Genomic DNA, 72089 nt, shown 5'->3' on the forward strand with positions numbered 1-72089 from the left:
TATGTCTGAGTGCATAAGAGCCAAGGGCTCATCCATGTGTTTCTTACCAGACTTTTTATTCTGCCTGCCATACAAACAATGATCACAAGAATCAAAATGCAAAGAATCAAAAGGTGGAAGATACTGCAAAGCACTGAGCATTTTCATTCCTTAAAGGGACATATGCCCCAAACGAGCATGCCAGAGGGATATATCGGGGATAGAACCCACAGACAAAACATGATCCAAGGCAGCTCCAGATACAAGAGATAGAGGCTGCCAAACTTGGCACCTCTTGCAAGCACAAGTCTGCCACGAGTAATCTTCCATGTAGAGTCTCCAAAAGACACAAAATACCTTGCATCATTAAGCTGTTCAGTTGACATAAGGCTGTGAGTCAACACATGTACATGGCGTACCTCATTCAAAACAAAAGAACTATCAGAAGGAAACTGCAGCCTAATATCTCCAATGCCTACAATGTCAAGAGACCTGTCATCACCAAGACGCACAGAACTAGAGACGGTACGATAGGTATGAAGCCAATCTCTACAAGGTGTCAGATGAACTGATGCACCTGAATCCAGAAGCCAGCACTGCGCATACATAGAATGTATCTCAGAATCCTATAAAGCATCACATGAAGAAGCTGCAAGTGTGTAATCGTCATCTAAATCAATGGTCTGCATGACATTAACCTCTTCTATCTTCACACTGGACTTTGCAAGTACAATACTGTGCTCAAAAGACTTTTCCTACACTTTCTCTTTTCCCTTTTCCTTGCACTTATCATTGTGCATCTTATGGCATTGCGGCCTAATATGTCATGCTTTCCCACAAGAATGACAGGTAAGATCAGAATTTTGTCCACGAGACTTACTGTGACCACGTGACTTGGACCTGGACTTCAGAGAGTCCCTGTCCTTATGATCATTATCATGCCTGCCATGTCTACCACCTCTAACGGTCAATGCAGGTGAAGAGCGGGAAGCATCATTGTTTCTCCTGTTGATTTCCTCAGTCAATAAAGCACTCTCAACATCTTTGATTTTCAGCCCATCAAGCTTGTTCGTGCATATGGCAGTACAGAAGACATCCCACTTGGATCTACAATCATATCTTCTTCTTCAGACAAAATGTGGCCTAAGAGCACTTTTCTCTTAGTTGCAAAGATAGACTTGAATGGATTCAAGGACATGCCAAAATTCCTACACCTCTCAAAGTAGAGCCTAAGATGATTCAGGTGCTCTTTCTTTCCACCAAAAGCACAGAAGTCATCTATAAATACTCTCATGGAGGTAGTTAGATACGGATCAAAAGTATCCATATCATCTCGATGCATCCTCATCTAATTATATAATGGAAATCCATCCAAAAAACTATACATTTCATGCCCTGCTACATCATCAAGTAAATAGTCAGTAAATGGGATTGAGAAAGGGTCAAAGATTGTGGCTACATTCAATTTCATGTAGTCCACACACACCCTAATTTTTCCATTCTTTTAAGGTTCTATTACTATTGGAGATAACCAAGTCACCTCATTAATTGGTTTTATGAATCCAAGCCTACATAACTTATCTATGTTCACCTACTTAGCATAATTTGGATTCATTCGATACCTCTTTTGAATGATTAGCTTTGCATCCTCAAAATCTTCCTCAACATATACACTAACCTTAATAGGTTTAGCCTCTCCTTCCATTTAGGTTAACTTCTTGGTCTTTATGCTCCACTACTCTTGCTGACTTTCTCATAGTATGCTCATATCTCTGCTCAACCAAAATAATAGCCTTCTATTCTTCCTCATCCTACACATCTAAACTATCCATATACAGTGCTCCCTCACTTTCTTAATTTTTAGATTTTTATAATTGTCCTGATTCAATATGTTTGGTCCCAAGGTCCTGAAATACTTAATGCTTTGTTGTTCTTAACATATCCTGAAAATCAAAGCACTCTTGAACTACCAAAATCTTTTCAAGATATTGTCCTGACATGAACTATAGGTTGAACAATTTTTTGTGTAGAAACTCCATTTCCAATACTATTGGATTGCTTCTAATACCCATCAATGATGCTTTCCACTTTGAATATACGGGTACGGTAGGTGGATTTACTTGAAGGAATAACTCTTCCCCATCATCTTCAATTTCTTCTACCAAATTGATGATCTGAGCCACCATAGGTCTAGCACTACTCTTCATGATCACCTTATTAACTATAGACAGCTTGATCTCCTTCAGTCCTCTAGGAATACATACATAATTAGCTCCCCAATCCTATTTCAATTTAGCTAATTTAAACCAAGTTCTACCCAATAGCATGCTATAAGCTCCTTCAACTTCCAACATTCTTAACCCCACAAAACTGATTTTGAACTTCAGGCTGGCCACTTTGATGAGTTGATTCTTCAAAATTCTAATGGTTGTAATATCCTTTGATCTACCATTTTTAATTGAAAGGGTGTAGGTGGTAAACTTCCCTACTTCTTAGCCGAATATGTTTCTTCTGTCAAACATTTACTCTAGATCCACCATCAACAAGGACATCATCAACTTGAACTATAGGAACCTCATAATCCACCACATCTACCTACATTGGTATGACTACCTGACATTCAAGAATTTCCTGATCCTGCCAAAATTTCCCTTCAAGAAGCTTCTGTTTAATTTTTAGGAGAAACCTTTCCTTGAATCTAGGTATCAACCCCAAGATTTGATCCAAGGTCAAATAGAAAGAACATGTTGCTAGGGCTTGAAATAACTCACATGAGCCTCCTTCTTGCAATTTTCTTGAAGTTCCATCTTTCATGTTAGTGATTTTCCTGATCATGACTCAAACTATCATGCCCCCCCTAATCTTCAAAATCTCTAGGTATTGCTTTTCCTGACTCTTTTTGCAACTTTCTAACTTGTTTTTGGTGGTCGTTCTCCTAGCCTTCTCTTGCCTTTCCCAATCAAGCTTAATATGGGCTTGACTTCTAGTTATGGCTAATACCATAGTCTCTTCAGGGCAATCCTCGACATTAATGCAATTTGAGCAGTCACACTGAACATGCATACTCATGGCATTCATATTACCTAACACCTCCTCTACCCTCCTTTTCTCTTGCTTTTGATGAATGTCTTCTGTTGAGGCAAACACACCAATAGTCGGGACTTTGGACGGACTTCTATTCTTTCAGAAGCTGCAACTCACGTTGGCGACAATCTCTCACCTTGTCTCTCACGCTCCACTCTAACTAACCAAGCATTCTCCTCTCCAACCCAAGGAAGCAAGAACACAAGACTAGCTCGAGTTGTAGTGAACTCACCTAACTTACCTTTCAAAGGCTCAAAGATAGTTCCATGACCACGATCAACACAATCCGATGACGTCGCTCCTTCGCATCCACCACCAAGCACACCAACGAGTCGAAGAGCTAGTAGAGACGACGAGAAAAGCAAGAAGACGACGAAGAGCTTCACCTTCCCTCAGTCCCTCGCTCAACACACCTCTCACTCTCTCCCTCTCAGTCACTCTCAACACAATGGAAGCAAGATGATAGAATAGAAAGATTGAATGGTTGCACTAACAGAGCTTCCGCAGCATGAATGTGCCAAAGGGGGTGAATACAACTGAGACCTTCCACCCTTATATAGACATAGAATTAGGGTTAGGGTTAGGGTTTGCGCCCCTTTTGCGTTTAGGGTTAGGGTTAGGATTTGCGCCCCTTTTGCGTTTAGGGTTTCCACAACTGTGAATTAGGGTTTGCACCCTCTTTGGGCATCCTACCCACATAGTGGGCTTTAGGCCGGTCAATCCTTGAAACATGCTTGAACCTTAGCCTAAATAGACCAAGCCTACACTATTCTAATCACAATTACATGTGCGCAACCCACACAACACATGCGGGTGCGACAAATACAACGACGGGTGATAAATACAATGTGCACGGGAGTGAGCCCCCGACTCTCACAAAATAATACAACCATGATAGTCTGATGATGTCCATGAGTAAAAAGTAATACACAAGTGCCCAAAGTAATACAATGAAGCTTCACAAAATAGTAATCCACCAAAAAATAGTATCCAGCACTTGCGCTTTCTGCAACCTTCTCAAAATACCGTTAACATTATTTCCCCCCTAGACGAGTGCCAGTCCCATGGCACTCACGTCGTAGGTAGCATGCTGTAGCTTGCACCGAAGATGCAGAATGCTGGGAACAGTCCTGATCAAGTAGTAGTCCTGATGGAGAAGAAATGGATGTGGCTGATGAAGAACGGTGGTTGTTGAAGATGAGGATGTTGCCTGCTGCGGGTGGTACAAATGATGTTGCTCAAATTGTGGTAGATGGTGAGATTGATGGTGTTGCTGGTGACAAATCCTGTAAAAGTTGACTATGCTAAAGATACACTTGACTGTTGATCCTTCTGATGAATAGAACTTGAATGGTCATTGGAAAATGGAATAGAGGTCGTAGAAGATGGGAGATGCAATGTTGATGTAGAAGTGATGCGCATGATTCTCCACAACTCGAATACCTGCAAAGTAAAACCTCACGTGCAGTCACTCCCTAGGGGAAAAGTGCTAGTCTTCTAATCGTGCACAGGACATATGATGATGTTGGTTTGGGAGATGGGTCGAACTCCAAGCAAGCCTGAAGTGTTGTCCCACACTTGAGGACCCAAAACCGTGAATAGGTTATGGTGCAAATACTATAGTGAGTGCACGTGCATACATAGTCTAATACATAGGTAGAAGACTTCTCCATGGGTGCTTCTGTTGATGATGATGGTCGATGATGAGGAAGCAAGGGAGCTTGATCTGATGAAGATGGAAAGAATGGTAGGTACTAAGAAGAAAAAGGTTGTTGTTGAAGATGCAAGGGAGACACCTAAGTGGGATAGATAAAGGAATTCTTGAAGGGCACGGTTCTCCATTGGATCAACCACATGTGGTAGGTGACCTGAGGTGATGTGGTGTTACTGAGATAAATGAAGTAGAAATGAAAAGTGCACATGACTCAGGGAGACAGGTCTAACCTAGGCGAGTCGAGACTCCCTAGGTATGTCCTGACCTTGATGTGCCCTAAGCAAATGTGTGGGGAAATGGAAAAAGGGCTAGGGGGTTAGAGACGGAGCCAGCCGACCAAAGCCACTGGACGTATCCAACTTGAGGACCCCTAGGTGCAGTGCAGTGCATGTGAGTGCATATTTTTTTTTTCTTTTTTTTTTTGCTTTCTCTCTTCTTCTTCTTTTTTCCATCATGTGATGCACAAGGGAGTCACTCCTCAGGAAGTGGCTGCAAGGTAAGTGAAAGACACCCTTTGCTCAAAAGATATGGCTTAAGAAAGGTTCGGAGATAAATGGGTGATTCTGGATAAAAAGGATGGGTACACCGAGCAAATTTGCTATCCACCATATCCTCAAGCAAGGCTATGCAATAAGAGGGAAATAATACAGCTCGAAGAAGAAGTCTTGCCATGGCAATGCGGTCAATCCCTGTGTTGATGTCGAAGAATAAGGGTGGCAGGCCATCCTCATAGGGAGTCGGTGGCTGCTGTAAGAGCTTGACTATGAGGCGGAGATAATTGCAAGTGACTATGAAGGCAGGATCGGGGCAATTTGAGTAGAGTTTAAGGAAACTGTCAAAAGAGGGTAGCAGATCACGCAACTGGAAGTGATAGATATCACTCCCATGCGGAGCATTGATATTGGGAATTTTGGGAAAGTTATGCCTGCCATGCTTCTCAGCATCATAGTTTCTGCCATACCTTCTCAGATAGGGGCAATGGAGTACATCTGTCTTCCGATTTGAGTAGCAAAAGGCGGAATGGGCCATTTCATCCTCTTCAAGGATAGGATATCGCCATTCTGGTTGAAGCTTCCACACCTCTCGTGGCTTCTCGGTGAGATACTCCCTCTTGTTCTTCTCCTTGGGAATCTTACAAGCTCCTTTCAAAGCCGACCTATCCTATTTCTTCAACCACCTCTTAGCAATCTTCTCTCCCACTTTAATAAGCTTTTGCACTGTACTGACTGGTAAGGGTGTTCTGAATTTGGCATCTCCATAGACATTGAAATCAAAAATGATGGTCTCCTCCCTCATCTGCTTCTCATGATAGGTCTTAATGGGCTCATCTAGATCCTCTCTCTGTGCCTCGATGCCTTGCATGTCAATGGAATACTCTGGCACATCCTGAGGGGTAGCCCTAAGAACTTGAACCATCCTATCAAAGCGCTCTTGGACCTCAAGTTCCTTGTCCGACACTGTTGGGGGTACCTGTATTTCCTCAATAGCTCCATCTTCCTACTCAGCAAAATCTTGAGGATCCATATAATCCTCAGAAGGAACCATATCTTCAAAAGGATCTACTGCAATATGGTCTTCAAAAAGTGTCTCATATTGTAAGTCACATGGCTCAGTAGATGTTGGCTGCATCATTTCTACATCCCTCAATTCTTGATCATTATAGCCCATGTCATGCAAATGATCAATCATCTGGCTGCTAGTTGGGTCTGAGGTCAACAACATGAGCTCCTTACCCTGGTCAAAAGCGGCTAAGGCACCGGTAGCAATTCCCAACTGAGCTTTAAGTTCCTCCACATCATCGGTGCTTTTGGATGATAAAGTGCAAATGGCCTGATGATAAAGCCCTTGCTGTAATGATAATGCATGTTGATAGGCAGTTGCATGAAGCTTAAATTGGCGTTCCTTGTGAAGGGAATGAGTCAAGTCTGTGAGTAGATATTGTAACATCTCCTTGTAAGCTCTGTTAGCTTTTTCCTCAACTTGATTGACAGCAGTAGTCAGACTCATTGCAATTGTATCTTGCAACCCTGTAAAGGCTATCTTCATCTGCGTCTGAGTCGCCTCATACTTCTTTTGTAATTCCAATTTTTCCAGAATTGCTTGATCCTTGTCCTGTTTCAACTCTTCACATAAGAGCTCTAATGTGGTAAGACCATCCAAATTCGCTGATGTCCTTCTTGTGCAAACTTTTGAACTAGTGGTAGTCTCATCCGGTCGCAGCTTCTCTACACTAGAAGTGACTGTAATTTCTTCATTCTGTCTACCATGTTCCAACATGTTTATCTGGGCTTGCATGGTTTGTAAAGTGGTCATGAGCATCTGAAAATCTCATGGACCAATCACTGATTGTTTTCCTTGAGTCTTTCCCTTTCCTTGTCAGAATCTCCAGGTTTCCTAGCAACGTCTTCTTCAACTTCCTGTGGGGCGGGGGCTTCCTTCCCTCTCATGTCCTTAATGGATGAGTCCTGTATGGTTGTGGCTTGATTCTCCTTTTCCTTGTGGAGAGCTTCCCCCAAGTGTTGTGCATTCTCTAGCGACTCCTCAATCACTACGTGTTGCTCTGTCTTAAATTTTCCTTTCTTACTCTTTTTTTGACCCATCTTCTTTAGTGAACTCTCAACACTTGGCTCTTGTTCCTCCCTTGGTCGTTTGTCCTTCAGTTGACCCATCTCAGCAACTGTGGGTGTCACCTGAAAGGGCTCGGAGAGTCCCAAGGCTGTGGTGATGACCTTACTGAGTGCACCACTGTAATTTATCATGCATATCTTGGCCTCAGTAGTGGTGAGTCTCCCTTCAAGAGTTTTAGGAAGAGTCTCATGTGCCTTGGCAAGGGATTCACAAATCTGATCCATCCAAAACTTATTTAAATCCTCATCAAGTATCATGTTTGATAAGATATCTTCCATGAAGCCCTTGGGTATTCTCCCTGCACGAGTGCTGGTTTTGTTGTAGGTAAACAAATGGTGAAACACCTGTGTAGTGGCTCTAAGATCCAACTCCTCAATGGCAGAGAACAATAGACCACCAGTAGTAACATTAGGCTTACCCTCCCACCTTTGATCCACTAGATGAGTTTTACTAGCTTTACCATGCCCTCTTGACCCTTGACAAAGACCTAAGGCTTGTTCTATCAGCTTAGAAGTAAGTGCTACCTCCCCAACTTTTTGCTCTTTTTCATCCCAGTAGCTCATGCTACTTGTTTTAGTCTTAGGATCGTAGTTTTGAACAAAGTTGTAGCAATTGGCAAAGTGAATAGGCCCATTGGTTGCTCTAATATAGTCGGTTAGCCCACATTTAGCCACCAATTCCCCAATTTTAGGATACCTGTTGACAATATTCTCCAAGTTGGTAAGTTGACGAAACTTGAAGGCCCCAAAACTCCATATGCTGGTCTCTAGACCAAACTCCTTGCATTGTTCCATAGTGAATACTCCCCTGCCCTCATAATGATGATCCTTGACAACCACCAATGTCGACATTGTAGACATTTCAAACTATGAACCTATCATCTGCTTAATCAAAAGATAAGACCACATCTTGAGAAATTTCTAGCTAACCATCACACAAAATATAAAAGTCAAACTACACCTTTGCCTTTTTATAAAAATAAGTAATGCCAAAATGGATTGCCTTTGCCTTTTTATAAAAATAATGCCAAAATGGATTTCCATCCTCCGCGTCAAGTAAAGAAATGGAAACAACTCGTACATTAAAAAATGAAGAGGAATTCTGTGTGGTGCTAGATGAAGCCAACTTATGAGCATCTGCATTCTGCTCAAGTTGCTCATACCAGGTTTGTTCAGCCACCATGACCGCACTGACAGGAACATCAGGAGGGTGCATGGGGCATTCATGCAAATAATGGTTTGGGGGGTAATACTTCTTAATGCGGCTGCCATTGAAATGTCCTATGCCTTCCCCCTCTAGGGTTTCAAGCTCAACATTGCCCGTCCTGCTAATTTGACGAACGCGATACGGTCCTAGGCCACGAAGTTTCAATTTCTGTTTATGGCCCTTAAGTGAATACAAGAGCACCAGGTCACCTTTATCAAAGGAACGCTGTTGCACATGTCGATCAAACCAGGCCTTACGTCGGGGCCTTTTTAGCAAGGAGAGCATGTGTGGCCAAAAGGTGAGTTTCGGTGAGACGTTCCAACTCCACAAGGCGGTTGGTCCAAGCACTAGTGCCTTCCCAACGCTCCTGTACTGCAATGCGAAGATTGGGGATGAGAAACTCAACTGGCATAACAACGTTAGTACCATAGGTGAGTCGAAATGGAGTCTGCCCAGTTGCAGTCTTGAAGGCAGTGCGGTAAGCCCAAAGGGCAGCCATAAGCTTATTATCCCAATCAGAGCGTGAAGCAGAAACAGTCTTGGTCAACACATTAAGCAAAATCTTGTTGGAGGACTCAGCCTGGCCATTTGCCTGAGGATAAGAATGTGAGTAAAATAAGTAGGAGTGAAGCTTAAGGCATAGGTTAAGAGACTATGGGTGGGAATGTGAGTGAGAGTTAAGAGAGGATGAGTGAGTAAGGATGAGTGAGAGATAAATGTGGAGAAGTAAGTGGGAGATTGTGGAGAAGTAAGTGGGGGATTAGTGAGAGAGGAGTATGAGTGAGGGGTGATTGGTGCAAGTGATAATTAGGGTTTGTGAGGGATTAGGGTTGGGGTGGTACTAGTGAGTGATAAGAGGTGGTGCAAGTGAATAAGGTGCTAGGTGGGTGCGAATGAGTGTGACCTAGGTGGTGCGAATGAGTGGTGCGAATGAGGTGGTGCGAATGAGTATGACCTAGGTGGTGCGAATGAGTATGACCTAGGTGATGCGAATGAGGTGGTGCAAATGCGAAGGAGGTGGTGCGAATGAGTGTGACCTAGGTGGTGCGAATGAGGTGGTGCGAATGAGTATGACCTAGGTGGTGCGAATGCGAATGAGGTGGTGCGAATGAGTGTGACCTAGGTGGTGCGAATGAGTGTGACCTAGGTGGTGAGAATGAGTATGACCTAGGTGATGCGAATGAGGTGGTGCGAATGAGTATGACCTAGGTGGTGCGAATGAGGTGGTGCGAATGAGTATGACCTAGGTGGTGCAAATGAGGTGGTGCGAATGCGAATGGCCTAGATGGTGCGAATGAGTATGACCTAGGTGGTGCGAATGAGGTAGTGCGAATGAGTATGACCTAGGTGGTGCGAATGAGGTGGTGCGAATGCGAACGAGGTGGTGTGAATGAGTGTGACCTAGGTGATGCGAATGAGGTGGTGCGAATGAGTATGACCTAGGTGGTGCGAATGAGGTGGTGCGAATGCGAATGAGGTGGTGCGAATGCGAATGACCTAGGTGGTGCGAATGAGTGTGACCTAGGTGATGCGAATGAGTATGACCTAGTGCAAATGAGGTGGTGCGAGTTGTAAGATTGTGCAAACCCTAGGCGGTTCAAGGATGGTGGTGCGAGTTGATGTGTTAGAGCAAGGGTGAGAAAAAAAAAGAGAGAGAATATATATATATATATATATATATATATATATATATATATATATATATAAATTTTTTTTCCTATTCCCCTACCGACCCTTCTGGCCGACTTCCCTACTTATTCTCGTTAATCCGCTTCTCCTTCTCAACTGCTTCCACTTCCCTTCTCTCCTAGTCTTCTTCCTCAACTTCTCATATTCTCCTACGCTTCCTCTTCTTCGTACTCTTATCTTCTTCTATCCCCTTCTTCTTATTCTTCTTATTCACCTTCTTCCCCTCTTTCTTCCACTTCTCTTATTCTTCTTCCTCACTCCTTCTTACTTTCTTCTTCTCTTGTTTTTCTATCCTCCTCTTCTTCTTCTTCTTCTTGTATTCTTCTTCTCTTCTTCTTACTCTTCTTCTTCTAGCTCTCTTCCTCACTACCTCTTGCCCTTCCTTTTTCTCTATTTCACCCTTTTTTTCATCTATCTCTTCTTCTTCCCAACCATCTTCTATCTACTTCTTCTTGGCCTTCTTTGCCTTCTCCTTCCTCTACCTCACAAGCAAAGAACTTTAGAAGACGAGTACAAAGGCAAGCAGTATATTTGGTTAGATCTCAACCATAAACATGTATGTAACCAATGACAAAAGCAAGAACGATGAACCCTCATCTCCCAACGTTCCCACACAAGATGTCCAACAACAAGAAGAGCGCCTTGAGTTTTGAGTTTTGAGTTTTGTGTTTTCTTGTGTTTTTGTGTTTTTGAGTTTATGGTTTGTGTTTTCTTCTATTCTACCCTATTCCAATCTCAATCCAACAAATCGGTTCCTTCCGATTTGGCCCTTCCTAACCTAGCCGCATGGGTTTCGGAAGCTAGCCACAAACACGGACGATCGGAACCACATCGATCCTATCCACGCCCATGCACAAGCCTCCTATTCCGCCACACGGTGGGAGTGTGAGAACCTTGGCGGTTGCACCATCCTATGTCCCGGCCAACGGAACCAAAATGTTGAGGCAAACACACCAACAGTCGAGACTTTGGACGGACTTCTATTCTTTCAGAAGCTGCAACTCACGTTGGCGACAATCTCTCACCTTGTCTCTCACGCTCCGCTCTGACTAACCAAGCATTCTCCTCTCCAACCCAAGGAAGCAAGAACACAAGACTAGCTCGAGTTGTAGTGAACTCACCTAACTTACCTTTCAAAGGCTCGAAGATAGTTCCACGACCACGATCAACACGATCCGATGCCGTCGCTCCTTCGCATCCACCACCAAGCACACTAACGAGTCGAAGAGCTAGTAGAGATGACGAGAAAAGCAAGAAGACGACGAAGAGCTTCACCTTCCCTTAGTCCCTCACTCAACACACCTCTCACTCTCTCCCTCTCAGTCACTCTCAACACAATGGAAGCAAGATGATAAAATAGAAAGATTGAATGGTTGCACTAATGTGCCAAAGGGGGTGAATACAACTGAGACCTCCCACCCTTATATAGACATAGAATTAGGGTTAGGGTTAGGGTTTGCACCCCTTTTTCGTTTAGGGTTAGGGTTAGGGTTTGCGCCCCTTTTGCATTTAGGGTTTCCACAACTGTGAATTAGGGTTTGCACCCTCTTTGGGCATCCTACCCACATAGTGGGCTTTAGGCCGGTCAATCCTTGAAACATGCTTGAACCTTAGCCTAAATAGACCAAGCCTACACTATTCTAATCACAATTACATGTGCGCAACCCACGCAACACATGCGGGTGCGACAAATACAACTACGGGTGATAAATACAATGTGCATGGGAGTGAGCCCGGCTCTCACAAAATAATACAACCATGATAGTCTGATGATGTCCATGAGTAAAAAGTAATACATAAGTGCCCAAAGTAATACAATGAAGCTCCACAAAATAGTAATCTACCAAAAAATAGTATCCAGCACTTGCGCTTTCTGCAGCCTTCTCAAAATACCATTAACATCTTCATAACTAGCAATAGCCACCAACTACATCTACAAGGAGCTACCTTTGCAACTACATTTGGTGGATGTCGTTGATGAGGTGCTCCTATAGGCCTTCCATCATATCAGATCCTTGCTATTGGCATTCCTCCTCTCTTAGTCCTATGGCTTGCCCATACTTCACAGTTTGGTCCTACAAAGTGTCCTTGACCTCCACAATAGTGGCATGCTTCCGTTTATGCAATTTGCTATTGTCGTTGAAAGCTATTCCATGATTGTCTTGCAATCATTCTTGTCAGTCTCCCCTAAAGGACCTTTAAGGTATCTAATCAAGAACGACTTGATTGACTATAGTTGGTTGTATAATTGTTGCCCTAGGTTACATCACTAGCACCTGTTGTCCTAAATGAACATTGGGATTGTACAAACAAGTCCTAGTTTCATGCCCATTCCATTTGACACATTTCACAACATTTCTCCTTTCTTTGTGTTAGAAAATGCCAATTCTTTAAGCTTCGGCTTAATTTTTTTCTCTAGCTTATTGTCCTCAAGTTCTTCTTACCCTTGTCCTTTTTTTTTCTAGACTGTGTTTTCCTTTTCTTCTTAATATTTTTTTACTATTGTCTTCCAACTTTGAACTACTAGATTCATCATCTAATTTTGCATTTGAATCCTTCTAATCCTCATCATTATCACTATCTTCATCCAACTCTTCCTCTGAATTTGAAGAATCTTTGTCCTTACAGTTCTTTGACTGTGACCAACCTTCTTTCCACTCTCATAGCAAGTCTAACCAAACATACACCAGTTCCAAGGCTGTTAAAATGAAACAACAAGTGGCCCTACCTTAGAAATCCAAGAGACCAAGAGATTTGCACTATATGTATCAATGAAGAGTCAACTTGATGCAACAATATGTTCCCAAAGCCATGTTGCATGTTGAAGGTGATTCTATTGGCAATCAATGGATCTAGTTGTATAGACTATCTAAAGTGACTCCTCCTGCACCATAGTCCATTCAAATTCTAACCTTAATAAAAGCTACTCCCAAACCAAAGAGAACAAGAAAGCTAGAGCTAATTGCAAACCAACACCATCAACTAGGGGAATTGAGGAACCAAAATGACCAAAACCAAACAAACTAGAGACCAAAAAGCCCATGGCCCTTTCTTAAAAGAAAGGATATTGAAGCCATCCAATGCAAAATAGCAAAACCCCATGGTATTAGTGAGTCCATCCAAATTGTTGAAGGTTTTTAAGGGTTAGCATCACCAAAATCATGACATGACACACACATGTTGCTCAAAGCAAGAAGTAAGATCTAAAAAGGAAAGGAATTGAAATGCTAGAAGTCTAACAATAGAAATCTATTTAAATCCATCCACAAATGCAATGCTACAATTTTTCTCGATGATGTTGCTATTAGACCCACTGAATTAGTAGCTATTACCCACTCAAGAGTGAAATCAAAATATCATTACCCCTGATTGAAAATACATCCACTAACTTATCCTGCTTCTAGTGCCTCAATGAAAGTGGATCAAAATCCTAAGCTAGAAAACACAATTGATGCATCAACTCCAATAATATATGAGATTACCTCTTCTCAACCACGACTCTAGCATGCTTAAGCCTAAATTGATCAAGATCTTGTTGATGGGAATGGCATAAAACATGGTGAAAAAGGAGAATCACCTTGTACCTATGTGCCTCAAGAAGATTCACGATATAATGACAATACATGCTCAATTTTTTAATCAAGTAGACATTGGGGTGTTGTTTGAAAAGAGCAAGAACACATCTACACCCATCATCCACTGATTATGGAGGAGCTCTCAAACTCATTCCCCAATATAGCTGTAAATTTTAAGTTAATCTTCTATTTCCACATATAACCATACTGGGAAAGCCTATAGGAGGTACATGAGCTAGAACATAAAGTAGAAGGACAAAGCCCACTCAAGTAAGGATGGTATACCCTCCAAGCATCCAAAACCGCAATCAAAAGCTAGTGCTAAAAGCAAAAAAGAGCCATAAAGAATTATGAGTGTGATCTAATGCATGTGGCTCCCACTTCTCTATAATTATTGGCTATTGTATGTTACTTTCCATTAAGAAAAACTACTATAACATACTCTACTCGACAAACTCCTAATAGAGAAAGAGTTGCATGTTGCTAGTAAACTAGGCCAAAATCAGCCCATTTTAGATGTCATTGCCTACATCTCTCTTTTGGCATGCGCTTCTCAATTTCTTGATATGTACTCTCTTTAATACAATTGGATTTCTACAAATGGCTTCTTTCGAGGCTAATTGACATTTACTACAAACTAGTCCTTTCTATACATTAATAAGCAATCATTCTTTTCATTATACAAAAAATATATCTAGATTATTAAATATGGCTCATCATGATTACATGCAGTCAAAGAGGAAATGAAAAATGACATTTACACATATTAATTTTTGGTTCATCATTGTATGATATACTCATGGTTGATCTAATGACTACTTTGATCAAGAATAGGTGACATTGTTTGCATAGGAAAAAGCCTAAAGTCCCCAAAGGAGAATGAAGAAAAGCACATTGATTGCTTTAGCCATTGATCACAACAAGGAGGGGGAAAGCCCATCCAATGCACCACCCTATCACCATGCTAATCAAGAAGGAAACCATTGAGACCCATTAATTGAGCCCAACTCATCTTCAAGCAAAGAGTACTTTGACCATTCACATCCTTCGATGTCAAGCTTCTTCAAGAGAAGTTGCTCAATGCTTTCTCAAATGGCTTGAAGATTTTGTCTCATAACCCTTGGAGAGCTTGGTTCTTCTTCAATAATGATATCATCATCAAGCTTCTCAATTTGCGTTATCAACACCTTCACTTGTACTATCTTATATGCACTCATGTGCGTGTACTTTAGTCAAGAGCCAATCAATTAATACATATCAGCCTTTGTACTTTAATTTACCATGTAAATAAGCATAGGGACTTGATATAACAATAATATATGGTATTATTTAAACAAATAGAAAAACAAAAAGTAAGAGAAATAAAAGGGAAAAGACATATGCACCCACAAACACTACACAACACCTAGGAGTTCTCAAGTTAGAGATGTTTGGTAGCCTTGGTTAGCCATCTCCATCTCCATCTCTAACCCCCCAGCCCCCTTCTCTACTCGCACATATGCTTGGGGCACATGAAGAATAGGATATACATGGACATATTTTACTTACCTCATATGAGACCTCACTCCTTGAGCCAAATGTACTTTTCTTTCCATAACTCCATCCACCACCCTAGTGCCAAAGAAGGAACTTTTTGATGATAGCAAACTAGAAAAAGCACCTCAATGAGAGGAGGTTTATTTAAATTACAACAATTGACATTCTACCTAGTGATTGGAATTACACCAAAGATCTACATATGAACTCTATCTTAACACAAAGTCCCACATTCTCCCATAAGATCCTCCACTATCCTTACAAACTTCTTAGTGTTCCTCTTCCTCAACAACAATAATATTTCCTATCATTCCACAATGAAGATTACCCTCGTTACCATGATGACCTTCAACTATAAGAAACCATAGTGTATAATTTATTTTCTACTTTATGTATAGCTTATGTAAGCATGTGTTGTCACATATTAATTGAAGTACAACCTATATATAGATTGGATCCTTAAGTCTAGGATATACCAAAGAAGTTACATCTTGTCTAGTGTTTGGCTAATCTCCAATCCAATAGCATATATCTTGTGCACAAGAAGGCTAACACTCCCCTTAGGAAGTCATGGCGCCTAAAAATTCAATTGTAGGTACTAAAGCTATTGGAGAACATCAAGACTTCATCTCTATGCCCAAACATAGTTCTATACAAGAAGACTAACACTCCCCCTAAGAAGTCACGATGCATAAAATTTCAATTGTAGGTACTAAAGCTATTGGAGAACATCAAGACTTCATCTCTATATCCAAACCTAGTTTTGCACTCTTCCACACAGAACAGCTCCTCCTTCAACACATGAAGTCATCATCATTATGGGAGGACTCAATAGTCAAGCATACTGCCATCATCAATAGCATAATCCCATGCAAAATCTTACCATCCACCACAATCTCAACGAGGATCCACCCAAGGGAGCCAAATGTATTCCTCATATCCATCATCATGAGCTATACATCCCTCAATGACAACAAGTCCCCCTCCATTGAACTATACCACTCAAAGTCTTTTCATTCTATGTTTAAGGTGAGTGCTACAATATGCTACATTTGACAGGGAGTGCCAAGGGATTGCCACTCATCTAGGAGGGGCAAAATGTTAATTAAAATTAGGAACTACTAAAGATAGCAATGGCCAATGATGATAATCATAAAAAATGGTAGTTGTTAGAGTTAAAAGTGTGAAGGAAGATGGAAACGATATTAGGAGTTATTTGAAGCATGATTTTCACAAGTTGCCATAAATAGAAGTTATCACAAATAATAATTATTAAAAAAATTAAGCGATAGCAAGCAACTAGAAATAGCAAGAAGAGACTGAGGTGGGGCTTAGAATTGGAGCCTTGAAATCTCTTTTCATTTTATCTCTAGTCATTTTCCACAATTTGCAACTAGTGCACTATATTTCAGAGTGTAAAACACCTAAAATATGCATAAAACATTTATTGAGAAAGTGAGAGCTGGGCTCACCCTTGTGCACATTCTAATATCTCTTGGAGTCAACTGAATTCAAGAACTACTAAAATAATAGCTAAAATGGTAGCTATAAAAAACAATAGTTCTAGGAGTTAATTTTGTGAATAAAGCTACCATAGATATCACAAGTTATCAAAAGCATTAATCTCACAAGCTAAGAGAGTGTGAATAAAGCTACCACGGATATTACAAGTTATTAGAAACATCAATCTCACAAGTTAAGAGAGTGTGAATAAAGCTACCATGATATTACAAGTTATCAGAAGCATCAATCTCACGGGCTGAGAGAGTGTGAGAAAATGAAGGACTAAGTGGAAGACGCTCTTCTTACTTCCATTCTCATCTTCCTCTTTTTCTTCTCCATTCTTATATACAAAGTGGTGAATTTTTCCCTCCATTGTCCATTTTGAGAGTAAGAAAGGGAGGGAGTGAGGAAGAGAGAGAGGATTGAGAGGGTGAAGTCTTGTTTATTTCTCTTCTTCTTCTTTTTCTTGGTGGCCTAGAGAGAAGCGAATTGGTTATGGATCAAAGGTTGGAGCACAAGAGGAGCCACATTTAAATTGTGAGGCCGTCAAGCTCTCTCTCAATGGTGGCCCATATGTGAGTTTGGTGAATCTACTACAACCTCTCGAGCTTTCTTTGCTTACTTGCTTTTATAGGATTGGGAGAAGAGGACATAGACAATTCGTAGTTGAAGTATGAGTAGGCATTGTGAGAGATAGCCATAAACCACAAAAGAAGGGAAGCTCTTGAAAGAATCACAGTCCATCCAAAGTCCCACTCGTTGAGTGAAAGCTAGGCAGTAAGTAAACCACCTTAAGTTTCTTTGATTACTCCACCTTGAGGACCTTTACCTGACACTTATTTTGTTATTGAGGTTCACCCTTGGCCCTCTCCATAGATGCCTTCTCCTGCGCTTCTTGCACAAGAATTTAAGGAAGTAAACCATGGCCAACCTAGTGTTCTTCCACCATAATCCTAAACCTTGTACACATATCTTGCATTGTTGCATCTCCATAGCTTCTTCTATCATGAATGCACCTTGTTGTAGATTCGATGACTTATTTTACACTTTTGCATGGGCCCTTGCATTCAGACCTATGTCATAAAGTCAGTCTTGAGTTGCAATATTTCTCACAATAAGCAACTTGGCATGCTTCAATCAGAAGTCTTTCTTTTGATCATGCTTGATGATGATAGTTGACACATGTGATTCTAGTAGGGACACCCAGTGTATCAAGGGCAATGATAGGTTAGCATGGGCATAAGTGGGGATGGTGGCATTAGAAAGCAATGGGCACCCAACATAGTAGGTAGGGGTGATGATCTTGGCACTTTTAGGCCTCAACAACCTCAAATTCTCAACAACCTCAACACTCTCTTGGCATCCAAGGTAGCAAGGATGGTGGCTTTGGTCTTTGGCACACCTCAAACAAAGTGAGAGCATGCATCCAACATAACATAATAAGAGGGAGAATGGCAACAAGCATAGGAGGATGGTTGATGGTGGGTGATGGGAGTGCGTTGCAACGTTGGCTTTACCTTTGAAAAGCTAGGACATCACATCCAAATGCCCTCATTGCATGGGTGGGGCATTAAGACATGCCATGCCATCAACACATGTAGCCATCCTCCATACCACACAATAAAATGATGCAAACAAAACTATTGTTGGGTGAGCAGTGTCAACACATCACATTAGCTTGTTTGATCACCAGTTGACTGATCCTTTGACTTTAACCTCCTACGTTTATGAATCGAGTAAATAATGGCCATCCTGTCATGTGTATATCTCAAATGCAACCCTTCTCTTGGCTCTTGACCCCCACATTCAAAGGGTAGGTTGAGACAATAGTGGCAAAAGGAAGTACCTTCCTTAAAGCTACCCCACTCTTGTTCACACAACATGGATGCAATGCACGAAAAAGTGAAATTTCCACATGGTTAATGCAAATATGGTGTGGAAATGTTTCCCTTGTGGGAGGGGGGGGGGGGGGGGAGGGTGGGGGGAGGCTGCCCATTTTCAAGTGATTCTAGAAGCTATTTAGGGCTAGGTTGCACTCAAAGGTAGTGGGGGCAGGGAAAACCCCATCCCCCCACTACCCACCCTGTTGCACCAAGTAAGGGCACGGGTAGCAACGCCTCCCTCACCCCTGGAAAATGCTGCAAACACTCTTAAAAACGAGGGTTTTATCTTAGGGTGAGGAGTACTAAGGCCCGTTACACACCGGTCCGTGGTGGCCCACGAATACTAAATCCGGCCAATGAGAAGGCCGGATTTCTAAAAGAGGGCACCCCCTTCTTACACACACATGGCACCCGGCACGTCGTCTTCAATGCTCCCCCCCGCCCCCTTTCTGCGTTCCGCAGGGCGGGGGAGCTCCCCCGTCCTGTTCCGTCCTCGCCTTCTCTGGTCCATCGCGATTGGCCGGAGCTCCTCTATTGGTCCCATGGTGGGCTCCAGGACAGAGTGGGCTCCAGGAACCATCCCCATTGTGCTGTAGGAGCCCGTTCCCGTTGCAGGTTTCCGTTGCAGCGCAGCCCGTTTCCGTTGCTGCTGCCATGCTCATCTGACAGAGAGCTCTCTGTTTTCTGCCGTGGGCATGGGCTCTAGGTAGGTGCACCTTGTGGCCGTTGACACATAGGGAGCCGTTGATACACAGGAGCTTCCCTGTGTTGCCCGTTTCACCACATGCATAAATGTATACATCGTGAAGGTTCATCTCTCTGCATTTTTCTGGATTCATCATCCCTCTCTTCGCATGAAAATGTTCACATCGTGAAGGTGGGAAGGCATATTTCAATCTGATGCATCCAGCCAGGTCTCTCTCTCTTCCAGAAACCAGTTCAGGGTTTAATCATGGCCAGTTGCTTGCATGTAATTTAACCAGTTCAGGGTTTGATCATGGCAAATTTCTTGCATGTAATTTGTAGGCTTCGCAGGTGATTCGCAAGCTTCAACCGAGGGTTTTCTCATATCTCTGGCTCAGAGGCAGAGGTCTTTATCAGATCGGTACTTCACAACATTCACATGTATGCTCTCTCTCTCTCTCTCTCTCTGTTTGATTGCCCTGGTAATCATTAGTTATGATAAGAGCATTAGTTATAAGGAAGGTATGATATATAAAAAATAAAACAAGGCACAAGGAATCTGTAGATTGTGTAAAAGTCAGATGTTGAAAATGCCTTTGACATATCCATTTTGTCTATAAGATAGCACTTAGGGCTTTTAAGAAAATATGAACTACCTTGAAGGCTGAGGACATCTTTACACACATAATGTTTTGTAACACTCGAGAAGTAGAACTTAAGATTTGATGAATACATGCCTTCTCATTGGCCGGATTTAGTATTCGTGGGCGGCCGCGGACCGTGGGCCTAAGATTTGATGAATACATACCTTCAGCACTCAACCCATACTCAAACCACTAGGCTATAACCCCATTGGCTCTCTTGTCCTTGAGAACCACTAGGTTACAACCCCATTTACAATCTTAAGTGTAAAAGGGTATGGGCTTGAATGGGGTACACACTATTTATCCATATATAAAAGGGTATACTTTAAGTGCATGTGGCTCTCGGGTTAAGAGTATCTATATGAAGTCTCGAGTGATCGTCACTCGAGTCAAGAGCCATCCTAGTATTTTGGTGGACTTGGGTTGAGCACTTTAGAGATGTTCACTTGAGCACATGACTTGATTGTGTTGTGGCTCCTCTTATCTATGGTAGTACTCACACCCTACAAGAAAAATGTGCTCTCTTCTTGCCTTTTGCTTGATTGGTCTATGTGTGCGAAGAGGAAGAAACATTAATTTCTTTTGGATTATATGCCATTGCACGTAATGGGTGTAATTAAACTTTAAGTTAAATTACTCGAGTAGCAAATCTGACGGTGATTGTGCAAAGGTTGTGGTTATATGGACAAGTAGTGGTTGTATGGCCTTAATTATTCTTTATTGGAAGAAGTGACTGTTATTGGGTTGAAACATGATTCACTAGGTACTTGGGCTAAATTACTTGGCCTTAATTACGTTGCGATGAATCCTTTCTTAGTTCCGCTATATATGTTTGGCATCTATTACAGGTTGACAATGGCTAAAACATCTTGTCTATTTGTTTGAATCAATGTATATATATAACATTTCCTTTTCTTTATTGTTCTTTAACCATATTGTTTGATATATGTTCATCGTTGCAACGAATCCTTTTTTAGTTCCACTATATCTGTTTGGCATGTATTACAGGTTGACAATGGCTAAAACATCTTGTCTATACATACATCCCATCATTTTGTTTGAATCAATGTATGTGTATAACATTTCATTTTCTTTATTGTTCTTTAACCATATTGTTTGATATATGTTCATCATTGCAATAAATCATTTCTTAGTTCCACTATATATGTTTGGCATCTGTTATAGGTTGACAATGGCTAAAACTTCTTGTCTATACATACATCCCATCATTTTGTTTGAGTCAGTGTATATGTATAACATTTCATTTTCTTTATTGTTCTTTAACCATATTGTTTGATATATGTTCATCGTTGCAACGAATCCTTTTTTAGTTCCGCTATATATGTTTGGCATCTATTACAGGTTGACAATGGCTAAAACATCTTGTCTATACATGCATCCCATCATTTTGTTTGAATCAATGTATGTGTATAACATTTCATTTTCTTTATTATTCTTTAACCATATTGTTTGATATATGTTCATCATTGCAATAAATCCTTTCTTAGTTCCGCTATATATGTTTGGCATTTGTTACAGGTTGACAATGGCTAAAACTTCTTGTCTATACATACATCCCATCATTTTGTTTGAGTCAGTGTATATGTATAACATTTCATTTTCTTTATTGAAATCAATTATTGAAATGTAAATTTAAAAAAATGGAATGCATTATGTGAAGAACAATAAACTTGTCTATACCTCACAATCAATTATTGAAATGTAAATTAAAAAAATGAAGTGCATTATGTAAAGAACAATAAACTTGTTTATCCATTCACATAGTGTCAATGATGAATCAATTTTCATGCATAAGGTGGACGATTGGAATGGATTCTCAAGAGAGCACTCCCATGGAAGAGTATCACCAGTTCGTGTCTCAAATGAGTCAAGATGTAATATCCAATAATGACTTCATGTACTTTTCGAGCCAAAGTGTGGGTGTTCCAAACCACATGCAAAGCCACACCGCCATTGGCAATATACCTGTAAATGTGTTTCCAAACCGCCCTCCTTTGATCAATCCTCGTCCTCCTCAATTCGTACCTTTCCAACGACCAAGACAATTAGGTATAGAGAGACCCACAATAGTACACAATAATGTATTTCTTCGTCCAGTTGCACATAGTCCTCAACATGGTCTCTCAGCACCACGACAACAAGAACCACAAGCAATAAGTTCTTGTGATGCCAACCAAGACTCATGTGAAGAGGTTGACTTGGTTCAGTCTCAAGAACCAATGGTTCCATCTTCCGAGAATGCCACCAATCAACGTCCATGACGAACATCATCGGAGTCTGATGCTCCTAAACCTCCTAAACCAAAGAGGGCGCGGAAAGGAAAGAATCAAAACGACGGTCTTGAGACACAAGATCATACAATAGCCACAAAAAAACCATTTGCGCAATGGAAGGATGCATGGACAATACAACTCATTCACATCCGAGGATCCATGAGTGTGGAGTTCTCAAAGCCACCGAAGCAAGGAGTGGATATATGGTCCAAGGTTGCCACCCAGTTAGCATCGCTATTTCCAACGTTTGACAAAGATGGTGAGGCATGCAGAAAACGTTGGGGACGCGTTTATGAGTCATACAGAAAGGATAAGGCCCACAATGCCATATCAGGCAATGATCGCAGAATCATTTGTCAGTGGTATGATATTGTGGATGAATATATGTGGAATCGTGCCAATGTTGTTAGCGATGCACATGCCTCATCTGTTGGTGGGTTGTCTTCGTCAGAAGACAACAATACATCAGTCTCCAATGATCAAGGTGACCACACCCAAGAAGACATTGGCTCCAATGAGCCTTCGAAGATCGTGCATGATCAAACAACCAACCAAGGAGCACGCAATAAAAAGGGTAGAAAGATAGAGGAGTCTCTCAGTGACATGGCCACCACCGCCCGATCAATGTTAGCCAACCAAAAATCAAACCTTGAGGAAAAAAAAACATTTGAAGAGCGCAAGCTCGTTATCATGGACATACTTGCCTCCTCAGTATCTGGTCTATTAGATGTAATCAAAAGTCTTAAAAAGGAATGATGAATTCAACTGTAGATGAATTTTCAAACTTTTTAAAAAACAAGTTTTTTATTCTGCCTTCACATCTCTCTTCAAGTGTCTCATAAGGTTTCGTCTAATCTTTTGACAGGTGAATGGACGACGAAAGTCGTTTGATAATGTATGTCATCGGTGTTGTAGTCGCTGTCATAGCAATGTTTCAACTTTTGTTGAGTGATTTGGATGACGGGGATGATGATAGCATGCTATTGCATACTTTGATGGAGTGCATGGCTCGAGGTTACGTTGCACGTCGAGCCAGGATAGGTCAGCGAAGGCACGATCGACGGTCATGTTGGGCTTATCAAAGACCACAAACTTTTATGGAGCAGGGGCTTATGGGGAGTTATACAAACCGAATGTTTAAAAGCAGGTTACGAGTTAGCAGGAGTACATTTGAATATCTCGTCGCGAAATTAGCACCACAAATGCGACGCAAGAATACGAACTATAGAAGGGCAGTACCTGTGGAGAAGCGGGTCTGTGTCGCTCTGCATCGCTTGGCAAGCGGCTCAAGTTTGGGACTAATAGCCGATTTATACGGAGTCTCAACTTCGTTTACACAACTGGCTGTTTTGGACTTTTGCGATGCACTGGGTGCTTCTGGGTTGCATAGTATGTATGTAAAGTGGCCTTCCCCACAACAAATGCAAAAATATGCTAGTGCATTTCAAGCCCTTCGAGGCATACCATATGTTATTGGTGCAGTAGATGGTAGTCACGTGGCTGCCAATTGTGTTGTTTGGGACTATGACGTTGGCTGGGCAGGTTCTATGCACGATTGGAATGTTTTTCAATGTTCAGACCTAGGAAAACGATGCACAAACAAAGCTCTGGGACAATACTGTCTACTAGGCGATTGTGCTTATCCTACACGCTTTTGGATGCTTCCTCCTTTCAAGGGTAGTAAGGATGGGCTATCTCCGGAATGTTATTATTGGAATTACATACAATCAAGTACTCGTATGCCAGTTGAAAGGGCATTTGGCATCCTTAAAGCGCGATTTCGTATATTGTTAAAGAGATGTGACATGGTTTTACAAAATGTCCCAAAGATGGTGGTAGCATGCATTGTTCTACATAATACATGCATTGTGCATGGAGATGGTTTTGATGATGCATGGATACATGAAGCGACAGCAGAACTTGATAGAGAAAGTAATGCGGCTCATCAAGACATGGACCAGCAAAATAGTTTGAGGAATGGATTAGCGGAGGTTGCTATACTAACTAACACAGGTACCACACAAGCAATACAAAGAGCTCAAGCAGCGGAGTCAACACAATAGGCAATCCATCTTGGGGGGGCATCTCGAAGAGATAACATTGCTCGAGCCATGTATCAAGAGAGGGAGAGCGCAAATGTGAGAACAATATTTGGTGATTTTGACTCTGCGGAGGAGATGGACGATGAAGACAATGGTGAGTAAACACAATCACATCCAAGTAAGTAATTTTCAGCCATCCTTGCATATTTTTTTTAAGTTTTCTGTCATCCTTGCATCTGCAGTGCAGGTGGAAAGGTCGAAAGAGGGGTGGTGTGCTAAAAAAATTTCCCTCTTTCCACCTTTCCGCAGAGAGCTCGGTAGAGCCATGCCTCAACAACATGGCGAAGGGGTTCAACTCCCCTGCTCTCTTGGAAGCGAGTGAGCTTCCAAAAACATGAATAGTAGTCACCATAGAAATAAATATATTGGCGTAGAAAGCAACGACGCAATAAGGTCATAATCTTGGAGTTCTTTGGTAGGAAAAACCTCAGATTCATGTTTTCAGATTTTTTGGTGACTTTTTTTAAAGGTTTATTAGTCGATTTAAAGTGTTTAATCAAGCATTCTAAAAATAATTATTATGAGAATGATGATCAACATTCGTAGCGTCCCTTCATTCTCATACAATTCAGGAAGTGTCCGCTGGTAGGTGGTGGCCGGTGTGTAAACTATTGTGGACGGAAGATGGACGGACACTTATTGATAACGAAAAGTGTCCACTGCCCAGTGTGTAAGCAGGTGGCGGACATGTGACCGCCCAACTCAAATTTTCATGTGCCCACAAGCTGGGCACAGATTGGGCGGGCAATGGCGGTGTGTAACCACCCTAAGGCTTTCTATTGGGCATCTTCAATGAGACCATAGCAACGAGCCAATAAGCGAGTGGCAGTTTTATAGAAATCTGACAACTTGAAATGCCAGGTAAGCATACCACACCCCTCACCCTCATAGCTTTGGTGGGATTGGTCTCTTACTTTTTGTTAGCTAATCACATGCTTCTATGCAAATAACACGCCTTGCCTCTCTTTCTTCTGTTATCTCTTGAGGGTAGCCGTTTGGAAATTGGGCTCGCCAAAAAAGCAGCATTGATGCTTTAAAGCTTATTTTGTAAGTGATATCTCGACTGGAGTGACGACTCACGAGTCCGCCGCACTTATCCTGTGTGTTGTGCCAGACCCACGTCGGATAATCATCATTAGCATGCATGGTTTGGTAATCAACTGAGCTTTGGCCCTTGTTGTCATCACTGGCCCTTCTCTGCGGAACAGACTTCCGCATCAAAGACGGAGAGAATAATGGCGCAGCAGGTGCTTCTTCCTCGCGATGCTCTGTTTCTGGGACTCGATAGCTCAACCCAGTGAGATGCTCTTCTTTAGTCTTCTCTCTTTTAAGGCCGTTCGAAAATTTGCATCTTTAACTCTGATTGCAAGCCTGATTGCCACTAAGAACTGCAATGGGTATTTCTGTAAGTCTTTCATCGAGTGTCTCCTAAGAAAAACTTCATTTGCAATATCGTCAGAGTCCTGTTCCACAGCTTACCTGCTTGTAACTGCGATACCGTGGCCCAACCACTGTTCACAGAAAACCATCCTATAACATATTTTGCGGGCCTGCTTTTCCGAAGTCCGGTTGAAATTCTAGTTTCGCTTGATGAAAACTGGCTATTTTTTGGACACTTTAGGTATAAAACCAACTAATTCCCCAAAACTGGTCACATTTCAACCTCTTCCTTTTTCCCATTGGATGGGAAAATAGTTTTACATGAACGCCTTCAGCTCTTGATTCTGCCCTGATTAAGGTCACATCAGCTCTTGATTCTTGCAGACGTTGGTTGTATCGTGATGCATGCCAATATGCACACAACTTTTAAGGCCCTCTTGGGGACCCGTTGTGCCATGCAATATTCATGAAGAAGAGTTTTTTGCATGAATTTTCTCTTGGCCCAATTGCTTAGGTTTATATCTGAAACTATCCATCAAGATAAACGCAATACGGATTCTGTGCAGGAGAGTATCATGTAGCTTACCAGGCACTGCAGTGACGACCAGTAGCAACAGGGTAGCAGCTGCTTCTGGATCTTCAGGAGACACTGGAAAATCAACTCCCTGCTTTTGGGCCTTTTGTATGTTTCTTGTGGCCTATTTCAGTACTTCATCCATATTAACGATATTCTCACCCGCAACGTAATTCCTGCTGAGAACTTGATAACACAGGTGGTCGGATTTGATAGTTGCTCCTTTCATGTGCTGAAACTCCTTCAGGTTTGCCTTCCTTTGCAACAACCCACTACAGCCTACTATAATGTTTGAGTGCTGCGATGCAGAAGTGGGTCATGGGCTGATCAGAAAATGAATTGTGGAGAGAGAGAGAGAGAGAGAGAGTCAGTCTCTAAAGATGAACGTTGAATACTGTATAATGAAATGAGGATCAGGCTGGGGTTCACATCCTACTTCTAAAACCTTCCCATATTCACATACTAAAATGGGTCCAAGTCTTTATGGTAACTTGTGTGAAAACCTGCACATCAATGGGAGTAACAAAGCAAGGATTGGCAAAATATGAACCATGCAAGGTTTGTCCTCCAATTGGTAGCCTTCACCATTGTGCAAGCTGTGTGGAAGATGGTGGAGTAATATGAATTTGGTGTGGAAGGATTGTAAAGAGATGGTTAGAACACTATATGTAGAATGCTGAATAGAATGACTGAATGAAATTTTGGATGATACAAATCAAAGGGCCTTGAATCTCTATGTCTAAGGGACCGAGGTAGACGTCGTGGAGAAATATCCTAATGCAAAGACTCAAACACAATTGTGCGACCGTAGCACAAATTGATAAAAGAACGCAGTTAGGGTTAGGGTAGCTCAGAGGAGACAATGAACAATGTGGATAAGAAACTGAATGAATTTGAATAAATACATTGCTCATGCAGCAAACACACTATGCAGTGAAAGAATACTGACCCCCCAACTCCGGAGTCTCGAGGACGGGTAGAGAATATATGAGTTGGAGAGTGTGTTGTACTCCGACGGATCTAGAATCATAGCAAGGCAGCCTCCCTCAGTGTCTAGCAGTAGCAAATGCATGAGTAGGCAGCTAGATCAGTGAGATAGATAGGCAGAGGAGAGGGAAAAACTGGAAACCCAGCAGTGGGAGAAGTTTGATATTCAAGGTGACAATTGAAGAAGTCAAACTGCTCAAGAGATCTGGCTGGAGTTAGATCAGCTCTATAACAAGATGATTGTCATGAAGAGGGTTTCTTAGGAGGTGTAGATGTGGGCTTTGAACCCAAGCAAGTCCGCCTCCATGTGCAAGCATGTGAAGAAGCTTTGATAGTTACAGATGCAGTTTAGAATGTAGGCAAGGCAATCACCTAGGACATGGTGATTACTTTGTTGATGTGGTTACCCCCTCAGTTCAATGCATTCTATTCTGCTGTGATTGATTCAGGGTCGCCACATGACCCCTTCTCCAAATGGCATTGCCCATATGCATCCAATGCATGGGCACATTCTCATCGGTGACAGTTCTTCTGTTCTGATATAGGCAAGGGTGATATGCAGTTGATTCTGGATGGGCATGGCGGTGCTGATACCATAGAGGTTCTTTATGTTACTGGGTTGAATCTAGATGGTATATTCTATTGTAAGTAGTGCAAATGTTTTTCATATTTTTCTTTCTGGTTGGAGTAATTTATCAATGGATTCTCGATATTGGATGTTCAAATTAGAGTTTGAGTACTGAAATACTCCATTTGCTTGGTCTACTGGTTGCTATCTTTGGCTCTTTTAGCCTTTGTCTTCTCCATAAAGTTCTTACAACTAGCGAGTGGTAGATTTCCTATACTGGAAAGTATTCTCAGGATTGCAATGGGCTTACTCAAGTGCAGGGTTGGAGGAGGGTGTAGAGGGGGTGCTACTGGTGATTGTTCAAAGAGGTCAGGGAGTGCTGTACCCTTCCTACCTCTTCAGTGGTCTTCTAGTGCCAGCTATAGAGGGCTTTTCCTTTTCTCCTCACAATGTCAGCCCAATGATGGTGCAGCATACCGTGGTAAAAATGCAGGCTGTGGAGCAGGGAACTGAAGCAGACTAGGTCAAGAGATGGCTGCCCAGCCCAGCTGAGATGGCACAGTGAAAACATAGGGTGTGGGGTGTAAAATGCAGGTTGCCCAGCACAAAAGCAGGTCATTCAGCCAGAGAACTAGTACCTCAGCAGCACTTGGATCAGTTCACACCAGTGAAACACAGGTTTGAGCAGCACTAGACATGCAGAACTGAGACCATACAACTGCACACAGCACCAAGATCATTGATATGGATGCTTGATACATTGTCAGAATAGGGGCCAGCAATGGAAGTGAGAGGTGCTGCACCAAGATCATTGACATGGATGTTTGATACATTGTCAGAATAGGGGCCAGCAATGCCAGAATAGGGGCCAGCACCAAGATCATTGACATGGATGCTTGATACATTGTCAGAATGGGGGCCAGCAATGGAAGTGAGAGGAGGTGCTGCTGTAATAGACTGCAAGAACATAAAGAATAGAGAAGAAGACTGGAAAGTACACAAGAACTCAAAGAATGAATGAGTGGGCAATGAAAGCCATAACACAATACAAGAGATGTACCATACAAACCACACAGGTGAATGGCACGTGTGGTGCCCAATAGTATCTCTAGACTCCCTCTCTCCAGATAGCTGTGATCTGATACGTCCTTGGGGAAAGACCCAAGATAAATGAACTAGCCCTAAATGGGCTGCCCAACTGCCCATGAAGGTTCAAGGTGCCTAGTACAAAGCCTACTTAACACCCATGAAATGTACAACCCTAACACTAGCATGGGGAGCAGTGGCTCTTTGACAATGAAGGAAATGATGGCAATGGCAGCAGCAGGTTGCAATGATGGCTGGAAGGCAAAACGCAGGAAGAGTGAGGGGTGGGAATGACTTGCACAGCAAGCTGATGGCGATGAAAAGTTGGATAATATTAAATGATAAGTGGCATCCCATGGCTGGTCCTGACTCTTTTTGAAGGTCCGTCTGAGCTATTTGTCCTACCAAATAATTTAAATATCTTTTTCTTTGAAATAATTCTTTTTGGGGATCTTTTTGGCCAGAAAACTAGATTACTTTTGTCCTTAATTTTACTTCTCAACATCCTAGACGTTTAGGAAGATTCTTCATGACTTCTTCTTTGTAATGTTGGGTCAGGGACTGATTGCTGTGTTTTGAGCCTGTCAAGAGCTTAGATCTACTTCAGGGATCGGTATCTTCTCAGGACTTGATTTTGTTGGAGGTTCATCATACTTTGTTACTTGCTCTGTTTGTCATTGTTGAGAATTGTGGCCCTTAATTGTGAGACATGAGGGGGGATGGTTGTCTCTTTAGGACGAGGGAGGTATCCTTTCTCTTTCAGTTGGTGTGTATCTAATATCTATCCAGATGTATTCTGTTTCCCCTTTTAGTTTCATTTGTAATGATGAGAATATGATCAGAAGTATTCAATGTGTTTCACACATCCCCTTCCAAGTTACATCCTGTAGTGAGGATGAATGAAACGTCATTGTTATGCATATGCATATCTGATAAAATCATGTGCAAAAAAAGGGAAGCTGATTTTTGTAGAGTCTGTATGATGGGAGAAGTATAGACATTGGATTCACAGTCATAATCTGAGTATGAGTGGCCATAACGTATGTGAGATAAAGCAGGGAAAGCATGAATTTGAGGAATCTTTTGTTGCTAGTTTAATCTCATTACAAGAGAGTATCTCAACAATGCAGATATAACCTATTGATGTTTCTGTCTGCAGGTCTCTAAAGGCTACTGCCTTGGACCTGGAACTACGTGTATTTGCTTCTGAAACTGTCCACTTTGACACAGAACTACCGCATTATGTCACAAAGGATGGGGTACACAGAGGGCCTGGAGGAAAGGTAACAGCACCAACTCTTATGTGGGTTGAGGCCCTTGAGCTGCTGTTTGATAAGCTCGAGAAAGATAACTTTCCTTTTCAAAGAGTTAAAGGGATATCTGGAAGTGGGCAGCAGCATGGAAGCATCTACTGGAGGATAGGAGCGTTGGGTTCTGCTTTACAAAATTTAGCTCGTTCTGAGAAACTTGTGGTTCAGCTTAAGGATGCATTCTCAACTGTGGATTCCCCTATTTGGATGGACAGTAGCACTACAAAACAGTGTAGAGCCATTGAAGAGGCTGTTGGTGGAGCAGCTTCACTTGCTGATATTACAGGGTCACGGGCATATGAACGCTTTACTGGACCCCAGATCAGAAAGCTCTTTGAAGACCATCAACAAATTTACGAAAATACAGAAAGAATTTCGTTAGTGAGCTCTTTTATGGCTTCCATTCTTGTGGGTGATTATGTTAGTATAGATTATTCCGATGGGGCGGGGATGAACCTGATGGACTTTCAAAAGAGAGTATGGTCAAAGACAGCATTAGATGTAAGGATTCCTTATGACACATTTCTCATTCTGCATTCTAATTCCTAAATCAAGTTGAAAAAGCTGATTAGAGTTTTTTTGCAGGCAACAGCACCTGATTTGGAGAACAAACTGGGAAAATTGGCTCCTTCACATGAAGTTGCTGGAAATCTGAGTCCCTTTTTTGTCGAGAGGTAAATAGAAATGGTAAGCCTGGATGTAATAAAGGTTTTTTGCTATTTTTAGCAGGGAATGTTCATATTATTGGTGCAATTATGCAGGTACAACTTCAGCCAAGATTGTGTCGTCATACACTGGTCTGGTGACAATCCAAACAGTTTGGCAGGTATATCTTCTTCTTAATGGCTTTTGATGCTTTGTCATGGTTCTTCCCTTAACATAGGATTGTCAATTACAGATCGTGTCATGTGTAGCAATGTTGAAAATGCAATTATCTGGTTTCAGTGATTATTTCATCTTATACTATTTAGCCTTCACAACCATTGACTGATATTTTGTTTGTGAAAGATTGCAACTTGTCTTTAGCTAAGTTAGTCACATTTGTAATGGAAGGAGATTCTGCATGTGTAGCACACACCTCTTTTTCTGCATACATGGAAGAAATCTGAAAAGCGGTTTTAAACCTATATCAAGTTATTTTTGTCCTAGGGTTTTTCCTGCATTGTTCTGATTTCTAAATTGAGAGGGAAAATTTCCAGTATGAAAGATGAACAGGTTAACGTTGAAGTAACATTGCATGCAGGTTTGGCTTTGGATCATCCTGGTGATCTTGGCATTAGCTTGGGTACAAGTGATACTGTAATGCACACACTCTGTCTCTGTCTGCTTTTCCTTCCAGACCTCTCTCCTTATTGATTTGCCAGTCTGATATGGTTTTTTTTTCGCTAATTAATTTGATTGGATGAGTGTGCTAGATTCACTGCAAGGTTCTGCTTTTCTTAGTTAATGTTGGAGGTTTGATTGATTGGGCTTAATGGCCAAAGCTGCACTTTTGTCTAATGAGGTTGTCTAATGAGGAAGCAGTTGAGCATAGCCTCATCTTTGGGTTATGGGTCCTGATCATTGAGAGGACATGCAATTGACAGTCACCCTCAATTTGGCTTAATTGCCACATTCCTTGAGCATTTCTTTATTAACCATTGTTTCATCATTGCACTTCAATTAGCTGTCTAAATTGATCCAGGGATCATTTTTATTATGTGCACAACGCCGACAGGGTGAGCTCATGTCCGCATGTGCCGTACTGGTCTCTAGCAAATGCAAGGTGTGAAAGAAGAACCAGAAGTAAATGAATTCAGTAATGAAATGAATGGAGGAGGAGATACAGATGTGGAAACTCAAGGAGCGGTGATTTTCCAACAACCACTAACTCTCCTGGGAGCAGGCTGAGGGAGAATGTTGTCCTGTGTACAGATCCAGAGTGCAGCAAACCGACCAATGTTGATATCAATGCAGAGGACTGGAGCTGAGAGCGATGAATGCAATAACTGAAGGGCCAATCAATCCAGAGGATGCTGAAGATGAGCTGGTTGCCAGGTAGGATGCCAAGACGCAGCATCAGAAGTGATTCTGGACATTGGGCAGCACCATCAGTGGGAGCCACAGCTAAAATGCAGGTAGTAGCGGCCAAAACACAAGCCGTATGACAGCAGCCTAATCTGGACAGTAGGCGCGAAGGGCTGGCGGCAGCAGTTGAGGATTGAAAACGCAAGTGCTAGAGGCCCTTCATGGGCAGAGCGCCAGCACCATAGGGTGGCAGCAGAGACAGCTGGGGGGTAGCGCAGGGACAGCTGATGGCACCTATGGCAGCTGGGAAGCAGCCCTTGGTTGTTGGCGATAGGGGCAACAGCAAGGGTGGCATCTTCTGAGGCTGGAGGGATAGGGTGATAATGAGGAAATTGATGATAGAGTGCTGGCACAATGTGAGAACGAATATAGATGAGAACAGATGCCCACAAAATGTCCTTATATAGGGGATGTCTGGATTTTTTCCTAGTGCCAAAATAAAATGTATTTTTAGTGGATAACAATTTTTGGAACTCTTTTTGTGGAGCTAAAGGAAGACTAAATGCATGATATTTGTGTTAATGTGGCCCTTGAATTTTGGTGGCTCAACACCCCCTCTCAAGCCCAAAAAAGAGTGTGCCCAAGGGGAGAGTGAGTCTCGCTTTGCCGCTTTTTACCCAAAAGGCTCCACCCCAAAGAGACCAAGGCATCAACTGAAGGTGGTCACAATGGTTTGGCCCAAGGGCCCACCAAGATCACGGAGACGTGGATATCTTCTTTGGAGTATAGCCCAAGGCTCAAGCGAAGGGATATTATGATTGTTTTTAAGAAACAGAAATCAATTTGATAGTAGGAACCTTTAATAAAGAACATGCAAAGAGATACTTGAGCACAGAAGATAGTGCAAAGTGTATGACAAAACACAATGATAGAATAATAGAACTCAAAGGTGAAGAGTAACTTAAGAGTAAGAATAAAATGAATGCAGTGAACACACGATGCAAGAGTGAATATGAAACCTCGAACCTCCATGTCTTAGAATGGACCGGGGCAAAGACTATTGAGAGTGTTGTACTCTGAATGGATCCTGAACTGCAGCAGGCAACCTCACTGTAGTGACCAATTGCTGTAAATGGCAGTAGACAGGAATGCGGGTGCATCGTTTCAAAAATGCAGGGCTGAATCTAATGTTGACTGATTTGGTGAAGTATGAAGTAGCAATGATGCAGAAAACAGCTCTGGAGGCAGTGTAGAAGCAGGGTGGCAGTTGCAGGCTGAAAATGCAGCTTGCTAGAGGCTCGATGACAGCTGGTATGCTGACGTTAGTAGTGTATGGACCAGCCTGTGCAGCAAACACAGGTTGGTGATGAGAAAAAGTATAGAAACTATGTGCCATATGCTGCCATAGGAGATACTGCCATAGAGACTACCAAATGAGCTGCCACAAATGTGGTGGATTCAAGTAGATCACTCTTTGATGAAGGAAAAAGGGAAAATATACATAGATACATGAAGATTTTCATCCTTGGATGGGTGCGTGCCAAAAGACAGGTTTCCCCCTCATGCAAAGTGTTCCGTTGACAAAAATACAATGCCAACGCATGGGGTAATGCAAAAATGTCATGCTCCAACAGAATGCCGTGCAACGGTGCTACTTGGACAATTTCCTTTTATAGGGGAATTATTCACTTGTCTCAAGCACCCTTTTACAATCATGATCATCAAGCTGCAAATGGATGATGATACAAAACTACGAGTAGATAATGTCATGAAGGTTGTCATTAAGAGTAGAACCTGGAGGAGTCATCGTGAGTTACATGTAGAGAAGATGAAATAGGGAAAGGGATATGAGAGAGAGAAGTGTTTGCTAAGATTGCAGCCCAGAAACACAAGTTTTAGAGTTCATGTAGTTCAAGTAAGCACAAAGAGATAGGATCAAGAATAAGCAGAGTGTAGTGCAGAAACACGACAATCGGTTATATGTGAACCCTTTGTTAAGTTCAAATATCAAAGCAAAGGTTGAAATGAGCCACAAAATATGTGTTTAATAAGAATCTAAGCTGGAAAATTGTTAGTAGATATGTCAGTTCATGGTTGAGTTTGTGCATGTGATCTAGTGGGCTAGTGCACTAGGATATTATCTTGTGTATCTAGGCATTTTTATTTGCCATTATGATGTGGTTATTGGCATTTTTCAGCTAGTCGTTCAACATTGGCCGACCTGTCATATTCTTGGCATTTATTTTGCCCTATTTCAAGCACTCCTTCCCCACAGTCATGATCATCATTTGTTATCCACACGTCCTTGATGGCGAGAGGATCCAATGCCAATGCCTTCACAGTGAGTGACTCACATTGGTTTTGTACTATCTTATGTCTTGGTATATGGATTTCATTTCTTGTGTCTTCTTTTGAGTTCTCTTATTTTGTAGTGTTCTTTTCTCTCTGTCTTGTGTTCAGCAGTCTATTTCAGCATACATATGGGCTTCCATTACTGCATCCACTTTTGACATGGTATTAGATTGCAGGATCTATGTTCTTGCTTTTTGCTTCTGCTGATTTCAGGACCTTCCCTACCTCCTACTGATTTGGTGTTTGCTGCTTGCTGCCATTGCCCTGTAAGGCTGCGCTTTTGCTCTAGTTGCCCGCGTTTTATTGTTTGCTGCATTTAATGCAGGTCGCCAACAGGTCACCTGCATTTAATGCTATCTATCCTACATTTTTACTTGCAGCTGCTGCATTTTCTGCATCTACTGCTCCTAGAGGCTGGGCGACAGCATCTGCTGCCTTTTGGTAGTGTTTGTTGGCTGTTTTCCATTTTATGCAGGCGGTTTTGTGTGATCAGCTTGTGAATACTGCATGTGAACTCTCATTTCTGCAGTCTTTGCTATTGGTTTGGCTGTCTTCTCTCTTTGTCCACCTTCTATCCTCTATCTTCTCTTCTTATCTTCTCCAGGTGGCTCCTCCGTGCACTTCTATTGATGATAAGTTACATGGCCCTGAGTATCTCACTTGGAGTGTTGTTATGAAAGCTTGGTTTGTGTAGAAGCGGTTATGGTACATTGTTTATGGAGCTATTCCTCGTCCTCAGTGTCCTTTTCCAGTTCTAGAAGATTTTCATGAGGAGAACCATGAGGAAGTTATGCTTACATGGGATACGGATGATGCACATGCCTATTTTTCTCTTCTTTGATGTATTTCTAAAGAAGCTCTATCGGTGGTTACCTCTTGTAGGAGATCTCCAAAAGTATGGTTGAAGCTTCCGATGTTGTACGAGGCATTTTGCACCATATGTGCAATGACACTTTATGGGCTGCTCCAATAGATGAAGTTGAGCCTAAAGACACTATTTAGCCATTTTTGCTCCATGTTACATAGGTACTGGACTAGCTTTGACACATGTAATGTGCTTTTCTAGAAGTATATCTTGTGGGGACGGTACTTTACAAGCTCCCCCCCAGAGTTTGGAGTGGCCAATGTGTTGAGGGCACAAACATTCTCGACACCTGTGAGCTTTACCTATATGTTCTCCATGTTGCTTGAGCACAAGGCCTCTTTGCGTCTATAGGGGAGGTTTTCATCTCATTATACAGGTTTTGGTGAGGCTCTTGTAGTTTCCAAGAGGGGGGTGACAAGAAGAAGAAGTTGAATGCCTAGTATTATCACTGTGGTACAAAGGGACACTTGTTGCAGAAGGACTGTAGAGAGTTAGCAGCTTTTAGGAAGAAGGAGAAGAAGAAGCAGCTGGATCCGGTCTCTTTTGCTGGGTCATCCTCTTCCTCAGACTCCAATTTAGATCCTTTGGCCTTGGTGAAGGCCAAGGCACGAAAGAGATCCTTGTCTTCAGACGAAGAGAAGGGCTTGGTTGCCCCTTTCTCTGTTACTTTCTACTATCTAGTATAGGTGATGTAGTCATCCCTCATGACTCTCTGGTACAAGAGAGGGAGTGTGGGAGGGTGGTGAGATGGGGTAGGTGAACCTCATCTATACAGGTATATTGGTGCTTAAGTTCTAGAGAGGAACGTCCTTGACAAATCCTGGTCGCAAATCCTGGAGCTAGGATTGACATCTAGGTTCATGATGGGTTGGTATTGACAAAGAGTGGGATTGGTTTCTAGTCTGAGCTCACATGAGGGGACACCTTGGTGGTCTGTTGGCCAAAGGCGGGCAATTCATGGTCACATGTTCAAAGACATTTTTGATAGGATGGTCTTGTATGCTATTGGGAGACATTGTTGACCAATATTGAGACTTGCTTTGATTCTTTTCTATTTTCAAGAGCTCGTACGATCAACGTCGCTGTCAGGTTTTCTTGGAGACACCGTGGTGGTGGCTTGCACACCCAATACTTGGGTATCCATGGTTCAACTCTGGTGGACATTGTTGTATGTACTATGATGAGACATTATCATTGCATATTGTATTGTATCAGATTACCAATGGTCTGAGAGAGAGTGTTAGCAAATATGTAAGTTCATCGATGAGTCTATGCATGTGATCTAGTGGGCTAGGGCACCAATATATTATTCTGTGTATTTAGGCATTTTTATTTGGCCATTATGATATGATTATTGGCATTTTTCAGCTAGTCGGCCAACATTTAATGTTGGTTGACTTGTCATATTCTTGGCATTTATTTTGCTCTATTTTAGGCACTCCTCCTCCATAGAAGATCATTGGCTGACTTGTCATATTCTTGGCATTTACTTTGCTCTATTTTAGGCACTTCTTCTCCATAGTCATGATCATCATTTGTCATCCATAGGTCTTTGTTGGAGAGAAAAGCCGGGCCAGTGCTATTAAATTGCATTTGCGAATGCAGTTTACTTGGTAAGATAAATCAAATTTTCCTAAGGATTCATATGTTTATTCTCCATCTATTTTGCATCTCCTTCATAGTTATGTTTGTAGTTCAATGTGTTAAGAGATTTTCATCCCCTAGATAGTTAGTCACATGCATTCGCGAGTAGTTTTGTGTGGTGGAGCAGGCATGATATCCGGTGGCAGATTTCTGTGCAGTTGCAGCAGGTAGGAAATGTGGCAGTTTGGCCATACAACAAGTGATGTCAGCACGTAGTAGTTATCGCAGGTGCCACGTGGCACAACAAGTGCAATCGGCCAGTTTTTGCACAATTAAATGGATCCGACATGCATTATGTTTAGTATTACTTTTGGGCTATGTATTCTGCCTAGCCTCCACACACTTTCTGTCACCAGGTGGTGATACTTTTTACATAGCTTTTCTAAATATTTTATTTTTCTTTTCTTTTGTTGTTGTTGCTTCTTACCCCTAGGGTTCTCTTGGAGTAAACTGGGATCTTTGCATGGCCAGAAGAGGCAGCCATTGGGACAAATTGGACTAATGGTTTGTCTGAGCCTTAGGACTGGTTCCTTATTGAATGGGCACTGAAGAATAAAATGCCAGTGGTTTGAGACTATGTGCTTAGCCACTAGAGATGGTGTAGGATAATAAGCCTGGCCAAGACAGAAGATGCACATGTGAGAATGCTCACGGAATAAAAGTCACTGTAACTGAGCCATATTACATTTTTTGATGTGGTCACAATGATAAAAGTTGCTCAAAACAACTTGAGAAATGTAAGGGTCACCATTCCTAAAATTTAGGGAGTTACTATTTTTTGGACGCTAGAATCTGTTTGCATCATTATCTTCGTTTTAGCACGAGGATTAATTCTCTGGTCTGTGCCGAAATCAAATTTTGCACAGATCATGGAGAATTTTAGATTAGAAGGTTTAAACGGAAAAATTGTTACATGTGTGCTATGTGGCATAAATTCCCAAGAGCGAGAGAGAGAATAAGCATTAAAAAAAACGTAATAGGCATAAGGGGCACAGGGAAAATGAAGTTTTGAGGAGCTGAGAGAAGTTTACTGCAAGAAAATCAGCCATGGAGAGTACTTCTACGTCTCTGACTCAAGTACAGAGGTAGAGCTTGCTCCCTTTGATAAACTCTCTCTCTATTCTCAAAGGAAATGCTTTGCATGTTGGGTTGATTCCATCGAAGGTACAATTCTGTGTTTTCTCTGAAATTCTACACATGAATCATTGAGTATTGATCGCAGAAAATGCAGGACATGCTGGACAGTAAGAACAGTGAATTCAGAGATCTGCAGACTGTAATTCTACACATGAATCATTGAGTTTTGGTCACATGCTAAACAGTAAGAACAATGAATTTTGCACATGCTGGATAGTAAGAATAGTGTGCTGGACAGTAAGAACAGTGAATTCAGGACATGCTGGATAGTAAGAACAATAAATTCAGAGATCTGCAGACTGTAATTCTGCACAGGAATCATTGAGTTTTGGTCATAGAAAATGCTTTCCTAAAAGGGATGTTGATGTGGACATGCTGTACTGTTCTTATGCAGCTGGGATTTACTCAAAAGAGATGAAAACCAACTGTTCACAGGTTATGTATTTTGGAACATTATCATTTTTGTAATTTTCCATCTTTAAATTGATAAAGAAATACCGAGAGGGGTGCTGGTCTTTTGGGCCAATCTGGTGTTGAGGGAGGGAGTGAGGTCTCTGCTTATATGTGTGTGTGTAAAGACTAGGTGTTAATTGAAGGAACTACTGTTTTATGTGAGTCATAGACCGGTTTTACTTTCAGTCATTCTGATTATAGGTTTCTAGATTGCTAATTGTGGAGACTACTTTGAGGTTTAGAGATTGTGAGATCTTTGAGATAGAGACATATGTAGACATACACTTAGCGCCCGTGTAGATATCTACTTATACAACATTCTTCATTGTAGATTTTCTGTGTTTCACTATCTCTCTCTCTCTCTTCTCTCTCTGTTCACTCTTGGTCTTGGTCATACGCTTCCGCATTGCTTCACTTTGACATGGTATTAGAGCATTGAAGGATTGGACCTACTTGAAGAGGAGATTTCAATGCAACACAAGGCTGCATTTTCAGCGTTCAAGGGCGAGCAGGAGGGCTGCATATTAGAACAAGACTAAGGCGAGCGTGGGCATGCGAGAAAGGAGTAGAGTTGCTGAAGTTGTTGCTGATTTTTGCTGTTTGAGAAGGAAGAAGGCTGCGTTTTGAGTCTTCAAGTGCAGATTTCACCTTTTGATCGCCTTCCGCAAGTGAAAAAGGAGTGTGACAAGCAGAGAAAGCCCTAGCAAGCTGCCTTAACATAGTTAGAGGGGATTGCTTTTTGTGTTTTGTGCAGGCATTTTTTAGTGAAGATGTCTTTTGAGGCCGAGACAAGAGTTTTAGGCGATCATGAACCAAAAGGTGCCTGTGTTATTGACTCTTCCATCAAATTAAAAGCTTGATGGCAAGAATTACCGCATTTGGCAGGTTATGATGCTTGCCTTTTTGGAGTCCTATGATTTGGAGGCTATTCATTGTCCTTCTTTAAGAGGCGAGTCCAAACTCTCTGTAAGTGATAGGTTGGAGTTGGCAAAGGCTCAAGCGCATTTGGACAAACTAAATGCTCGTAACTGCTCGTTTTTATTTCTCTTTTGTACTAAGCTATGATCTTCCATGTCGAGCATGTGATGGTGGCTTGGGAGATATGGTTGGAGCTTGATCAGATGTATAATCGCATGACCATCATAAAACGAGTTTCTTCGGAAGTGCAGATGAGGACCATAAAGTGTGAATAAGTTATCTTTAATGCAAGAGTATATCAACAAGCTGATGCAGCTTCAGATGTAGGTGCAGAACGCAGGGAAGGTGATCACTTCTGAAGACATGGCAATTACTCTTCTTTTATAGTTACTGCCTCATTTCAGTGGTTTTTATTCCGCCTTGAATGCCTTAGGGCGAATTGAGACTTTTTGTTAGGAGGAGTTGGTTCCTATGGTCTTGGACCAAGAGGAATAGTTGAAGGGACCAATGCTTCTAAATCAGAGGCATTGATAGGTCAATCCTCCGAGAAGAAGGGGAATGATCAAAAGAGAAAGAGGAAAAACCAAAGAAGGATAAGGAAAAGGAGTCCACTTGTCACATTTGTGGCAAGACTGGTCATTGGAAGAAAGATTGCTCCGATAAGGAGAAGAAGGAGAAAGCTTCAAAGGATTCCGGAGCAGTGGCTGCTCCTTCATAGCCACAAAGACACAAGTGGCAAGACAATGTTGTCAAATGCATTTTCATTGGTAGCAACAATGTGGGACCACATTTGCACCTCCTTAGTCACTTTTGCAGGTTTGAAGTGAGGATAGTTGTATATGTCACCAAAATGAAAAATGGACTTAATGATTTAATTAAGATAAACTGTAATTCTGGTATCCATAGTTTTTGGTGCAATGACCATTGCACCAACATTGAAGGTTTTGACACGAGGCATGTAGTGGACAAGTGTACAAGCTACATGGTACAAGGTCATGGCAAAAGGAACAAGGTGCAATATGAAGCTTTCATTAAATTGAAAATTTGCATCCTCCTCTTGGAGGCAGTTGAGGCATCTACCCTTAAGGTCTCTGATGCTGTGTTGATGGCTGTTACTAAATTGATTGCTTATTACGCATTCTCTATTTAATAAATTTATGTCAATGAATTAATGACTCACTTTTCTTGAAGTGTTGATGATGATCTGGCATGGCTATGAGACCATTTAGAGACTAATACTCCTAGTGCATCACTTAATGGGGTGATCAGAGCACTGTGATGGGGATATCTGGTACATGCAGTACAAGTTATGAAGGGGGAAGGAAGTGTTTGCTAAGTGTAAGAGTGTACTCAAGAACCAAGGAGTTATACATAAATGAAGATGGATTGAGTTCTAAGAAGAGGAAGTGCATTAGCATTGTGTATATGTATCTATGTGTGCATCCGAGGACGTTTGGGAACGTTTACTTGTGTGTAATGAGCATTGCATTCTTTTGGGGTCATCCTCTCCCTTACAAGTCAAGGTTTAAGGTATTTTCTTTCATTAAGAAAGATGAGAGAGGTAATTCTCTTACTAAGAAAGACAATAGACGTGATTCTCTGGAAGTGAGGAGAGAAGTGATTTTCTCTTTCTAAGGTCTAAGATGGCACAAGCTTTTGTAGGAAGTCAATCTTAAGGTTAAGGCCCAAGGCAATCTAATGAACTCTCCTTATCTATGGCTCTCCTTGGGTGTGGGGGAGGTGAAGGAAGCATCACTTTGCATGCATCCAAGAGGAGAGAAGGTGCAAGTGCTGCGGAAACCTTGCTGAAATCAAGTTCCAAGAGAAGGAGAGAAGGTGCAAGTGCTGTGGTGCAACTGCTACGGAACCCTGCTGAAATCAAGTTCCAAGAGAAGGAGAGAAGGTGCAAGTGCTGCGGAAGCTTTGCTGAAATCAAGTTCCAAGAGGAGAAGAGAAGGTGCAAGTGCTGTGGAAGATGATGGATATGGGACTTCTTCACTTCCTTCTAGGTCGTTAGACTCCGAGGGGGATCTTTATCTCCCAACAACGGTATATGCAGGACCTCTTGACTACGTATGAGATGGAGGGATGGATGCAAGTCTATTACGACCCCTATGGATCTGAATTGGAAGGTCACAACTCATTCCAATTCTCCTTTGGCGGATGCTACTTGCTATAGGCAATTAATTGGTTGGCTCCTTGATTTGGCTTCTCAATATTCGTATTGACTTATGTTATGCTGTAGGTGTGCTGGTTAGGTTCATGAGTGAACCCAAGATGGTGCATTGGCAGGCTGCTCAGAGAATTTTGTGGTTCCTTTGGGCAACCCCTGATCTCGGGATCTATTTTCCAGCAAGTACATGTGATGCGGGCTTGGTACTTACAGGATGGAGTGATTCCGATTGGGCTGGTGATGTGGATCATGGGAGGTTCACAACAGGTTATTACTTTACCTTGGGTGCCGGTGCTATTTCATGGAGCAGCAAGAAGTAGCCCATGGCTGCCCTATCTTTGATCGAGGTAGAGTATTGAGCAGCGTCTTCTACCACATGTGAGACTATGTGGCTTTGTAGGTTATTGGAGGAGCTTGGCTGCCTCTTGCAGATATGTTCTATTATTCTTTAGTGCGACAATGAGAGCTGCATTGCCTTGGCCCGGACCTGTGAACCCTGTGTTTCATGCTAGGACATCGAGATCTAGTACCATTTCATTTGGGAGAAGCTTCTAGATAAGACTCTTGATCTGGTCTACGGCAAGACAGAGGAGAATCTTGCAGACTTGTTTACGAAGGCGCTTCCTCAAGCTTTACTTCAAAAGTACTCCAGATCCCTTAGCCTTATGCTCTATCTAGGATTTGAGAGGGGGTGTTAGAGCTTGTCATCCCCTGGACAGGTAGTCATTATTCGCAAGCAGTTTTGTGTGGTGGAGCCTTGTAAAATGTGGCTGATTATCCTACCTCTTGTATCACTATGATTAGGAGTATTATCGCCCTTGCTACTCACTTTCATTGGGAGGTGCATCAGCTAGACATCAAGATGGTATTTCTCCATGGATATCTCATTGAAGAGGTATACGTTTCACAACCTCCAAGATTTGAAGTCAAAGGCTTTGAGCACAAAGTTTGTCATCTTAAGAAGGCTTTGTATGTTTCAAAGCAAGCTCCATGGGCTTGGTGTGCTTGTATACATTCTCATCTATTGCATCTTGGATTTCAGAATAGCCCTATTGAGGCTACTCTTTACATATGACCTCAAAGATCTGATTTTACTCTTCTAGTACTTAATGTTGATGACAAGCTTGTCAATGGGACCAATGTTGGACAAATTGCAGCATTTTAAGGCTGATTTACAGCAAACTTTTACTATGATAGATCTTGGTCTACTTCACTATTACTTGGGTATCCAATTTCCCACCATTGAGGGGAGCATCATCATGACATAGTCCAAGTATATAGGACAACTTCTTCAGCGCTTTTGATTTGAGGCCCAAAGATTATATGAGTTGAAGGTGGTCCATGAGGAGTTGCTTTCAAGTGGAATGGGATGATTCTTAGTCATAAAGCAATATTCCATTCTCTACAAGAAGCTATATTTTTCTCCTATCTTTGTACATTTCTTCTCCAATCAAACAATGTATAATACCAATAATAGACTTGAAAGATTGTCATTTCTTAAGTTTAGAAGTATGGACATCTATATTATAGTAAAACATAATTCTATTGGAGCTTGTGTGTTTTACCTTATTTGGATTCCTCATTTTGCTCATATTACAGATGATCTCTACCAGCTCTTGAGAAAAGGGAAACGTTTCTCTTGGGAGATAAAACATACTAAAGCCATGCAGAAACTGAAGAAATTATTGAGAGCTGCTCCGACTCTTCCAAAGGCAGATTATGAGTGTGGGAGACTTATTTTTCTTACTGTTGATACTAGTGTCTACTCCCTTGGAGCCTATATAGATTCACTTCTGATGATGGTAATGATCCTTTGACACTACTTTATATCAACTGGCTATTGGATGCTTGATTTATCTATGTTGATGAGGCCCGCCAATCTTCAGTTTGCTCTCTCCCAGTTGAGCATGTTTATGCGTAGCTCTTCAGTACTTCATTGGCAGGTAGTGAAGCGCGTCTTTCAGTATCTTAAAGGCACCCAGAATCTTGGCCTTCTGTATAAGGCTGATTCTTCACTCCCTTTCCATGGATATTTAGATAGTGATTGGCTGAATGTTCAGATGCTTGTGTCACTCATGGTGGCAACTGCTTCTTCTTGGGTACATCCCTTGTTTCTTTGTTTAGCAAGAAACAAACTGTAGTTGCTACTTTCAGTTGAGTATAGAGCAATGTTTGGCTTTGCAAGTTACTTGCAAATCTTCATGTGCACCAAACAGCTCCAATACTTATCTACATTGGCTTTGGCCATTGCATGGAACCAAATATTCCATGCCCTTACAAAGCATGTAGAAGTTCATTACCATTATGTTCGTGAGCAGATGTTAGTGGGAAATATAAAGTTATCTCATATACCCATTGAAGACAACTTGGTAGATTTTTTTGTGAAGGCTCTTCCTTGACCAAAGTTCTAGGCTTTTTGGCAAGCCTTGAACTTGATTCCATTTGTTCCATGATCTTTTATACGTTGTACTATGATAAGTTGCTATATCCACTTGAACTTGTGCAACCATACCTTATATTTTCTTTTATTTTCTAGGATTTTGTCATTGTTTCTAGATTAGTTTGGCCATTCCATGGAGGGGACTTTGTAGGCTGTCTCATGGGCTATGTGTTGATGCCCTTTAATCCATGGTCCAGGCTCTCTAGGCATTTAGGGTATGACAGTTAAGCCATTTAGGGTTTCATTTTATTATAAAAAGACACTATGTGCATCATTAGCACATAAGTGTGATGTTTTCATTGTGATCACCTTGAGCATTGTATTCTTTGTCACTCATTAATACATTGCTTCTCATTTGTGATGGAGTGTTGTTGGACATTGATTAATTCTTCCATTGTCCTTCATTCTTGATTGAATTAATCACACAATTACTCCACACCTAGGCCAACATGGCATGGTTGTCATATGAATAGCTGAGGGGGGATGGATAGGCACACTATATGCATGAGATGGATATCCCCATAGTTGAGTGGCCCAAGTAGTATGGGTGGGTGCACAATAAGCATGGGATGGATATACCTACATTTTAGTGGCCGAGGTAGTATGGTTTGGTGTATCATAAGCATTGGGATGGATATCCCTACATCTAAGTGAGGGGGATGCTTGACATGTCCACACTAGGATAAGCAGGTGTGCTTAGTTGCGGATAGATGGGAGGTATGGTGTGCATGGGTGGCATTCCTGGCAACAGGGTACTAGGGTGGAGAATGGCATGCACCTATGGGGAAGATGGAAACCTAGCAAAGATGCGATACCTAGATGTGAAGGATCTAAGCCAACTTGAGGAAAAGAAAAAGAGCCTAGAGAAAACATAGAAGATACTAAGCCTAATGTGCTAGACAGAAAGGGAATAGAACCTAAGGTAGAACATGCAAGTGTGGAGTCTAATCCTAAGCTTCTAAAAGCACAAGGAAGGGAACCTAAATGATAATTTAGTGAGGGAGGGGCAGGAGGAACTTGTGAATGCGATAGCACCAGAAACATACTAATATGAAACAGAAGGTAAAGTGGTAAGTACACATGTAAGCATGCTATTGCTTCTAGAGCCTCCTTTTTTAACATTTACATAGTGATATGGGACTGAGTTTCAGGAGCATCTTAAGCTGGTTCCTTCAAACTGAAGTAGAAACAGTGAGGTGTTTTGCCTCGTACAGATCACATGCATTATATGAACCTGATATCAGGCCTGGCTGAGATGAAAATGATGGATTTCCAGTTGTCCCAAAAGTGGTATGTCCTCCTTGAAGTAAGAGGTTGCCATCCTCACTGGCTGAATGCCTCAAGTGATGCACACCTCCTGTCGGAGTGTAGAGGGAAGATTGATGAGTCTATTGGGGCCACCTTCTACACATGTATTTCATGAACTCTGTATCTGTCATCTGCTCAACATCTTGTAGACTTGAAGAAGAGGGATATGAGCGTTTTCCTTCTCACTGAGAGAATAACCCCACTTTAGGGCCTTGTATGACAGAGAGGCTTGAGTAGACACTATAGGCTCCCAAGCAGAATGTGTTTGAGACATTATGAGTTGCATAGTGCTCGTGCAAACCAAGCTTTTCACGATAGCCGAGAGATACTCTTTAGAAGAGTGCCGGCTTTGATATCATGTGAAGATACACTAGGTTTTGTAGATAAAACACTGACAGTGCATGAACGTGGTTGACACAAAGTGAACTCAGATAAGAATTCAAAATGCAAAAGAAGAAGAAGAATAATCTGATGAAGGAATGTAGTAATGAAACAAATCAAGAAGGAGATATGGATGTGGGAACTCAGAGCAGAGACTATCCTTCTGGCAGTGGTCTAGGGAGAGTGTTGTTCTCCATGTACGAATCTGTAGCGTAGCAACATCACTAATGTTGATGTCGATGTAGAGGACTGGTACTGAGGGTGATGAACAGAACAGCTGAAGTCGTCAGGCCGAATGGTAAAATGCACAGCAGCAGAAGTGATTGTGGATGTAGGAGCAGCACTACCAGTCCACCCACAGCCCAAACACAGAGGTACCAATGCAGTCCACTTGGCCATAACGGTTTGCTTGGAGGCAATGCAGAGTTGTTGAAGCAGTTGTATTTATCCATGCAGGTTGAGGATTGGTGTTGGTTGGAGATGGATTTGAAAGCAGCAAAGTCCAAATTGTCATAGAGTTAGTCCTTGAATGGAAGCACTTGTCTCTGTCCAGATATTCATTTTCTCATAGCAGATAACTAGGTGATCTAAGTTTGACTGCACAATTGTCCCACCTCTTTGATGTGCTTTGTGATAGAGTATGGGATTTGTTGTCCAACAGGGTGTGAAGTTGCTTATCAGATGGGTCTGGTTACGATTGTAAGAATGGATGCATGTAAAGTTTGTTTTTAAATTCCCCTTCCTCGTCCATGTCTTTAGATTTTTTCATTGCCCCTGTTGCTGTAGCTTCTTTGTTGAATCATCCACTTTTTTCTTCTCAGAGTATCCTTGCTGTACGTCTGGGCTTGCTTTTAATATCCATGTTTGAAATCAATCTGTTTACTCTTTTCCTTGCTCTTTCTGCCCTACTTGCACTTTGGGCCTCAGTTGCCAATCTGCCCTACCTGCACTTTGGGTCTCACAGTTGCCAATTTGCCCTTCCTCGTGATTGTGAACAATCTATGGGGTGTAGAGATGGGCTTAGAAGACATTGGATATAACTGCTTATTTTTCTTTAAAGGTGATTGAATCAAACAATATTCAGATGTGCAAGGGCCAGAAAACAAAAGCCAAAAGCACAGCTAACACGACAGCTCAATATGTCACCCAACAACTAGGTGGGGAAAAACATGCCTGATCCTGGATGATGAAGGTGTCAATATAACTCTCTCTTTCTCTTTTTTTTCCTTAAGGAGTAATTTTATATTATATCAAATGACTAGAAGACTACAAAGTTCACATGACTAAAAGAGTACAAAAGTCAGGGCAAGGAAGCAACAGAAATTGCTGTATGCCGAGGAACCAAGTCCTGGGAAAGAAGATTAGTGTGCTGAATAAGATCTAGCTGCCAATGTAGGAGACCTTTCAGCTTAACAAGGCGTCTCTGAACACCAGATGCAGAACAATAGCATTCTGAGTAATCCACTTGTGCCAACAGCCCGAGAAATGGAGAAAAGGAAACAAAATCTTCATATCTGGTTGTGCTGGAGTGGGGTTTTTGGGCCAAGCAAAGACCCAATCAAAAGGGTGCAGCGACATGCCAACCACGGCCCTACAAATATCAGACAAAAGGGTCTAGATTTTGTGAGCCAAAGGCATGAGAGAAAACGATGGTGAGAAGATTCTGCATTGGTGAGACAAAAAAAGCAATTGCCATCGAAAATTCAGCGTTTTGCAAGTGCTGCGGCAAGGGGAAGCCCACCAACCATCACACGCCAAAGGAAGACTTAATATTTAAAAACTCTCTCTTTATTGTCGTAATGAGTGATTATATTATATCAAATGACTAAAAGAGCATAGAAGTCACATGAAAAAGAACATACAAAGGAGTACAAAAGTTAGGGCAGGGTCACTAAAGAGACCACCCGATGCCAAGGTATTCTTTCTCTCTCTCTCTCACACACACGCACACACACATTATGGCTAAATTGTAGTAATTATGAAAAATGCACAAGAGTCACATGAAGAACGTACAAAGTGAGTGAAGAGATGGCAGCATGCTAGGGAGCCAGATCGTCCTTGGTAAGAAGACCGTCTATGTGCGTGTGCGTGAAACGTGTGCGTGTGCATGAGAGAGAGAGAGAGAGAGAGAGAGAGAGAGAGAGAGAGAGAGAGGTTGAATGTGGGATATGCCCCGAGGCATGGTGGGAATAATCCCAACATGTAAGAAGCTTATCTCCTCTCCTCCTTTGTGCCATGTGCGCATGTGCATACTGTGGGTAAGGGTGGGGGAGGAAAATCATTTGGTGCTGCAGAAAGTTCTGAGCCAGCAGCTGATAGTTCAGGGAACAAAGATGTTCCAGAAACAGCATATCAGAGAGGTTTCTGATGCAATAGATGGTGCAAATGTTGCTTGCTCTTTGGCACCATAAATCCTGAGAATGGTATGAAGTTTGAGTGCATGTGTGCATGCCTTATGTTTCAAGTGCTGTTGGCACTTCATTTGTGTAGAGTTGCTCTTTTTGGTGGTAACTGTCAAATTTTCATAGCTCTTCTAGTTCTTGAAGATGCTTGTTAGATTCTCAAGATGTTTGAGTTCGACTGCCAAGCTTAACAGTGATGCATAATTTGTTTGCTGAAGGTTTTTGGAATAACATCAGAGCCACAACCAGGACTGGAAGGCCACATTTTTCCAAATCCTGTCGATCCAAGTTCTTACATGTTGATGCTTTGCTATAAAAATGGGTCTTTGATGAGAGAAGGTAGGGTTTGTCCCTCAAGTGGTGAATCTTGATCTTCAGGTCCTATTTGGGTGCGTTTTTGTCCATGTTCTTTAGACAGATTCATATTGGCATGTTGGTAGGAATTAGCTGAACGTAACTAATGGTCACCGAACCTGCATTTGGTGCAGAAGTGCGAAATCATGTTGCGAATGGGTCTTGGGAAAATTTCAACGAGAAGTTGCACCAATCTCCTCCCTTGAATGGTCAGCTTCTGTGCAACTAAAACAAAACGTGCTCTACATTTTTTGGAATAGTCAAGGGGGAAGGTGCAAGGAAGGTTTTTTCTTGGTAGTAAGAGTGAGGGTGGATGTAAAGGATGTGTTGAAAGCCATTATTTTAATTTGAGTTCATTCTTATGGTCTAAAGGAAGAATCTTACTTATTTTCCTGCAGAGGGAAGAGCTGGTTTTTATTACAGAGAGCCTGAAATTCTCCCTCCTTTACCAGGTTACAGCTGGTTGATTTTGACAACATGTAAAAGAAGAAAAATCTTGATTATTGATTGGCTTATTACTGGCTGCAGCTGGTGTGCATCGTTTCCAGTTGAGAAGTTTCCTTGACAGTTTAGAACAGGAGTGCTTCCTTGAAACAAATGAAGTGCAAGAATTTGAGCCTGCTGTTGAGGTAGGTTTCCTTCATCAAGAAAGGAAAAAACAGCATGTAAATGTGGAAAATTTAGTGTATAAACATGGTTGATGACAAGTTTCACCGCTCAGGTGAGAGCACTTGTGGAAGGCCAGTTTCTGTCTATGCGGGCACACTGTGAGAGGCGAGGTATGCCCAGCCCTCCGGAGCGTGTTATTGCAACTGGTGGAGCATCAGCAAACATTCAACTCTTAAGAACCATTGGTGATATCTTTGGTTGTGCAGTATACACTGCAGAAAGACCAGGTGCTTTAAGTCTTACCTTCACTCGCTAGCTGTAGCAAATCCGCAATTTAATATCCTCATGCACCTACATCCACATAAAGAACTGATCTCAGAGTGCACATGCTGGTGTAGCTTATCCATTTCCTCGTCTGACAGATTCTGCTTCTTTGGGAGCTGCGCTACGAGCTGCTCATGGATGCGTTTGCCAAAACCAGGGAGAATTTGTGCCCATTTCTGAGCTATACAAGGGTAGAGAAGAAGGCAGTGCTGTGCAGTGCAAACTCGCGGCTGAAAGAGGCAGTGAGAAGCTCCATAAAATGTATGGTGTGGCTGCAAGGAAGAGAATGGAGTTAGAGAGTAAGCTCCTGAGAAAGTTTTGCAGTGTGTAAGCTCTTGTTAATTGAGGGCTTATGTGCAAATGGTCCAGGCCAAAGAGGGATTTGGTTATTTTGGGCTTTGGGGGGGGGGGGATTTTCAGGTGTAGAGGGAGGTCAGTGAAAAAAACTGACAACTTAGTTGTTGCCAAATGCAAACTCCTCAGTAATGTGGCCCTCTTGATACTGGTGTTTACTAGAAACCTTTCCCTTGCCCCTGCAAGGCCTCAGTAATAGGGGACCATTTTTCCTTTGGAACACGAGTACTTTGAGAAATAAAATAAATATTTGATTGGTTTCCTTTGGAACACAAGTAGGAAAATTCAACTTAAAGAAATGTTTTTATTGGTTTGCTTTCTCAAGCTTCTTACATTTCCTAATCCAGAATGATAAGTGATAGGACCTTCTCCCTCTTCAAGCTTGTTTAAGTAGTAAGACCTCTCTCTTCAAGCTCCATTAAACATTTCTTGCTTCTGACAACAACCCCCCCCCTCTCTCTCTCTGTCTCTCTCTCTCTCTCAAGAGAGCTCCTCAAAGCTAGCCATGATGTTGTAATGAAGCCTGACACTTATGTTGAGCACACAAGAAGACCATCGTATAATGCTGCTGCGGTTTTCAAAGCTACAGTGGTTGACATTAACAGCATCAACGCTGCAAATCAACAAGCATTTGGTGACAACAAGAGTGTATAAAGCTCAAATCTCCCTTTCAATGGAGGGCATGTGCAACTGTTATAGTGATTTTGGAACCTATGCCATATACCTCATGGGGAAGATCCCCTTTGGCGATGAGTTTCCTAGGTGGTTCATGGGCACATTTCATGCTTGATGCACACTTGCATACCCATGTTTTAAGCCTAAAAAGTGAGAATAAGCCTAAAAGAAAAACATTAGAGCATGCCACCACTCTTATCTCAATGTCAATGTGAAAGGTGGAGTTGGAGTGAGAGCACAAGCGGAAGTAAGAGGATGCAAGAGCTCTAAAGGTTTAAGCAAGAGAGAGAGCAAGACCGTATGCGGGAATGTGTGACCTATCACTTATGTTGAACACACAAGACAACCATCGTATGATGCTGTTGCAGTTTCCAAAGCTATGGCGGTTGACATTAACATCATCAACATTGCAAATCAACAAGCATTTAGCGGCAACAAGAGTATATAAAGCTCAAATCTCCCTTTCAAGTTTCAATAAAAAGCATGTGCAACCGTTATTGTGATGTTGCAACTTGTGCCATGTACTTAATGGGGTAGATCCCCTTTGATGATGAGTTTCCTAGGTGGTTCATGGACACACTTCATTCTTGATACATACTTGCATACCCATATTTGTAGCCTAGAAAGTGGAAATTTGCATCAAAGAAAAACACTAGAGCTCGCTACCACTGTACTTTGATGCCAATGTGAAAGGTGGAGCCGGAGTGAGCACAAGCAAAAGGAAGAGGGTATATAAGCTATGGAGGTTCAAGCGAGAGAGAGAGAGAGAGAGAGAGAGAGAGAGAGAGAGAGCAAATTTGTATGTGGGAATTCCAATAGTCACGATGTGTGACATGTCTTTTCTTATTCTATTGTCATAGAAAAAATGAGAAATAAAGTGATAGTGATGAGCGGTTGTCACCTGCAGTGTATAGGTGTGTGAGTAGTAAGTATAAGTGAATGTAGGTGGCTAGGTATATGTAAACCCTTAACCCCCAACAACGTCCCACTTAAAGACAAATGTATCAGAGTGGGGAAAACAAGAAAAAAGTGACAAAGTATAATGTGTACATAGAAGTACAACAAGCATTCCTCAAGTGCATGCCCTTTTGGAAAAAAAGGTTAAGATATTTGTTGCCTCTTTGGGTAAGGTTTATATATTCCCCCATTATTGCTTAACCTTAAAGGAGGTTTTGGACCTTGTTGACAACACGTGCATTGAAGTGGTATGTTTAGTTACGTTTTCGGCTTTCCTGGACTCATCGTGTGTGTCTTGAGGGTGGATATTTTGTGAGAGACTGTCTAAAGAGGACATGCAAAATGGTTGAAGAGAGGTGCAGAGTGTGGTCCCTATTGTTGACAAGGATAAGGAGGTTACACCTACTCAAAGCATTGAGAAGATCAGCAAGAAAGTGGATGAAGCCTTGCGGATCAAAGACTCACCTAGCAAAGAAGCCGCCAAGTTGGAGAAGCCAAGCACAAGTTGGCCACTTATTGGTAAGGAAAATGCTCTACCCAAGCATTTTGGTCCCTTAGAATTTAAGCAAGGTTTTGCAAAAGGTTTGAGGTACAAAGTCTCAAAAGGAGAATTGATATTTTGGCTCTCCATGAGGTTAAGTGTGGCTTGGATTTCACACTTCTTGTGAAAGATTTTATAGCATTTTCATATACGCTGGGTGGTACTGTCTTTGTAAACACACACACACACACACACACACTCTCTCTCTCTCTCTCTCTCTCTCTCTCTCTCTCTCTCGATCCTACTATCATGATGTGTAGTGGATCAGGAAATTTTATTTAAGTTAATCTTTGTTTGGTACTAAAGTTTTACTCACATCAGTTTATGCTCCTAATGTCTCATGTATGAGAGCACAAGTGTGGGAAAGGTTGGTTCGATTGGAGACAGGTACAACATTCGTTTATATAGGTGATTGGAATATGGTTCTCTCTTCAGTAGATCATTCTCATGATTTAGAAACAAGGTGTGTGGAGGAGATTGATACATGGGATCGCCTCTATTTAAGACATGGATTGGTGGATGCATCTAAGCTTAACTAAGAAGGGGGAATCGATAGCTTTACTTGGAGAAACAAACATTTAGATGCCTCCTGGAGAGTAGCAAGGTTCAATGGATTCTATCTCACCAATGGCACTTGGTGGCTTCATTCGGCTTCTGCCTTTAGAGTCCGCTTTGATGCAAATCTTTCTAACCATTTTCCTATATGGGTGTCTATTGGTGATCTCCATGATTCTGTTGTGAAGCTGGACCCATCTCCTTTTAAGTTGAATGTATCGTTTTTGAAGAATCCTAAGTTTATCTCTCATATATAGAGAAAGATTTGGAGCAAGAAATCGACAGAATCTGATCCTGCATCATCTTGGGATAAAAAATATTGCTAAATCTGTCTTAGTTGCTAAAGACTTTAGGGAAAAAGAATGATGACTATAGCCGCCCTACAACTTCCTTGGCTATGGTGGTTGTTAGGGATTGTCTTCTTGTTGCTGTGCGGTACTTAGGGTTCTTCTTCGGGATTGAAATGTTCTTACAAGATCATGAAGAGGAGAGAATCGAGGGCCTTCACCTTCAAATTCAAAATTCCTGGCTAAGAGGCAGTGACTGCCCATCTATATATATTTTCATGGCAGCAAGACCTAATTGTCCAAGTATTTGATTAAGTTGGCAAAGTGGTTATTGATCATAATGGCATTGCCAAAGCATTTTGCTCTTTCTTATTGAATATCGTGCAGATAGGCCGCTAGTGGATTCTAATTACATACATAAGGCATCCAAGTTTCTTCACTTAGTGACTAGTATTGTTCCTACTGACAAGTGCTCATGTTGGAGAGTCCGTTTAGAAAGATGAATTGCATAGTGTTGTCTTTAAGTTGAAAAAGGAGAAGTCACTGGTGGGTAACGATGGGCTTCCCATCGAAAATTCTCAATGTTTTGGGGATGTATGTAAGAATGATTTGTGTTTGTAGCTAAATTGGCTAAGGGATGGTGGCACCCTTTCAGGAAACATGAATAAAGGCATCATCAAGTTTATTCCAACGAATCCATGCAGATAGCCAACTATTCTATTAAATGCCTTCGAAGATCTTGGCAAAGGCTTTAGCAGCAATAGCTAGACTTAATCATATTCTTGCTAAAGGAATTCATGGCATGCAATTTGGTTTTATATTCAAGAGAAACATTCATGAAGCAAATTTGAAGGGTAAGGTGGGACTTTATTTTGCTAATACTCAAAAGATGGGCTTTTAAAAAGTACTTTGTAGAATGGTGAACACTTTTTTTGAAACTGCTTATTGTCAACTATGTATTAATGGGTACATGAAGGGCTCTTTTGAGCTTTGTAGATAAGTCCATCAAGGTTGCCCATTGGCTCCCCTCCTATTTGCAGTTATCTCTGATCTATTATTGTGGAATTTGGACTTGCAAGTATCTAAGAAAGACATTAAGAGTTTGCACCTTCTTGATGGTTCTTATTTCACATGTTAGATGTTTGCAGATGACAATGCAAACATTATTAAGGATAAGGACAATATTTAGGCCTTGTTTTCCACCTATGATGCCTTTGTAGAGGTGTTGAGGTTTATGGTAAGCATGGAGAAGCCCAAGGTTCTTTGGCTCTCCTACTTTGATGGCCCAAGCATTCTTGAAGGTTTGAAAATACAAAATATTGATTTGGGAAAGGTTTTTAGGTATTTGAGGTGTCCAGTTGGTCTTGGTATTGCCATGAAGGATTGCTTTCTTTGGTTGGAAAAGAAATTGCCCTCCAAGATAGAGTATTGGGCTAAGATGCCATTGTCCTTTGTTGTTGGAAAGGTGGTTATCCTCAAACATATTATGCAATCTTACTCATTGTTTGTCTCTATGGTGTTCCCATTTGCTAAATTAGCCTTGGGATCAGATTCAGAAGACGTTTAGAGAATTCTTATGGCATTAGCAAGAGAAGCATGCTTGGCATTTTGTGTCTTGGGCCCAAGTGCAATCTCAAAAATGCCTTGGTGGTTTGGGGATCAATTCTTTGTTGATAGAGCTACAAATTTCAGCCTAAGATAGCTTCAAAAGTTACCCTCCTGAGTGCAGTCTTGGGCCATCCTCCTTTGAAATTGGATTTCAAGGGTGCCTATTAAGAAGAAGATATGGTTTGGGTTAGGTTGGCTTTATAGATTGCTCTTTAAGGATGGGAGAATTAAGGATAAATATTTTGATGTTGCATAGCTTGTAATTAATGCTTGGTATAGGGTTATTCCTAGTATTGAATGGGATCCTCCTACTAGGGGTGATAGTTCACTCAATATTTTGGTCTGGTTTACATATGTAGCCACTTCAAATGGATGTCGAGAAGAGATTGAGTGGGTGACGGGGGCCTCTAAGGTCAGTGGTTGGTTGTGGATTATCAAATGTACCTGAAAACCAAAAGAAAGTGCACTACCTATGTTGGGGGTATACGTACCTCACTGTGCAGTGTATGGTGTTTGTGCCAATGGAATTGGGAGTTGGGTCCAAACCTCAAGCAAAAGCTTGTGGTATTGTTTTTAGCTTTGTCGGTTTTCAACAAAGGGATTGTGAAATGGGTGGACCTTTGGGATTAGAGATGCTTAGATTGGCTCCCCATGAATGAAGTCCAAGGTAAAAATTCAGTAATAAGGAATTGAATTGGCTTATTGATCTATTATCCAAGATCAAGGAAGGAGCCAGGCCGTCATCTCCCTCTTGCATGATTAGCTTCGATTGGAATTAGTTCTCGGTGAGAGACGTCAAGTTGTCTAATTTGAGGTCTTTCCTTGAGGAGTACGTGAAGGATTGGGTCATCAAAGCACATGCATTTTAGGTCAATCATCATCACACACTTTCACTTCAAAAATTGAGGTCCCTAGTCTTCTTCTCTTGGAAGGCAATGCCTCTATGAGGTTTCATTTGTTCTTATGGAGGGTGGTCTTGGGTAAATTTCCTAGTAAAGATATCATAGGTAGATGGAAGCAAATAAGTAGTATTGACCCATTCTGCAAAAGGTTTGATGGAGACTTGTTTCATCTTTCCTAGGCTTGCCCCTATACTAGAAGAATTTGGATCAAAGTGTAGGACTGGTTGATTCGTGCACAACTCCATGATTTTATTTACTGGAAAATGGTTATTCTAGGATAGAAATAAAGAATGTCTCCATAGAAAAATAAAAGCATTGCAATCAAATAAACTCGAATTAGGGTATGGGAGCCAATTAAGTATCACCATAATCCACTTTTGTATAAAAAACCCTCGAATAAGCCATGCCACTTCTTATGGGTTAAGCATTTTTTAGTGGTCTCAATTGATATGGGACCTTGTTATGAAATTCTATATTATGGATCACATCTAAACATAAATAGATGAGGTAAATAGAACATTGAAATACATTAGTTGGATATATACGAGGTAATAATCGATCAAAAAATCTTGCTGATATACCCAACATTAGTTTTTATTATTGAGGGATTAAGGATTAAAAAGTAGAAATTATTCTATTAGGATTGTGCAATGTCATGCTTTAGATCTTACAACGACTCTTACAAACATTCTTTTACTACTAAACCCATGAAGTAGGTTTATAGTGGTTGGTTGTGACTAGTTTGATATTAATGCAAACCTATCGGGTCATTTTGTCTCTATTTTGATTTATTTCATAATTATGAATAATATGAAGATGTTAGACATTAGAGTAATGGGTGACACCCTTATTCTTGTGATACTGGTATTAAAGAATGTCCCATTTGGGTGTGATTACAAGTAAACTATTTTTGACACATTTTGACTAATCAATTGCAAGTCCAATGGCTATTGTTGAGAATTAGGGCATTAGGCTAGGGACACCTTAGATGTTCTTGCTATATAAGGGAAACTAGGGTAGCTAAAGCTCATTACCTTTGATTATTTGGATGTTTGGTTGCTCTTAGAGAGCTTGGCTAAATATTACCTTAGGCTTAAGTGTGTTGAAGTGCAAATTGACCTACAGCCCTTGCACATTCGGTCAAATGTCTCTCATATCAAGAGTTTAATTAGTTACAGTTCATTGCTTTTGGTCCCTTTGTCTTAACTAGCTCTAGTGGGGATCTTTTTTTCTTTAGTGTGTTTTTGGACTAGTCAGAGTTATTAATCTAGGCCACATGGTTTAAAATCCATTGACATTGTTAGTTCAGTTATTTTGGCTTAGGCTAACAATGCATTTGACGAATTTTTGGGATAGATGCAAGAAGACTAAAATAGTTACATAACAATCAAGGCACCTTTTAAGGGTTGAGGGTTGTTACACTATTTAGCTTCATCTTGGTCATTTAAAGCTTCTACTTATTAGCTATTGTTACTCAAAAGTAAGCAGGGTCAAAGATAAGCAAGGTGGCAAGAAGAAAGCAAGGGAGAAGCATATCGAGTTTAATCAAGCTTACCTGGAGATTTTCAAAGTGAAGCATCAAAAGCAAACTTCAACACAAACCTTCATCTTTGAGCTCCATCATCCAATCTAAGGAAAACATGGCTGTAAGAAGGCTAAAGTGTAGTGAAGCAGTAAGGAGAGACATAATCAAGCATGAGGAAAGGTTCATCAAGCTTTTATGGTGGACATCAAGTATGCAAATAGAGAGGTAATAGTATATACTTAAGTTTGCATATAAATAGGGAGGTAAAAAGAAGAAAGCAAGGTAGGTGCATTTCAAGTTTCATCAATTATATACGGGGGTAGCAAGAATAAAGCAAGGGAGAGGTTTCATCAAGCTTCACCAAGCTCTTCTTCAAGCTTTCATAGTGGACATCAAGCATGTGCATAGAAAGATAAAGGACTAACTATACACCAAGTTTGCATGCAAGTAGGGAGTTAGCAAGAAGAAAGCAAGTGAGGAGCTTATCAAGTTTCATCAAGCTTATATGGAGGTAGCAAGAAGAAGGCAAGTGAGGAGTTTCATCAAGGTGACATGGAGGCAACAAGAAGAAAGCAAAGGAGGAGTTTCATCAAGCTTACGTGGACGTTTTTAAAGTAGGACAACACACAAACGAGGAGGGTCATTAAGCTTACATGGAGCTTTTCAAAGTAGAACAACAAGCAAACTCCGACATAAACTTTCATCTCCAAACCTCTTCATGCAATACAAGGATTAAGTAGGGCATAAACTTTCATCTCCAAACCTCTTCATGCAATGCAAGGATTAAGCAGGGCTTGAAGAAGTCTTAAGCTTAGTGGAACAATAAGGAGGATGAGCAAAGAAAGCTTCATTAAGTTCTCAGAGCAAATGCCAACCATGAAGTAGGGGTTTTCAACACTAGGGAGTTATGCATACAAATAGGAACATAATAGGAAGGTAAGAGACTAATTGTATGCTTATTTCTTCCTCCTTTGACGTATGGTACAAGGCCTCATACTCACGGGGCCTCAATACTATATTATTTGACAAGGATTGTACAAGCCTTAATAGGCTTCAAGCTTAGCCTCTCTCACTCACATGATCAATAAGTAGTGTCAAGAAGATTGGGAGCCCATTGGGAGGTACTGACAGCGTCAAGGATGGATGCGTCATGCTAAAGAGACCAAACCATGCCATGATCTACGCCTTTCTTGCTGTGCACTGCTCACGATTGCATTCACGGAGATGCCTCAAAGGCACCCAACTGCAGGAACGTCTAATGCATGTGAGAACTCGTGGACGTACAAAATATATGTTTTTGCTATGTTGTCTAAGCCTAGATATCAGGAAAGAAGCCCTTCATGACTAGAACCCCTTTCTAGGAAGAATATGCACACGAAGATGGACGATGTGTTCCTACATGCATGTATGCATGTTGAAAAGCATGCAATAAGCTTTTCCCTTAGCCCTTAGCCATTTCTCATGGCATTTCTTGCATTGAAAAAAATATGGCTTATGATCTATACACACAAAAGCATGTATGAGAGGTTTTATGAGGACTTGAATATGAGCATGCTTGTGCACACAATATGGCTTAGTGATTTATGCATCATATGATGATGCTTGTGACTTGTGGAGTGACTATGATGGCCACTACCAATACTAGACTCGAGATCACACTTATGCTATTTGCTAGGGGTGCAATCACTCAGAGAGGTGACCACAAGCATCATACTTATGCTACCCATTATGATTAGGATGCAATCACTATTGAGAGGTGATCATGAGCATGCTTCTAAGACTCATTTAGAGATTGACAAGGATAGCTAGGCAGACAATACCTATCTAGAGGAAGGATGAGGACAATCTTTAGAGATTGACAAGGATAGTTAGGGTGATCGTATTTGTTTAGAGTAGGATGAGGACAATGTAGATATAAAGCATTCTTTGGATGAGGATTGCATAGAGAGGGTATGATTATGAGAACCATGCTTCCACTGGAGAGTATGATGATGCTTATGCTTATGAGGATTATCATGTAGATCATGAGCTTGAGTATGGAGTTAGGTAACATGCATGGAGAGTTGTGAAATTTATGGGAGTTTGCCGTGCTATGTTGATTTCATGGAGAGAGAAGACCATTGATAGAGAACATGATGAAATTTGGTAGAGAGGAGAATGGAGGCCATGTGCATCAAAAGGCCCTATTCTAGCATGTGCACTTAGATAGAGGGTAGCCTATGGTGAACATCTCTCCTCTCAAGTTTGTTATGATCTAGATGTGACTCAAATAGCCTATGGTGAAGATATCTCATCTCAAGTGCATTAGGAACTCATAGAAGGAATGCACAAAGGATCATATTAGGATTGATGCACCTATGTGGGATCACGAGGACTTTTACACAAAAGGGATGGTACACTTGTTTGAGTTGAGAGGTAGTCATGTTGATGAGATTGAGTCCATCAAATACTCCTACATTTCTAGAGATTTAGGAACTTATGGTACCTCAGTTGTATGAATTGGCATGCATTGATTGGGTAGCACACCCAAGATGAGATAGACAAACTTAAGGATTGTTTTGGATCCAAGAGACAACGATATGGGACCACTTGGTTTGATACCTTTAATTGTAGCTTGAAACCAAGATATATTAAAAAATCATTGATCCTATGATTGATCTCTTTATGCTTATTGGCTAAAAGGTCATTGAGTTGGCTCACCATATCAAGACATTTATTATAAAATTTAGAGCTTAAAGGAAACTACACTAGCAAACACTCCTATTCAATCTAAAAAGGTAATAAAACTGCCTTTGTTCTGGAAAATAACAAAATGTCATTTTCCATTTTTGATACTTATACTATTATCATTGCGTCTACCCTTTTTGTGGTGTTTTCTACTACCTACTTTATTTATAAGATGAGCTGTAAGTCATAGTAAAATTTCTTGAGAAAAATAAAGGCAATAAATCCTCACTTCCTTCTTTAGGCTAATCATATTTGACACATTTCCTACCACATACCACATCACACCAAATGAGAAGAATGTAAACTTATTTTTTAAAAATTTAGATTGATTGTCAACTTTTTGTATCTTTTTCCTTTCCTTGATATCCACTATATAATTTACTATTGGCTAAAAGTAGACACACACTACACATTTAATAATCTCACGATATTAAGTTATGCAACTTTCACACTCTTGACTTTTCTATGGTATTAGTCTTCATTCAAACAATGTCTTTGAGTGCATACTATTATCACTATGTAGATCCAACTACTCCACAATAGAGGAGGCAAGAACTCAATACCTCCATTAAGTAGACGGCTACATAACCATCTATAAGAACCCAAAAATTGCCTACATTAAGTGATCATAGTAAGGATTAGAAACTAAATTAAGAAATTGTATCATAGTCCTTATTATGCCAAAGTAAAACCCTATAGACCAAATGCTTACTCAACTACTACAACTCTAGCACATTCTCCAAGTCCCCAATATTCTTGATGTTTGCAAGTCGAAGGGAGGATGTCTTTATTATGTGGAGATACATTTGGACTTTAGAAAATGTCTCAAATTCCTTTAGCAATATGGTACCATTTACCTGTAATGCTCTAATTAGCAATGAGGCCTCCCTAAATAGATGGTACCGATGTACCTCCTAATGTATGTACACATAATTTTTTAATGTTAAAAAATATGTCACGTAGGGATCCTTTTCCTTTGTGATTGTCAAAGTTAGCATAATTTCCTTTTTTCTATTTCAAAGAAAAATTGAAAGATGTAACTTTAGGACATTAATCACCATTGCTAGATTTTACTATATTGATTGATTCATTTTATTTATAAATGTTCACGTCTTGGGCACCACATTCATGCTACAAATTATGTATAAATTTCCTTTTGTGATGGCCATCATGTTCTTCTCTTTCCATTTAAGCTCATATTGCATAGGAAAAAATCCTATGCATGAGCATATTAGTTATGCACATGCGTTTATAACAAGTCCCTTAGTTTTTTCTCTTTTTTCTAAATAAAGCGCATCCAATTAGTCTCATGCGTAGCATTAAGTAAATTTAATTCTTTCAAGCATGCCTCCTCTTTAGATATACTAGCATTAAACTCATCCTTGAATGCAAAAAAATTACACATTATTACTTATAAATAAGCAAATGATGATAGAATAAGGACCATCACATGTAGAGAGAACTACTTTCCAAATAAGGAGTGCTAATAAAAGGCACGGGCTTTTGTACCATGTGGAATTCCCGTGGTGGTGTGGTATTCTTTCACTTTCATATCTGATCCTAGCACACATCCTCTGCTAAGGGGAGATTTTTTCAGGAATGCTCTATTTTTTTGCAACTCCAAACTTTTGAGAAAGGAAAATTTGGTGACCTAGATTGGGTTCCACATGTGCCCTTATTACTCTACAAAGAGGAGGAATTAAGTTAAGAACACTAAATTACATAATTATTTATTAAGAGAATCCTAAATGCTTTCACACCCTAATGCAAACAATAAACAACCATTTTACATGCTTCATACTTGATAGTGTATACATGTGCTTGCATTTGTTGTTATGCATGAAATTTACATGGCCCAATTTGTTAACATTGCAAGAGAGAGAGAGAGAGAGAGAGAGAGAGAGAGAGGGAGAGAGGGAGAGAGGGAGAGAGGGAGAGAGGGAGAGAGAGAGAGAGAGAGAGAGAGAGAGAGAGAGAGAGAGAGAGAGAGAGAGAGAGAGAGAGAGAGAGAGAGAGAGAGAGAGAGAGAGAGAGAGAGAGAGAGAGAGAGAGAGAGAGAGAGAGAGAGAGAGAGAGAGAGAGAGAGAGAGAGAGAGAGAGAGAGAGAGAGAGAGAGAGAGAGAGAGAGAGAGAGAGAGAGTGTGTGTGTGTGTGTAACGATTTGATGTTTTTCATAATCCTATTTTTTTTCAAAATCAATGACAAATATATACATGACCACCTCACAAAATAAAGAGAGAGGGAGTGGGATGGATAGAGTCAAAATTTAAGGGAAAGGGCAATGAGGGACAAAGAAATTAGTAAGGATATGGAGACAAGCCCTAAGAGGCTTAGAGAGATATTGAGTTCAAATAATAAACAATTCACAAAATTAGGACCATGTATGCATGGACTTGATGTATCCAATCCAAATAGGAGTTTCCCTTCCTTATGCTTGTCAACTGTACAAATTGGCTTTTAACTCTTACATGCCTTTGAATGTCATCACTATACATTGCATCAATAAAAGAGATAAGCATTAACATGATAATTTCAATAAAACTTATAAAAACAAAATCACTATTATTAAATGCATCTCTTAATTCTTTTCATCATTGTTTTAAATTAGTGGATTGCCACCCCAAACCAAGAGTTTTCTCCCTTTAAGATGATCACTCCATCCATCCATTAATTCTTCCTTGAATCTTTTGTTGACCTCCATGCACACACGTCCCCAATCCCCCATATTTTGAGGTGTGAGGTCCATGAACTTCATTGAGGGTCTTTTCATTAGTGTTTTAAATTAGTGATTGCCACCCCAAATCAATCCATTCATCCATTAATTCTTCCTTGAATCTTTTGTTGTCCCAATCCCCCATATTTTGAGGTGTGAGGTCCATGAACTTCGTTGAGGTTCTATTGAGAGAAACTAGAAATCTACCAACTGTCTCCATATAGGAAATACTATTAGATGGAACCTTATTTAGAGGATACAAAAGCTCTAATATTTATAGTGCAACAATATGATCGAATACATTGACTATCTCTTGTAATTTGGGTTACCAAAAAAATGATGAGCATGTATAAATCACATTAATAATCCAATACTAATGTCCAATTCCAATGTTAGTGAAAATTTTTAGGCTATTCTCTAGTGACTAGTATCAAAATTATTCACAATAACAATAAATAAACTTGCAATATTATTAGCACTAAAAATCTATAATGCTATTAATAAAGGTAAAATTTTGCAAGATAACACCCAACCTTGCAATATAATAATCTATGTTTGCATGAACAATAGTAGACATAAAACCATATCCAAAAATATATATATATGCATTTATATTAAGTATAAAAATTGATTGTAATGATGATATCTATTGAATACATATGAATACTAAGTGGAAGTATATACAAATGACTTGAGAATCATACTAAAAATATATATTCATCATCATCATCATCATCATTGTTATGTTCATATCCACTCTCCTCATTTCTTGCTTATACTTGTTGACTTTCACACACAACAATGGGACTTTGGATGGAGCTCTTATTAGATTCAAGAGCTTCAACCACGTCAACTAACCTAATTTTTCTAGAGTTGAGGGATTATGAGCTCACCCTCTTACCTATCATGCTATAATTAATACTCCATAGGCTTGCAAATGACTCCACAATTCAAGTAGTGCTCCTTGATTTTGCTACTCCATAGCTCCACTTCTGATCTATGAATGCTCCACAAAGATGGGAATATAGAGAGGAAAGAAGAAGAAGAAGGTGGAGAAGAGCGTCTCCTACTGATTCCTCATTCTTCCTCATATATGCATGCTCATGTGCGCGTGCACACACACACACACACACACACACACACACACACTCTCTCTCTCTCTCTCTCTCTCTCTCTCTCTCTCTCTCTCTCTCTCTCTCTCTCTCTCTCTCTCTCTCTCTCTCTCTCTCTCCCAAAATAGGACACAACACCATGCCTTGTTTTGGGATAGAGAGAGAGAGAGGGAAAAAGAGGGAGTGTGTGTTTTCTCACTCTCTTTCCCTCTCTCTTTGCCCCAAAATAGGGCATGACATTGTGCCCTATTTTGAGATAGAGAGAGGGGTGGGCGGGGGGAGGAAAAGAATGCCTTCACCTTACAAATGTGTTTAATCTACCATGAACTCTTCACAAGCAACTTAAGAGCAATATCACCTCTACCAAGCATGGCATGCCATCTTTGGAAGAATACAATGATATCCCCTCCTACTCACAATGATCCATGAGAGTGAAAAGAGGGAAAAAAAAATTTGGGAAGCAAGGTCATATACCTAAGAATGACCTAAAGAAGTGGATCTTGAAAGCAAGAGGCCCTAGCGTGGAAGTTGTTGCATCCACAAGTCAATTGCACATATCTACTACCCATAAATCTAGACTAATGTGCCACCAATATAAAAGGAGAATAGCATGAAGCCCTAATGGATTCCTAGGTATTATTGCATGCTTAAGGTTATGATGTTAGAAATAGATGGATATGTCTACCCAAGCTTTAGCAAACATCTGCTACCTCTCAAACTACCAAGACATCCTCTATAGCACCCATACATCTCTACAACATCACAAACCAGCCTCCTGGATTGTGTAGATAAAGATATCAGTAATGATAACAAAGAAACGGCCTAAACCTATGATTGGTTATGTTGAGATCTCAAGCTCAATATGAGCTGACACTCACGTACATGGATAACCATTTTCACATTCATATCATGAATGTGGTTGGTACACTTGCATTGATATATCATTCTAGGGATACTTTACCTGGACATCGGTTAATCAATTAATCCACCTTATCTGTGTTGTGGGATATGTATGTAGTCATCTTTCTATTTAGCATGTTCATGCTATGGATAACTTGTATATTACGTATGTTACACTCTCTCTTATTCTTGGTAGACTGTTATGGCGGAGAAGAAGAAACTAGGGTTTTTAGCTTCCTATTGTATGTGTATTCTCTGTGTGTTGTGTGTCTTCCAAAAGCTCAAGCTCTTTCTCTCACCTCCATCTTTTCATGATATTAGTGTGCCGTTTAGGCAATGTGTTGTGAGTCACAAGCACAAGAGTCTACAAGGAAGCCCTATTTAGAGTACACATGTGGAGCTCTCTCTCATACGATCTCCACTTGATGAGTTATCTTAGCACGCTTGGAGTGCTTAAGAGAGTGTAGCATATCTTTGCTTATGTAGTTGGAATTGCATTTCGGGTGCATTTTGGCCTCCGTTGTTCAAGATTTCGAGGCTATTGATGACTTAGGGGCTACCACCGTGAGAGGAAAGCAGTTGGTCATTTTAAGAAAATGTTTTGAGCGCTGTAGACAATTTTGCATCGCTCTAAACCCATGGAAGTGTGTTTTTGGAGTACCTTATGGGCTATTGTTGGGTCATGTGGTCAGTTCGGTAGGAATTGCGAGACAGACCCCGAGAAGGTCAAAGTTATAGTTGCCATGGGTTCACCACGCACTCCGAAAGAAGTTCATAGCTTTTTGTCTTCGGTTGGTTATTACCGTAGATTTGTAAACGCCTTGGTAGAAATAACGTTGCCGCTTACAAATTTATTGTCCTTTAGCTGTTCGTTTGTATGGGGTGACCCTTGTAAGGTAGCATTCGAGGATGTGAAATAGGAGCTAGCAAGAGCTCCCGTTTTAAAAGACCTAAAAGAGGTGAGGTGTTCTATATATTCTCAGCAGCCACCATGTATAGTATCAGCTGCTGTTTAGCCCAAATTTGGGAAGAGAAGTGGTACCACCCGATTGCTTTTCTATGTTGCATGTGGCAGCAAATAGTATTTGAATACTATCAGTGGATTTTGCTACATAATGTTTGAGGGATTTAATTAAATTGTGGGTGATAAGCTTGACAAGTGTAACTTCCATGCTTGGAAGTTTAGATTGATGAAGTTCCTTATGGGAAAAGCTTATTGGGACTACATTAAAGGAGAAAATGTTGAGGCTTTAGAGTTATTAGAGCAAAATGCCACGCTTGAGCAAGCCAAAGCATTTAAGGAATGGAACAAGAGTGCTCAAAAGGTTATGTATTGGCTCTCCATTATGTAGTGTGCCTGCCCATCGGCTGTCCAGGCATGATTTTAGCGGTCTATTGAGAGATGAATCTAAGCGATGCTGGTAGGTGAATTGGGTAGTCGGCCTCTAACAACCCCAAGACAACACCACAAGATAAAGATCGAGAATCTTCCCTCAACAAAACCCACGAAACAAAACCACTGAACACATGATCCAAAATTCCTGATCACTTACCCCTCATTGAGACTTCCACTTAACCTTAAACAGTTCAAACCTTCAAGCTCAGATTTTTCCACTTTTAGAGAGAATTTGACAATGTAAAAACCATGACTAAGACTTTGACAACATGAGCTTTCAGATTCACACAACTCCTATTTTTTAGGGATGGCAACCCCATGCAGCAAACTACTCCACAAAGCGTGATTGCTTCAAGCAGTACAAAATCAGTTATAGGCTCTCTTTGTTCTTCTTTCCTTAGAGTTGACTCAAGTGTATCAAACCATATGACAGGTCATGTAGAATGGATGGAGGATGCAAGGAAAATGGAAAAACCAGGATTTGTGGAGATTGGTGATGATATTGCACATCCTATTGTGCAGATTGGAAAAATTCCTTTGTCTATGCAGGATGGGAAAAAGAAATACTTGTCCGATGTATTTCATGTCCCGAATATCACCAAGAATCTGGTTTCTGTTGGTCAAATGGTTGAGCAGGGCTTGCAGGTCAGATTTAATCCTCATGGATGCTTTGTTGAGGATATGAAAAATAAAGGTCGCTTGATAGCAAAAGGAAAGAAGAAGGGCAGAATGTTTACATTGGATGCAGACATGTCTGAATTGAGTGCAGCAATGTTTGCACATGGGACCGGTGTAGTTGGAGATATTGATATCTGGCATAAACGCATTGGTCATGTTAATGTACAGCGACTTAAATCAATGCAGGCCCAAAATATTGTTGCAGGTTTGCCGAAATTCAAGGTTGCAGAAATGCATAAGGTATGTGAAGCCTGTCAGTTTGGAAAACAGGCAAGGAAACCATTTCCTAGACATGTTCAAGAGAGTAAGAAGCCATTGGAATTAATCCACTCTGATGTGTGGACAACTAAAGCTGCATCTCTTGGAGGCTGTCATTATTTTGTCAGTTTTATTGATGACTATAGCAGAAAAGTTTGGGTGTATTTTATGAAAAAGAAAAGTGAAGTTTTTGGGCATTTCAAAACTCTTAAAGCGATGGTTGAAAAAGAAACAGGCCTACAGATAAAATGTCTAAGGTCAGATGGAGGGGGAGAGTACCTCTCAAATGAGTTTACAAGGTTCCTGCACGAGCATGGCATAAAGCAGCAATATTCATGCAGTCATACCCCACAACAAAATGGAATTGCAGAAAGGAAAAATAGGCATATTGGAGAGGTATCTCGTGCCAATGAAAAAGACTTGCCAGATTTTTATTGGGCTGAAGCAGTTGCTACAGCAGTCTACATAATGAACATGACTCCTACTACAGCAATACATGGAATGACTCCAGAGGAGAGGTATACTGGTAGGAAACCAGATATTTCTCATTTGAAAATTTTTGGTTGCATTGCCTATGTACATGTGCCAGATGAGTTGAGATCCAAGTTGGATCCAAAAGCTGAGAAGTGCATCTTTATCGGTTACTCTCTGCAGCAGAAAGGGTATAGATGCTATAACCCCTCTACTCGAAAGTTTACAGTGAGCAGAGATGTTTTTGATGAGATGAGTAGCTGGTATAAACCAGTAAATGTGATTGATGATGTAGATGCACAAAATGGTAATGCTGCACAAAATTCACAGCAGCAGTCACAAAATATTAGTGGACCTGGAGCGTCCTCTAGTAGTGGTTCACATTCTTCGCCATGGACAGGCAGGTTGAGATCAGGAGAATCTTCTCAAAGTAATGCAGATAGTGGTATGCAGGTATCACGAAAAGGAAAAGAGAAGGTTGATCAACCCATGTTTGATGTGAATGCAGGTCACTCTTATGTGGATGGTGAATCCAGTGGCTCAGAACAAAGCATTGATGATGAGTTGGGTATTCCTTCTATTGTTACACATGGAGTAAGGAAAACCAGGGATGTTTTGAGAGCACTTGGGAGTGAACCTACTTTGCGCAGGTCTACGAGAGCTAGGTATCCTGTGGATAGGCTGAAATATGATGGATTTATAGCCATTCACTATGCATATATGGTTAAAGTGATACAGGAACCAGAACCCACTTCTTTTGAGGAAGCCATGGGAAAAGAAAAATGGGAGAAAGCCATGGATGAAGAAATGGATGCCTTGGAAGCAAATGCTACATGGGAATTGGTACCTTTGCCTAAAGGTAAAAATGCAATTGGCTGTAAGTGGGTTTATAAGGTGAAGCACAATGCAGATGGTTTTGTGAATAGATACAAGGCAAGATTAGTAGTCAAGGGGTATGCACAAACATATGGCATTGACTATGAAGAAACATTCAGTCCGGTTGCAAGGATGGCAATTGTAAGAGCAGTCATTGCTATGGCTGCATCAAAGGGATGGTCTTTACATCAGATGGATGTAAAGAATGCCTTCTTGCATGGTGATTTGCAAGAAGAGGTCTATATGGAGCAGCCACCAGGTTATGTGCATGCTATTCATCCTGAGTTTGTTTGCAGGTTGAAGAAAGCCTTGTATGGCTTGAAGCAAGCACCTAGAGCATGGTCTGAAAAGATAGGACAGTATCTTGTCACTATTGGCTTTCAGATTTCCAAGGCAGATTTGTCACTTTATGTTAGAAAAACAGAGAAAGGTATTATGCTACTTGTCATTTATGTTGATGATTTGATTATGACAGGTGACAGTGATGAAGATATCCTTCATGTGAAAATGCTATTGAAGCAGAAGTTTGAGATGAAGGATTTGGGAGAGCTACGTTATTTCTTGGGCATTGAGGTGATTAGATCACCAAGTGGGATACAGCTCTTGCAGAGGCAGTATGGATTGGACATGCTGTCCAAATATGGGATGACAGGCTGTAAGCCTATTTCAGTTCCTTTGGAGCAGAATGTGAAGCTGAGCACAGATGCATGTGAGCTTCTAGAAGACCCTACTATGTACAGACGCATAGTAGGAAGTTTGATTTATATGACTATTACCAGGCCAGATTTGAGCTATGCTGTTGGATTGGTAAGTCAGTTTATGCAGGCTCCAAGGAAACCACATTTGGATGCGGCTAGACGCATACTCAGGTATGTGAAGTCCACATTGCAGTATGGACTATTTTATGAGACTGGGGTTCAGATACAATTGCATGGATACACTGATGCTGATTGGGCTGGTAGTATTTCTGATAGACGATCTACCAGTGGATATGTGTTCTCTTTTGGGAGTGCTGCAGTCACTTGGAGCAGCAAGAAACAGCCTACAGTTGCCTTGTCAAGCACAGAGGCTGAGTACAGGGGTGCAGCAATGGCTGCATGTGAGGTAGCTTGGTTGCATAAGCTACTTTATGATATGCATCAGTCTACAGATGGGCCAGTTGTCATTTATTGTGACAACATGAGTAGTATACACTTGGCAAATAACCCAGTCTATCATGCTAGAACAAAGCACATTGAGGTGCATTATCACTATGTGTGAGAGAGGGTTTTACTAGGTCTTATTGATCTAGTTTATGTCAGCATAGAGGATCAGGTAGGTGACATATTCACGAAGGCATTGGGCGCAGAGAAGCTGCGCAAGTTCAGAGACCTGCTTGGTGTGCAGGAATTGGGATTGAGCTCGAGGGGGAGTGTTGAGATATCGAGCTCCACTCATGATACGCCAGGGTGACCGTTGTGTATTTATGTCACCGACTTGTCAGTTGCAGATGTGGTTGGTACACTGCCCATGAATAATAGCTACATGATAGCTATCCTTATCTACTCTAGTTTGTGGCTCAGTTAGTATGCCACCTTAGTTAGTTGAGTTTGGTTTGAGACCCATATATAGGGTTCTTCTATTTCTTTGTACTAGAGTTCTTTTGGCTTACACAACTAAGAAGAGGAAAACTGTTTTCAGCCTCCACCCTTGTGTGTCTTCCCCCATTGTGCAAGCAAGAAAGCTTCAAGCGAGACTCCTTCCTTCTCTCCCACAATCTTGACAGTATTGAGGTCACTGGATCATATGTATATTTGGGAGTCACCTTTACAGCAGCTTCAGGGATTTTCTCGATGACACAAGCAGCTCGTGACCGCCTCACTAGAGGATACTCAGCATTGCTCTTATGGAGTGACATTGTCATCAGGCACATTTCCAGGAGCCCCGCACCAAGGGGTGGCTCTTTAATACTCTAGTCACTCCAGCACTGATGTATGGAGTAGCTATATGGGGGCCAGTCCTTGCCGATTATGTATGGACATTGATGGAGAGACCTCAGCTAATCATGATATCTAGATTGATTCGCAGCAAGGCCTCAGTCCCACATGACATTGTGCCAGCAGAGCTTGCCACACCGCCCATGCTAGTCGAGGCATTATTTCAGACAGTCTGCTTCCTACACAGATTTTAGGATATGGAAAGAGATCGCATTGCATACATAGCATATATGGCATCTCAAGAGATGGCTCGAGCGGGGGATACCACATCATGGTATGCACAGACTAGAGCTTGGTTTGACAGACATGGGTTGGACATTGATAGACTCCCACCTCTTCTATATGATACTCAGGCTCCCACTTACACCCTCTCTCTCTCTGAGAGGAAGAGAGTCATCAGATAGGAGATATGGCATATTTATATATAGAGGACATGCGTCAGCCCTGCACAGCCACTGCCATCGAAGATGGCACATTATTATACACGGCTCTTGAGCATATCAGAGTAGGGATTCATAGAGATTCTGAGATATATGTAGATCTATATGCCACATCGATTGAGAGTTCTTATTGGACAGCTCAGGGTATCATCACATCAGCTTATGATTGAGAGTGGCAGAGCCAGTGGCATCCCACGAGAGGAGAGGATATGCCCCCTTTGCAGATCAGAGGTGGAGAGTGAGGAGCATTTTGTTCTCAGATGCCCGGCATACTCAGAGTTGAGATCTAAATACACATTGAGCAGCTCACTTCAGAGATGTATGACTGATATGGATCAGAGATCATTTGGCCGTTTTCTGGGAGAGGCATGGCACATCAGAGAGCAGAGCACACAGCGGGTCCCAGTCAGAGAGGGGCCCACCCAAACGACTATTACACAGTTCTTTCAGATAGACAGAGTGAGAGCTACTATATCAGCCTCTAGCCAGACCTCCGGGCTCACACTACAGCAGGCTGAGGACCAGCGTACTCGACGCTGCACGAGGATCCGTGGGTTTCGACCCCATAGCCACACCGACAGGAGATCCGGAGGATTCTTGATCTACATCGATAGCAGCAGACTGAGATCCGATGACACTCGACACATTGGATCTTAGATCTCCAGTTTGCTCTTTCTCCACCGCCGATGTACCACATCCTGCATCCAGGAGGGATCACCTGCTATTAGCGACTTTGATGACTGCTACTACATCCCAGGATAGTATATCTCCCTGCATCTGTTACATATACACATCGCACCACTTTATCACAGTCGACAGTTGTTCCCCTATCACAGCCGACATTTGTTCCCCTTTTGTAGCCATTATCTGGAGTACCAGAGCTACATATGCACATACACATACATGACACTTGTCACACTCACAGCACCGTATTTTCAATTTCCAGTTTTTAGCTTTTCATTCAGTACTTTTATTTTGGATAGCTGGACCTCATCAGTTGTATCACAGTTTGTCTCATAGGCCAGTTTTGGTCTTTAGAAGACGTTAATATAACTTTCTTTCTTTCTTCCTTTCTTTCTTTCTCTCTCTCTCTCTCTCTCTCTCTCTCTCTCTCCTTCCACCATAGCTCTTACTTTGGCTTGGATACTTCCATTCTAGGCACACTCCCTTCAACTCGTATCAGAGCTGAGATCAAGGAGCTCTTCCCTTTAGTCGGCTTTAGCCCAAGACATATGCAGTGTATCTATATGTGAACATGTGTAGTACTATTATGTATGACAATATGCAATGCATGCATGCATTGAAGTAATCTAAAGTTCTTAAAGACATGTGTTAATGGTTGTAT

General features: G+C 41.2%; 1 protein-coding gene across 4 annotated transcripts; it reads left to right on the forward strand.

Annotated features, from left to right (window-relative positions):
• The first annotated feature begins 25503 nt into the window (after positions 1-25503).
• XK-2 (xylulose kinase-2) lies at positions 25504-50422 on the forward strand. 4 transcript variants are annotated; one of them, XM_087694737.1, is made up of 12 exons: positions 25504-25818; positions 28351-29497; positions 30276-30927; positions 31012-31100; positions 31188-31252; positions 31670-31725; positions 48725-48845; positions 48995-49069; positions 49259-49312; positions 49389-49489; positions 49582-49756; positions 49892-50422. In XM_087694737.1, the coding sequence occupies exons 3-12, from the start codon at positions 30418-30420 to the stop codon at positions 50122-50124; spliced, it is 1479 nt and encodes a 492-aa protein (XP_087550863.1). In that variant the 5' UTR covers positions 25504-25818; positions 28351-29497; positions 30276-30417; the 3' UTR covers positions 50125-50422. The 4 variants fall into 4 exon arrangements, with proteins under 4 accessions (XP_087550863.1, XP_087550862.1, XP_087550864.1 ...); XM_087694736.1 differs by lacking the exon at positions 28351-29497; XM_087694738.1 differs by lacking the exon at positions 28351-29497 and having other exon boundaries at positions 25504-25768.
• The last annotated feature ends 21667 nt before the right edge of the window (positions 50423-72089 follow it).

Source organism: Lygodium microphyllum, chromosome 15 (genome assembly GCF_053477565.2).
Source record: "Lygodium microphyllum isolate KBCC chromosome 15, Lygodium_microphyllum_v1.1.10, whole genome shotgun sequence".
Classification (NCBI taxonomy): domain Eukaryota; kingdom Viridiplantae; phylum Streptophyta; class Polypodiopsida; order Schizaeales; family Lygodiaceae; genus Lygodium; species Lygodium microphyllum.

What these genes read in the sequence shown, in the direction of transcription:
- XK-2 (XM_087694736.1), top strand. Translation starts at nt 25,757, where the DNA reads ATGGCGCAGCAGGTGCTTCTTCCTCGCGATGCTCTGTTTCTGGGACTC. An exon ending in AGTCCCTTTTTTGTCGAGAG is followed by an intron (nt 31,101 to 31,187) that starts GTAAATAGAAAT and finishes GCAATTATGCAG; the next exon opens with GTACAACTTCAGCCAAGATT. An exon ending in CCAATCTCCTCCCTTGAATG is followed by an intron (nt 49,070 to 49,258) that starts GTCAGCTTCTGT and finishes ATTTTCCTGCAG; the next exon opens with AGGGAAGAGCTGGTTTTTAT.